This window comes from Trachemys scripta, chromosome 4 (genome assembly GCF_013100865.1).
Source record: "Trachemys scripta elegans isolate TJP31775 chromosome 4, CAS_Tse_1.0, whole genome shotgun sequence".
Lineage (NCBI taxonomy): Eukaryota > Metazoa > Chordata > Testudines > Emydidae > Trachemys > Trachemys scripta.
The window spans coordinates 5,901,756-5,973,537 of record NC_048301.1 but is presented as its reverse complement, the minus strand read 5'-3'; the positions used below and the strand labels follow the sequence as shown (position 1 = coordinate 5,973,537).

General features: G+C 44.3%; 1 long non-coding RNA gene across 1 annotated transcript; it reads right to left on the bottom strand.

Moving 5' to 3' along the window:
- Positions 1-59,398: 59,398 nt before the first annotated feature.
- Positions 59,399-64,492, bottom strand: LOC117876810. Its single transcript, XR_004645549.1, has 3 exons — positions 64,389-64,492; positions 63,305-63,433; positions 59,399-62,311 (listed from the first exon to the last, which is right to left on the bottom strand). It is a non-coding gene; the product is annotated as an uncharacterized LOC117876810 (long non-coding RNA).
- Between the last annotated feature and the right edge of the window lie 7,290 nt (positions 64,493-71,782).

Below are 71,782 nucleotides of genomic sequence, written 5' to 3'. Positions count from 1 at the left end.
CTAACAGAAGTATTGGGAGCATAAGCTTTCGTGGGTAAGAACCTCACTTCTTCAGATGCAGATGCAAGTGAGGTTCTTACCCACGAAAGTTTATGCTCCCAATCCTTCTGTTAGTCTTAAAGGTGCCACAGGACCCTCTGTTGCTTTTTACAGATTCAGACTAACACGGCTACCCCTCTGATAATTGACACCTCTTATTTAGGTTCTTTAATGGGACTGGGATTAGGCCCTGAAAAAGAAAGCATGAAATAAAACCCACACTAATTAACACCTAGAAGATGCCTTTAAACCCCTGCTCTGTGTTACCTTAGGGATGGGAACTACCAGCAGTCATATAATGAGAACTTGTAGACTGTCTGAAAACACATCGCTGTGGAGCGAGAGAAGGAAAACAACAGGGAAAGAGAGATGTAGAGGACTTTGGACGCTGCTTAGGACTTTGTGACGGAAAGACCTCCAAAGTTGCTGAGTGTCCCTGGCAGGAGGCACACAGCCATAGACACAAAGTTAGCTGCTGGGTAGGTCTCTGTAGTGATGTGACTCCAAAAAATCATGTGAAAAGGAGGAAACAAGTCCAGAGTAGGCTAGAAATTTGGGGCAAGTGGAGCAAACCTTAACATGTGAAGAAGATAAAAAGGCACTAACTTCTGCAGCGAAAACGACAAATGTAGTTTATGGTGACATAAAAATCGTTTTCCATTTAGCAAAGACCAGCTGTAAAATATCCCATAAAGCTAAAGGTTGCCCTGATGCTTGGAGTTGCATTCTAATTGTCCTTCCTATTCTTCTCTGAGTGTTTTAATTAACCTTTTGCACCCTGATCCTCCTCTTAATCCTCATCTTTAGCTGCGCTTGTACAGAATTATGATCCTTAGTACATCGCACAACTAAAAAGTAGAGGTTTCAAGTTAGTTTTTATAGCTAGGCAAGAAGTGAATCTTTTTGTCACACATCTGTTGCTTTTCTTAAGTCTGACTTTTCTGACATTAAAGGAGGAAAATAAAATTCTTTGTGACGATTTTCAAAGGACAACTCAACGTTAATGAAAATATTAGCTGATCTCTGAAATAAAAATAGTTGAAGCCAGTGAAGATAGGGACAAGATTACTGAGTCCAGTAAATGTAAATAGTTAAACTATTCATATTTTAGAGGACTTTCTTCAACGCAGACTAGCTAAGGAGTGAATCGATTCTGAATTTCAGTTTCAGATACTAATGGTCAGCAATAAATTCAAGGGCAAATCCTGGCCCATGGTCACAGATCATCGATAAAGATGCATTAAGTTAAAGGATTCAAAGCATTGTCAATTTGAGTTTATAAATCAGCGGTTGGTCACACAAGTCTATTTTCAAAATGTTGTGCAAGGGTTTACACATGGAACAAAATTTCAACGGGAATGAAAATCTAGACATACAGTGTGGAGTGATTAGATCTGACATTGTAAACAAGTGGGAAAGTGGATGGAGCTTCAAATCTGGGCAGGCTTCCTCTGCTTTGGTTAGGCCTCAGCTGGAGTATTGTGTCCAGTTCTGGGCACCGCATTTCAAGAAAGATGTGGAGAAATTGGAAAGGGTCCAGAGAAGAGCAACAAGAATGATTAAAGGTCTTGAGAACATGACCTATGAAGGAAGGTTGAAAGAATTGGGTTTGTTTAGTTTGGAAAAGAGAAGACTGAGAGGGGACATGAGAGCAGTTTTCAGGTATCTAAAAGAGTGTCATAAGGAGGAGGGAGAAAACTTGTTCACCTTAGCCTCTAAGGATAGAACAAGAAGCAATGGGCTTAAACTGCAGCAAGGGAGGTCTAGGTTGGACATTAGGAAAAAGTTCCTAACTGTCAGGATGGTTAAACACTGGAATAAAATGCCTAGGGAGGTTGTGGAATCTCCATCTCTGGAGATATTTCAGAGTAGGTTAGATAAATGTCTATCAGGGATGGTCTAGACAGTATTTGGTCCTGCCATGCGGGCAGGGGACTGGACTCGATGACCTCTCGAGGTCCCTTCCAGTCCTAGAATCTATGAATAAGAACAATAAGAGGATTTTGCTCTTAAACAGAGTCTTCATCTGAGAAGTCCAAGGGGATATTGTTTTGCAGCTACAGTAGGTGCACAAACTCCCTAATATGAAAGTCTTGAATAGTCTCGGCTGGTTTTGTGGTTTATGAATTCTTTGATTTGTTCCTTCTTTCTGCTGCTAACCATTTCCCCGACAGCTTAAAAATCTGTCTTTTTGGCACCAACCAACAGACTTAAGGGAGTCTCCTTCTGCTTAATGTTTTTCACGGTCGCTGTTACTGAATGAAGCTCATAGACTTTAAGAATTAGCTCCTGCATGGTAATACATGTTAGTCAAGAATGAGCTTGGGGGGCCTGACTACACTGCAGTGGGAAGGGAGCCTCTCAGCTTGGCTAGACAGAATTGTGCTAGGGGGGCTTGAGCTCGTGTGTGACGGGTTCAAACTAGCATGAGCCCTTGGGCTCTCTACCCTACAGGGCCAGATTCACTTGAGAGTCCAAGCCGCAATATCCAGGCTGGTATTTTTAGCATGCTAGCTCAAGCCGCACTAGCACGAGGCTTTCTACCTGGAGGCTTGCTCCCAGCTGCCGTGTAGATGCACCCATAGCCGTCTAAACAATCTGTCCTGAAAAACAGGCCATTGTGATTTCAAATTGCTTCAGCCCCAACCATGCCCTGCTATGCCATGCATTCAGTCAGTTAATGTGATCATCAGTTAATAGCCAAATTAATTATTGTTAGGAATATAATTGTTGTTTATTAAAATGAAAAAACGCTACCAAGCTTCCAATTTCATGTGTATAACAATGTTAAGATGTATCACTGATGAAAGGTAAATAAGTGTCTGATGACACCAAGATTCTTTGTTAGGCCCACTGTCCATTGGCCTAGTTCTTGGACCAGTTCTATATTGGCCTGGGCCCCAGCATATTGTAGAGCAGCCTTGAGGCTGCTCTAAATTATGTCAGCTGCTAATAGTCTTCAAAGGACTAGACACCACCTTTGAAGAATAGCAGTTGTAGGAAGGAGTGGGTGCCGAGCAAAGGATGACTGGTCCAGATATAGACAGCAGTGTGGCAGAAGGCACAAATCTGAGAATGGGGAAAAAGATACAAAATGAGGATTAAGGTGTCATTATGATAAAGCAAATACAGAGCCAATGGCAAACATGCCATGCGGAGCATATGGAGAGATATAAATGATGCAGAGGTCTTCAGAGGCATTACGTAAGTGGTCTAATAAATAGCAACACACGCTCCATAGATACTAAATAGAAATTGTTGTTTTACCAACTTGTGTCCAAAAATGTGTCGCTATAAAGGAACGAACTGAAATCAGCTTGTGGATGAAAGACTTTGGGCTCATCCTCCACTCACATGCCTCGGTGCAAAGTGAGTGGAAAGCTGGTAAAACACTGCCAGTCTGAGTCTTAATGATTAAAAGATGAAAGTGTTTGTGGCAGTACCCAGGATGTGCTAGGCACTTTCCAGACTTGAAAGATGGGATTGACACTGCCCTGAGGAGCTCACCAAGGATGGACAGACAGGTCGAGGTTAGGGAAGGGGAAGAGCACATCAGCAGGGGTTTTCCGTAGAAATGAATAAGGTTCACTATCTGCAGCATTGGATCTTGTTATGCCTTTGTTTGCTAGATTGAAGAGCCCCCTGCAATCAGAAGTCTTCTCCCCATAGGACGGACTGTTTATGGTGCATGAGCAAGGCACCTTGTGACCTTCTTTTGGATACTCAAAGTAGAATGAGTGTGCACTGCCCTCACTTTGCATGTAGAACACTCATGTCAGTGAGAGCCCCATGGGACGGCCAAGGGCCTCAGGATACAGCTTTGAAACATCTCTGGAACAGTCCAAAAATAATGCAAGAAAATGGGCTAAATTCTGGCATTAACCATTGGGCTGAGTAGGGGGGCGGCATCCATGAGGAACACAGGGAAGGCTGCAACCCATCTCACATCCACCCGGCGTGCCGGGGATTGTGCAGTCCATCCCACTCCTAAGGATGAATGCTGCCATCTCCACCCATGGGAAGGAGTGGGGACAGGATAGCTGGCACGCTGTGACCATTGCTTATCATGCTGTTCATCACCATCACTCCATCTGTCTGTCGCATCCACCTGTTCTTTCATCTACTTGGCTTGTGAGCTCTGCAGGGAAGGGACTGTCCCATGACAGGTGACCCTGCTCAGTACAAATAATGATATTGGAACAAATTATTAAACAATCAATTTGTAAGCACCTAGAGGATAATAAGGCTATAAGGAACGAGGAGTCCGGTGGCACCTTAAAGACTAATAGATTTGTCTGGGCATAAGCTTTCGTGGGTAAAAACCCACTTCTTCAGATGCATCATTACTACGAAGGCTATCAGGAATATCCAGCATGGATTTGTCAAGAGCAAATCATACCAGACTAACCTAATTTCTTTCTTTGACAGGGTTACTGGCCTAGTGGATGGGAGGAAAGTAGTAGACATGATGTATCTTTATTTTAGTAAGGCTTTTGACACAGTCCCACATAACACTGTCATAAACAAACTAGGGATATGTGGTCTAGATGAAATTACTATCATGTGGGTGCACAACTGGTTGGAGGACTGTACTCAAAGAGTAGTTATGGTTTGCTGTCAGAATGGGAGGACTTGTCTAGTGGGGTCCTGTAGGGGTCTGTCCAGGGTCCTGTATTATTCAACATTTTCATTAGTGACTTGGATGATGGAGTGGAGAACATGCTTATAAATTTTTCAGATGACATCATGCTGGGAGGTGTTGCATGCACTTTGGAGGGTGGGATTAGAATTCAAATTGACCTTGACAATTTGGAGAATTGGTCTGAATTCAACAAGATGAAATTCAATAAAGACAATAAAAAATACTTCCCTTAGGAAGAAAAAACTCAAATGCACAACTACAAAATAAAGAAAAAGTGTCTTGGTGGTTGTACGGCTGAAAGGGAGCTCGGGGTTGTAGTGGATCACAAATGGAGTATGAGTTAACAATGTGATGCAGCTGCGAAAGAGGCTAATATCATTCTGGGGTGTGTGAACAGGAGTGTTGCACGTAAGACATAGGAGGAGACTGTCCTGCTCTCCTTGGCACTGGTGAGGCCTCAGCTGGAGTACTGTGTCCAATTCTGAGTGCTACACTTGACGAAAAATGTGGAATAATTGGAGACAGTCTAGAGGAGAACAACAAAACCGATCAAAGATTTAGAAAACCTGACCTACAAGGAAAGGTTAAAAAACCTGGCATGTCTAGTTTTGAGAAAAGAAGATTGAGAGGCACCTGATAAGTCTTCAAATATGTTAAGGGTTCTTATAAAGTGGACAGTGATCAATTGTTCTCCTTGTCCACTGAAGGCAGGAGAAGTAGTAATGGGCTTAATCTGCAGCAAGGGAGATTTAGGTTAGATACTAGGAAAAACTTTCTAACTATAAGGATGGTTCAGCGCTGGAACAGGCTTCCCAGGGAGGCTGTGGAATCCCCGTCATTGGTTATGAAGAACAGGTTGGACAAACCTCTGTTTGGGTGGTCTAGGTATACTTGATCCTGTCTCAGCAGGACTGGACTTGATGACATGTCGAGGTCCCCTCCAGCCCTACATTTCTGTGATAATTTCCCGCTCTTACCAACTTTCCCTGCCCGCTTTGGGACATTGTGTGGTGCTGGCTGCCATTTCCTTGAGTGCAGGTGGGCTAACGGGGCGGGGGCTCTTTTAAATATCTCCTCTCCCCCCACTGCCCACATACTTCCCAGGCATAGGGACTATCACAATATGGACCTGAAAGATTAGGCCACATCAGAAAGATTTTCCTTCCCCAAAGCCGTTTGTTTCTGTGTCTTTTCCCATTTATGGAGGGTATGTTTGCATGTCTCCCTCAGCTCTTTCCTGTTCTCACAGTGTGAAGCCTGAGGCATCACCGATAACTTTTCTATTTTGTTTAAAAGCATTTATTCTGCTGGGGAATATCACCATTTTTCTTCATTCGGCCTGACATTTTGTTCGTTGTCTCCGGAGTTTGCCCACAGGACAGAAATAAATAGCTTGGTCGTCTTTAAAAACAAAGTCTGAAGCCAATAAATGGGCTGTGCTTTTTGCTCTTTCTGGCATAATGGAATGCCTCAATTTCTGCAGTCCCAACTTCATTCTGAAAGGAGGCCGGCTACTTAATTTTGCTCCACTGAGGAAACTCTTGGCATTATGAGCCCAAAATCAAGAGTAATGAAGACTAATGACTGGACATGGCACAGCAAAAGAAAGAGCTGTTGGAAATCAGACTCCCAATTATGTATTTTTGAAACATTCCTTCTGTGGCACTATAGCGTTTCAGATGTTCACGCTGTTTACCAAAAAGGAGAGACAAAGGAAGCAGGACTATTCAGTGGAAATTGAAATGCGTCTAAAATGTGTCTTTTAGGAAGTAAAGGCCAGATTCCCAAGGACTCAACATCAGCAGTCGGGGCCAAATATACTAAGGTCTTTTGCAAATCTGGCTCTTATGTGGGTGCCTAAATAAGAGCTGAACTCTGGCCCGTGTTGTGGGCACTGAGCTCTTTGAAAGTCCGGCTGTAAACAGTTTGGGTCAGAGACTGGGCCAAATTCTCTAGTGACAAAAGTAGGTGCAGCTCCACTGGTTTCCATAGAGTTCTGCCATCGACACCAATGGAGAATTTGGCCCACTGTCTTTATTTGAGTATTTTGTACAGGATCAGTCACATTGTTAGGGCTAAACGAATAATAGAGAAATAATTAGATAATGTGTAAGCAGGCATGCAGCAGACTCCTTGCAGCCCCTTGTGGAGACCGTCAGGCAGTCGGATGATCTTTGATGCATCCCATTACCATCCTGGCTCTCATGTAAGGAAGAACTTGCCATCTTTCATCGGCTTTTATGCCGGAGAGGATGATAAACTCTGATGGGATTTGCCAAAATCTGCAATGCGCTGCCTCATGGGAGTGGATGCCTGGTCAGAGGTGCTGAGCCCCTCACAGGTTAAGTCCCAATTCTCTATACTTTAACATAAGAACGGCCATACTGGGTCAGACCAAAGGTCCATCTAGCCCAGTATCCTGTCTGCCGACAGTATCCTGTCTGGCCAGTGCCAGGTGCTTCAGAGGGAATGAACAGAACAGGGCAATTATTGAGTGATTCATCCCGTTGCCCAGTCTCAGCTTCTGGCAGTCAGAGGCTTAGGGATACCCAGAACATGTGGTTGCTTCCCTGCCCATCCTGGCTAATAGCCACTGATGGAGCTGTCCTCCATGAATTCATTTAATTCTTTTTTGAACCCAGTTATAGTTTTGGCCTTCAAAACATCCCCTCAGAACAAGTTTCACAAGTTGGCTGCATTGTGTGAAGTACTTATGTTTGTTTTAAACCTACTGCTTATTAATTTCATTGGGTGACCCCTGGTTCTTGTGTTATGTGAAGGAGTAAATAACACGTCCTTATGCATTTTCTCCACACCATTCATGATTTTGTAGACCTCTGTCATATCCCCCTTAGTTGTCTATTTTCTATGCTGAACTGTCCGAGTATTTTTAATTTCTCCTCATATGGAATCTGCTCCATGCCCCTAATTATTTCATTGCCCTTCACTGTACCTTTTCTAATATCTCTTTTTTTGAGATGGGGCAACCAGAACTGCATGCACTGTTGGAGGTGTGGGCTCACCATGGGTGTATAGAGTGGCATTGTGATATTTTCCGTCTTGCTATCTAATTTCCTAATTGTTTCTAACATTCTGTTCGCTTTTTTGACTGCCGGTGCACATTGAGCAGATGTTTTCAGAGAACTATCCATGATGATTCCAAGATCTCTTTCTTGAGTGTTAACAGCTAATCTTGCTTGGTACCAGCTAGCATCCTTGTGTGTGTGTCTGTGTGTGTGTGTGGGGGGGGGAATACCAAAGAAATCTACCGCAGTAGCATTTAATTTCAAAAATGAGGAAGCTAGTTACATAGAAATTAAAAGGAGCAGTCAGAAGAGTGAAATGCCTGCAAACTTCATTTAAACTTTTAAAGAACTACATAATAGAGTCTCAAACGAAATGTATAATCCAAATTTGTTTTTAAAACCCACAAAAAAACAGTAAGAGGGTTTTTAAACCCACAACCCCCCCTCCCCCAAGCCACCATGGCTAAACAAGACGTTAAAGGAGGCTGTTAGGGACAAAAATACATCTTTTAATAATTGGAAGTCACATCTCACTGAGGAGAATATAAAGGAACATAAACTCTGGGAAGTCAAGTGTAAAAGTATAATGATACAGGCCAAAAAGAATTTGAAGAGCAACTAGCAAAAGCCACAAAAACTAACAGCAAAAACAAAAAAAATTCCAAGTACAGCAGAAGCCGGAAGCCTGCCAAACAATCAGTGGGGCCACTGGACGATCGAGGAGCTAAAGGAGCACTCCGTGAAGGCAAGTCCATTGCGGAGTAACTAAATGAATTCTTTGCATTGGGTTTCACTGCAGAGGATGTGAGAGAGATTGCCACACCTCACATTCTTTTTAAGTGACAAATCTGAGGAACTGTCCCAGATGGAGGTGTCATTAGAGGAGATTTTGGAACAAATTGATAAATTAAAAAGTAATAAGTAACTGGGACCAGATGGTATTCACCCAAGAGTTCTGAAGGACTCAAATATGAAACTACAGAGCTACTAACGGTGGTATGTAACTTATTGCTTAAATCAGCCTCTGAACCAAATGACTGGAGGATAGCTAATGTGACACTGAATTTTTCAAAGGGATCCAGAGGCAATTACAGGCTGATAAGATTAACTTCAGTACCAGGCAAATTGGCTGAAACTATAGAGGACAGAATTAGCAGATACATAGATGAACACAGTATGTTGGGAAAGAGTCAAGAGGGCTTTTGTAAAGGGAAATCATGCCTCACCAATTCATTAGAATTTGTTGAGGGTCTCGTCAAGCATGTGAACAAGGGTGATCCAGTTGATATAGAGTACTTGGACTTTCAGAAAGCCTTTGACAAGGTCCCAAGATCCTCTCATAAATCAGTAACTGGTTAAAAGACAGGAAATGAAGGTAAGAATAAATGGTCAGTTTTCACAATGGAGAGGCGCAAACAGTGGGGTCCCCCAAGGATCTGTACTGGGACCAGTGATATTTCACATATTCATAACTGATCTGGAGAAGGGGGTAAACAGTGAGGTGGCAAAACTTGCAGACAACACTAAATCCAAAACTGACTGCAAAGAGTTACAAAGGGATCTCGCAAATGGGCAACAACATGACAGATGAAATTCAATGTTGATAAGTGCACAGTAATGCACATTGGAAAACATAATCCCAGCTATACATAATCCCAACTGCCCATTACCTATCTTGTTTCAACTATTTTTTGATTCCTTGCATTAGGAATTTAATCTTGTTTGCACACCAAGCCATTCTTAATTTGCAAATGCCTCTCAGTCCTGCAGGCAGTTTCTAACAGAGCCTTGTTTTTACTTATCTCCTTCCCCTTGATTTTACTGGTGCCCATTAGCACAGAACCTAAAAGGTTGGAGAAGTGGCAGCCAGTGGAATGGTTATTAATGGCACTATATCTGTCTGAAAGGCTGCAGCTCCTTCTCATACCAGACCTAACCTGCCCTCAGGCTTTGATTTCAATCATGGTTCTAAACCAAAGTCTCACACTTGTCACCATGGTCCTAGGTCATTCCCAAATATGTGTTATGTTCTGCTTAATTCTATGGGAGGAGCTCACTTTTACACTGCTAGAGCTCGCTGAATAATAATAAAATGCATTAAAAATGCCCAGCTTTTCAGGGTGCATTCTGTAAAATACACCTTTTAACCTGCCTTTGTGGGTCACAACTGAGAATTCCAAATTCAGGACAAACTGTTGAGAAATAGGGCAGATACACCCCAAACTGGAGGTTATTTTCCCATGAGATATACCAAACCAGCAACAAAAGTACACTTCTGTCTCACCACACAAGAACTCAGATCAGCAGTTTCCTTAGGCATTCCAGTCCTTGTATCACCACATAAAACACCAGACTTAGAGATGAGTGGTTATTTAAAACCAATTTAATCAAATAAAAGGTTCTTCTGATCCCAAAGGCCCAGCCACACACCCAGGTCAATATACAATTGCCACGTTTAAATCTGTTGTTGAGTGAGGGAGGTTGAAGTGTTCTCCGACTGGTTTTTGAATGTTATAATTCCTGATGTCAGATTTGTGTCCATTTATTCTTTTGCGTAGCAACTGTCCGGTTTGGCCAATGTACATGGCAGAGGGGCATTGCTGGCACATGATGGCATATATCACATTGGTAGATGTGCAGGTGAACGAGCCCCTGATAGTGTGGCTGATGTGATTAGGTCCTATGATGGTGTCCCTTGAATAGATACACGGACAGAGTTGGCACCAGGGTTTGTTGCAGGGTTTGGTTCCTGGATTAGTGTTTTTGTGTGTGGTGTGTAGTTGCTGGTGAGTATTTGCTTCAGGTTGGCAATTCTTCAACCAAAAAAAAAAAAAAAATTCAAAAACAGACTCCAACGTGAAACTGCAGAGCTGGAATTAATTTGCAAACTGGACACCATCAAATTAGGCCTGAATAAAGACTGGGAGTGGATGGGTCATTACAAAAACTAATTTCCCCATACTAATTATCCCCGTACTGTTACTCACCCCTTCTTGTCAACTGTTTGAAATGGGCCACCCTCATTATCACTACAAAACTGATTTTTCCTCCCTTGGTATTCTACTGTTAATTGAATTGTCTCGTTAGATTGACCCCCCACTCGGTAAGGCAACTCCCATCTGTTCATGGACTATTTATATATACCTGCTACTGTATTTTCCACTGCATGCATCTGATGAAGTGGGTTCTAGCCCACAAAAGCTTATGCCTAAATAAATTTGTTAGTTTCTAAGGTGTCACAAGGAGTCCTCGTTGTTTTTTCTAAAATCTAAAGATTTATTTATAAAAAGAAAGAAGGAGAGAGAAAGAAAGAAAGGTGAGAGTTAAAATTGGTAAAAGGAATCAAATACATACAATAATTACAAGGTTCTTGGAGGCTTGTAGCAGTGACAGAATAAACTGCTGGCTTGTTAAGTCTCCGGTTGCTTCTAAATCATTGGAATGACCTCAGTCCCTTGGTTTGAATGCTCCCATTAGTATAAATGGGGGGAGGGATAGCTCAGTGGTTTGAGCATTGGCCTGCTAAACCCAGGGTTGTGAGTTCAATCCTTGAGGGGGCCACTTGGGGATCTGGGGCAAAATCAGTACTTGGTCCTGCTAGTGAAGGCAGGGGGCTGGACTCGATGACCTTTCAAGGTCCCTTCCAGTTCTAGGAGATGGGATATCTCCATTTTAAAATCCACAGTCCAGAGGTTTGAGCAGGGCAGAGGCCAAATGGAGATGTTTCCAGGGCCTTTTATAGCTTCTGTCATGTGGAGGGAAATCCATTGTTTCAAACAAAGCCCTCAGCACAGTTAGTGGAAAATTACAGGTAAAAGATGGAGTTTGGAGTCACATGGGCAAGTCACATGTCCATGCCTGATTCTGCTTAGTCATAGCAGGAAAGCATTACCTATTCCCCAGACAGAAAATTCACGGGACTGTCCATTCAGCATAGAAGGGCGTCTTCCACTGTGTGCTTAGTCTTCTTTTGATGGGCCATTTAACTTCAATAGTCCTTTCAAGATGTGCAGGCTAAATACCTTATGGGTGTTGCCAGAGGAGCAAACATTTGAAATCCAGGTATAGAGCCAATACTCATAACTTTCATTACAAAAATGCTACCTGACTACAAATAGCATACTCATATTTAGCAAATCATAACCTTTCTGTAGACACCATACATGCCACATTTTCCACACGATTTGTTACAATTATATAACAGGTTTCAGAGTAGCAGCCGTGTTAGTCTGTATCCGCAAAAAGAACAGGAGTACTTGTGGCACCTTAGAGTAGTCCACGAAAGCTTATGCTCTAATAAATTTGTTAGTCTCTAAGGTGCCACAAGTACTCCTGTTCTTTTTAATTATATAACAGTCGTAGCACAATGATCTACATGGTCATATTTTATCAGATAATGACACACATCTATTTATAACTTTAATTAATCAGCGTTCTTAAACACAGTAATATTCTTAGGAAAGGTTACAAAAAAAGACCCACCAAAAATACCCTATAAAAATAGCAGGGCAATTATGCCAAACAGCCCGATGCCCAGATACCATGCAGTCTAAACACCTGGCTAGATAGATAGATAGGTGCCGAGTATAGCGTATGTGCCTCATGGAGTGCACAAGGGGAATACACGTGTCTGCTGGATTTCCAACAAGGGAGATGAGATGAACCTTTTGTTGTGGACATTATGAAGAGGGAGCACATAATAATTCTGGGCACTGTCTATTCTGTACAGCTTCTTATCCTGCAATCAATGAGAGTTAGTCAGCTAAACACTCTGCGTGCCTTCAAGCAGTGCATTAAGCAACGGGACTAAGATCTGCCGCATATGGATTGTTCCTTCTCTCAGACTCTCCCCGGGGGAGAGTGCAGTGTAGGGTTTTGTTTTGGTAGGGTTTTTTTAATTGTCGATGCTGCTCTGTGTTTATGTCAGAGAAGGCAGCTTGAAGAAATGCACCTGGTCCTTGGTGCAGAAGGTGGTGAGCAGGGCCGGCTCTAGGCACCGGCCCACCAAGCTTGTGCTTGGGGCGGCACCTGGACGGGGGCGGCGCGGTGCTCCGGCTCTGGCTGCTGGGGAGAGCAGAGCCGCAGTGGGCTCGCCGCCCTCCTCCGGCGCTCCGGCCGCCGGGGAGAGCGGGGCCGTGACTGGGCTCGCCGCCCTCCCCGCGGTGCTTCGGCCGCCGGGGAGAGCGGAGCTGCAGCGGGCTTGCCGCCCTCCCCCCAGCGCTCTGGCCACCGGGGAGAGTGGAGCCCTGGCCGGGCTCTCCGCCCTCCTCCCGGGGCTCTGGCCGCCAGCGGAGCCGTGGCGGGCTCGCCACCCTCCCCCCGGCGCTCCGGCCGGTCGGGGAGAGTGGCCCGCGGCCGGGCTCGCCACCCTCCCCTGCCGCGCTGGGGCGGGGGGGGGTCGGCGGGAGGCTTTTTTGCCTGGGGCGGCAAAAAAGCCAGAGCCGGCCCTGGTGGTGAGGTTTGTAATGGTTCTTAGTTCCTATGCGAGTTTGCTTCATATTCTGGGACCTGGCGCCGCAAAAAGTTGTGTCCCGCACAAATGAGCTTTACCCTTATTGTAGAGCGTTCCCTTGTGACAGAGCAGTGGAGTTATTGATCACTGTCTTCATCCAGAGGTTTTTGTGGTCTTTGATAGGATTTATAGGAATTCGCAAGCTGAATATTGTGCAGACCCTGTAGTTCTTGTGCCAATAGCTAAAACCGGCTCTCCAATTTCATTGTTTGTTTATTTTTGTTAAGATATCCACTTACGTTGTTAATAAATTCTTTGATATTCATTTATAGGCATCTCCTTTTTTAGCCAGAAAGGCAACGTGGCTTAGTGGATAGAGTGCTGGCCCAGCACTCAGGAGATCTGGCTTCAGCTCCTGGCTTTGGGAATTACTTTGTGCAAGACATCTCACCTCTCTGTGTCTTAGTTTACCCATCTGTAAAATAGGGATAACGGTACTGACCTGCTTCGTAAAGTGCCTTGAGGCCTACTGATGAAAAACGCAAGGTATCGTTATTAATACATTGGGTTGTGGCTGCATTTTGAACTGCTGAAGTAAAATTGTGTGTATTTTTTTTTTTTATGTTCCAAGAGGTTGTTAGTACTTCTGTGACATCTCAGCCGTTAAGTACAGGAGGAGGTAATTGATTGCTTTTGTTTAGACATGCCTGACATACAAATAATTTGTACTTGTTACGTTGTGGCTCAGTGCTGTACGTTTAAGGTCAGTTTTTCAAAAGAGCTCAGCATTCATTCAGGAACCTCAGTGAAATGGCCAGGGATTCAAACGGGCTCAGCACACAGCAATTTCCATTGGCTCAATGAGGAGTGCTGGTCGCAAGTCGTCTGATGGAATGGGTTTCAAATTAATCAATTTGGGGGGCCGATTGGGGGGCCCCCCCAAAATGGGTGCCCCCATGCTGAAACCTGCTCTGCCTGCCCCCGTGCTCCATCCCATTTCCCCAGCAGGAGCACTGGGGGGAGGGGCTGCAGGCGGAAGCGGTGGGGAGGGACCCCCCACTTGCTCTGGCACAGGACCCCACAAATCCCTAATCCGCTTCTGTGTGGAAGCGTATCGATATTGTCAAAATTTCCACGGGAGATTATCGAAACATTTTGTTTTCTGTTCTGTTCTGTTATTACATGTTACATCATATCGAAGTCAAAATAATAAAGTCAGCACGAAATGTTTCAATCTTATCAAAATTAAATATTAATGAAGTTAAACTTTACCACAATGTCATATTGAAATATTTTCAGAAGATTTCATTTCACAAAAAGTTCTGGGATTTTGAATTCAGGCCCCGATTTGGGGCTAACCAGGGCCGGCTCCAGGCACCAGACGAGAAAGCACGTGCCTGGGGCGGCACATTGTAAGGGGCGGCATTCCGGCCAATCTTGGGGCAGCCAGCCCAGTCCTGGCAGGCACCAGAAGCAGGGAGGGAGGGTTCTGAGGCGGCCCGGCAGGCAGCGGTGGCAGGGACGGTTCTGCGGTGGCCCGGCAGGCACCGGAGGGTGGGAGGATTCTGCGGCAGCCCGGAGGGCAGCGGAGGGGCGGGTCCCATTGATCCCGGCGCCGTATGCACTGTGCCGAGCCCCGCTGCAATGCCGGCCCCGCGCAGAGGTCGCAGACCCCAGCCAGCGCTGCCTGTGTCGGCCTCCTTGCAGCCTGCCTGGCTGGGATCCTGTTCATGCTGGAAACCGTCCCTTCCCTGTAAGTCCACGAACCTTCAGATCTCAGATGGACCAATTTAGACTAAAAGAACAGGAGTACTTGTGGCACCTTAGAGACTAACAAATTTATTAGAGCAGTCCACGAAAGCTTATGCTCTAATAAATTTGTTAGTCTCTAAGGTGCCACAAGTACTCCTGTTCTTTTTGCGGATACAGACTAACACGGCTGCTACTCTGAAACCTGGCAATTTAGACTAGTCACAAATGGCAATATCATAGCGCGCTTTCATCTCAGACAGACATAAACCTGTGGCTCTGAACACATACAGCTCTAGGTGTTTGCAATACATTTCTACATGATAAGGCAGTGAGTTTAAGTCTATTTGAGAATAAAAATCCATTCATGATTGTGAGGTGCTCCGATGCTACAGCGATCAAGGCCTTATAAATACCTAGGTAGATGTACTGAAAGTGGTGATAGTGAGAGACAAAGTAGAGAAAAGAGCTGTCATTATCTATGCTGGACCAAATTTTGATGGGCTGTTGACCTGCTAACCCAGAGTGGCTGCTTTGCTGTGCGTCATTGGGCTCAGCTATACTTTAATATTACTATTTTTAACCTTTGTATAGTGCCCACATACCTAGTGATTCTTGGTGGGTAGTGAGTAACCAAATATATTAACCACAGTAAGACAGTCAATAACACCAAGCGCTGAAACTCCGGTATATTCAGTTGAAGTGCTCCCCTATCCCTCCACAGAAGAGAGAGGCTGTAAACCAAGGTAATTACGAAGAACATTTTCCCCGTGTTCCTCCTGGTCCATGCTGCTAGCAGGGAAGATTAACTGCCTCTCCATCCATGACCTTATGACACAGCTGTGCTCTTCCAGGCCAGTGCAGCTAACAAGGCCTAGCACAAAGAGCCACAGAAATAATTTTCTCGGTCAAGGGTGCTTGACTTTAACACGAGCTACCAGAGAGGATGATGCTAAGCATAAGCCTGGTCAGATTCACAACATTACCAGACACACCGATCTCCTAAAACAAATACGGGAAATCTGGGAGAAGTTCTTTGGCCTGTGTTATACACGAGGTCAGACTACATGATCACTGTGACCGGGGTCTCGGGGGGGGCCACACTGAGGTTACTCAATTAGGGCAAACTGCAAAGAATGGGCCAGACAAACCCCAAAGCTGGTGGTTCTTCCAATACTTAGATCCACCAAGCTAGCCACAAAACAGCTTCTACAATACCTTACTGGTTACATAGAAGCCAAAACACAGTTCCCTTAAAGTAACCCAGCCTTTGGGCTCCCTCCCAGACAGCCAAGTCACATATGAAAGTTCTACCAATCCCAAAGGATCAGACACATTACATCCCAGGTTTATATTTCAGATATTACCCAAATACACGCTTACAGCCAATTCTTATTAACTAAACTAAAATTTATTAAAAAAGGAGAGAGAGAGAGAGAGAGAGAGTATTGGTTAAAAGATGGCTATACCTACAGACATAAGTACAGTTCTGAGATCAGTTTCATAGCAGAGATGGTGTTTTGAAGTTGCGAAGACTTCTTAGAATTGTCCATTGGTTCAATCCAATGTCCATGCCAGGGTGATCCAAATAAATTTGGAGACCTCAACGTTGCAGCTTTATGCTTCCCTGATAAAGCACAAGCAGATCTGAGATAAAAAGGATCAGGACCCAAGAATCCTTTATAGAGTTCTAGGCCTTCTCTTGCCAGCACCAGCGTCCTCAGCTGAACACTAGGCAATCATCCCAGCAATCATCCCAGTAGATCTATTTCCTAAGCATCACTGGTAATTAGCTACATGGATTAACATAAGGCAACAGAGAGTCCTGTGGCACCTTTAAGACTAACAGATGTATTGCAGCATAAGCTTTCGTGGGTGAATACCCACTTCGTCAGACGCATGGGTATTCATCCACAAAACCTTATGCTCCAATCCATCTGTTAGTCTTAAAGGTGCCCCAGGACTCTCTGTTGCTTTTTACAGATCCAGACTAACACTCCTATCCCTCTGATACTTAACATAAGGCAATTGCCTATCTTCCACCATTTGCAGGTGATCTGCTATGTACTTCAAAGAGAAATCAAGACAGTGATACCACTATATTTTCAGTTCATTTAAATGTTAAGATCTCCTTTTGATCTCTGCATTAACAGAATACAGCATAGGCAGGAACCATTCAGTTACATGGTTAACCTCTTACAAGATATAGGTAAACATAGACTACTACAAACACTATCTTCTTCCAATCCTTTAACAATACCAGTTTACATTTCAAAGTTCTAGCCTATTTAACATGGCTGTGTTAACTATTCCTAAAGAATAGCCCTAATTGCCATTTACATACTTTTCTAACATATCTCTAAAGGTTGAATTTGGGTCAATTAGCCTGCTATTTGCTTAACCCTTTCTGGCCATGTGTCACAATCACAATGGTCCCTTCTGGCCTTGGAATCTATGAAAGCCTTCCAGCTATTAGCAGAAGACAAGGAAACTACTGTAGAAAAGAATGTTACAGTAACAGAGAAGAGCCCCTGGAACCTGGGCGAGGCAAAAAGCAGAGTCCATTGTTGTTTAATCCACCATGGATAACACTTTGAAGTTCTAAAATACCTTCTCTCTGTTCAGATCACTTGGCTATAGGTGTTAGCCAAAGCTAGATAGATGGAAGCAGGAGCTGCCTAATCTCCTCTGCATGGATTATCCACATTTCTGACTGCAGAACAGAAACAGGTGGCGGAACCCAAAGTGGGAGGTTCTGGTACTAAGCAGTTCCAATAGCATTTGCTCTGGAGTCTTGGCAGAACACCAGAGGAAGAGAACCTTGTAGCTCAGACTGGGAGTGTTTGCCATTCATGGCTTTGCAGATGTGTCCATTCTTTCACACCGGATTCACTCCTCTTCCTCCTCCTGTGCCTTTCTAGACCATTGCTTTAGCACCCAGGCATAGTCCTGACCCCCCCTGACAGATAATTCTTCCAATGTCCTCCTTCACTTATTCCTAGCCTGTATCCTTTTCAATTGAATTCATCCCTTGTTTTGTCTGCATGGAAACAGTCAACTATCATATGCAACAAATCACCATAGTAGGTGCCCAGTTCATAACCCCAATGGAGAAAAATTCATGTTTTCTTTTTATCTTTTTATTGAAGAAGCAAAACCATACAGGGCATTAGATCTAATTTGCACTGAGTTTTTCCATAGCATCTTGATATGTTCTAGGGACCAGACTTTGCCTGAATTCCATATATTTCATATTTACTTTCATATCAAGTATTCCTAGTAATTTTAAAATAAGTTATTTTAAAAAATCCCTTAAATTTCCATGGTTGTTAAATGTGTGTGTGTGTGTGGGTATGTGTGTGTAAGTCAATTCCTAACAGTGGGGTTCAAGAGTAAATGAAAGCGAATGATGCACAATAGGAAAAGAAACAAAAAGAAAAGAAAACTAGAAAGTATAGAAGAGAATGAATATCTGAAATCCTACCTCCCTTTTTGCAGTGAGGGTCACTAACTTAATTTTCTCCTCCAGCTGAATAGATTTTAATTTCTAGGAAGTCTTCCCAGCTATCTCGAGTCTTTGTCAAATTATCACCATGTTGATTTATTAGCTCTACAGGAGAGGTTAGCTCCACCAAACACCGAAAACAATCGTTTCTAATGGAAACCTTGAAATGAGTCTTTTTGCTCAAGGAGGAAAGTAGAACATACAGCTCTAAGTCTAATTTTCACTACTTTGTGCCTGAGCACAGAGATCTTTTTTTATGAACTAGACGTCGTACAGATTATGACGTACACTAAGACTGAGATGGTTTGACTAGAGGAGGGGCAAGCGCCAAGCCATTGTAACAAAAGAAGTGGGAGCGGGAATGACCTTGAATTCCTTTGCCATCTTGTGCTGAAGTCCCAACCCTTCTGGGGGCCATTGGCCTGGATCAGGCAGATAGTCCATGTGCACATGCTCACCAGATTTGCAAAGTGAAAAACTGGATGTCTGCCACGGTGAAGGGGGCAGTGAATGGGTGGGGGAGGGTGTGACCCTAAGAACCCTTCAATGCCAACTGGCAAAGGGGTCACTGCTCTATAACAGTAACGCCAGACAGGCCTGACAATTCACTACACCCAACACATCGCTTTCGTAATATTTATCCAAAGAAGGTCACATGAGGTCTCCAATAAACGCTTATGTCAGCTGATTTTCATAATCGTTTTGAGATACGTGGAAATATATTCTAAAGTCTGTGTCCAAGTCAGGGCTGACAAACAGGTTTCTGCCAGACAAAAGACGTATCTTCACCTGCCTGCCTCGGTTCACATGTCAAACAAGCATTGTAAGCCTGTTCACATAGGATGTCAACATGAGAATGTTTGTTTGATATGTGACCTTTTCTGGTTCCATCATTATCGTTGTTCACTATCTCTTAGCCTCTGATAATCAATGTATGATTGTTTTCACTGTAAGAGTAGCTCAGTGTTGTGATGTTATATTGGAGCTGAACCTGGGTTGAATCAAACAAGCTGGTGTATGCACTGTTCCTTTGGGGACAGCTTATCTGGCAATTTCAGTGAGTGACCCATAATTAAGGGCTAGACACTGCATGGGAATGCTTCAAGGGGGCTCGGGTTAAGCTGCCAGATAAAGTGAGGGCTGGCGGAGCCCTGAGGAGACTGTTTGGGTGGCTAACAGGCTGGTTAAAGCACAAGCAAATCTTCCTCTTTCTGGATGTGGCGGTGGGGAACAAGGTGACTCTCAGTCCTGGCACCCTGAGAAAGTGTCAAAGAGGGTGACAATTTGGTTAGTTGGGAGCCAGAGAGAGAAGGGTCTCCACTCTCAGTCATTCCCAGCCTTTTGTCTTTCATCTCTGCCGTTCTCCTTCTATTTTTTCCTTCTAATTCTCGGCACTGGTGCACAATGACCCAGGTTGTCGCTGGCTCTGATGTGGATGAGTGTGGGGGACAGATCCCCCCATGTGACAATGCCCTCCCGGGACAGGAGAATGGCAATGCACTGGATGCTCTCAGAGAAGCTCAGGGACTACCCTTCCCATGTACAACCCTCCCCAAAGGGTTTGATGAGCAGGGAGGAGATGGAGCTATTGCTTCACCCTCCCTCCATCCCAGTCTGCAGAGCCGGCTGGAAGGATGGTGCAGCCTGCCCGCCGGGGAGCTCCAGGAAGGATCGCGTGCCTCTTTCAGAGCCATGAGCACTTTTCCCAGTGAGCCCCAGGATGGGCTGTACGTGCACTGCCCTCAGTTACTGCAGCAGTGGGCACCAATGTCAGACCGCTAGTTACTGCCGGTTCACTCTAGAACTTAGAGTGTAGGTGTCATTTTCAAGATTTATAAAGTCCATTCATTTAATGACATAGCGCTCCCCCATGAGAACATGTATAGATTGTCTTACTACTCTTCTATAACAAATAAATAAAAACAATGTCCAATCCCATTCCACATATTTCAGATGCACAAAGGAATGGCTCAGTCACACACTGGTAAGATGGATTCAGCTCTATTGTCATTGTCACCAGTGTAAAACTCAAGTAATTCCATTGGCCCAGTTTCTTTTCTCTACCAAGATCCACTTCCTGATTCTCATGGTGCATTTGGCCAGCCCTGGCTCATTGCCATAAATTAGAGCAGCTTTGGGGCTGCTCTTACTTATGCCAACTGGCTAACGTCCCTAAAGGATCTTATGCTAGCTGTGAATTGGAGTAGCACAGACTCATTTTCTCACGCCCTTTACTGCCCCTTGTGGTGGGGCGTGGGGAGGCACAGGAGACAACTATGCCGGCTGAGAGCCCCGCCCTGTGCTGGAGGAATTTTCAACTGGCCATTTAGGGCCAGATTCCACCACTTTTGCTGCCTGAGCGGTGTAAAGCAACTGGAACAGAAGGAGAGAAGCAGAGCTGTTGCCCTCAGTGACGTAACTGCAGTGTCCATCAGTGTAACTACATGCTGTATTGGGAAGGATTTGTTTTCTTTATCATGGCTATTGCCATAGGGTGCATCAGAGCATGCAGGTATCACGGTCCCTTATATATCATCTGTCAAAACACAAATATTTCTATTATAGGCAAGCACCGGGTTCTATCATTATAAATTACAGGCATTTGCAGCCTTATAGTTTATAGTGTGACTTACTGTAATGATACAAAACATTAATCGTTATAGAGAATGATGGTGACATGTTCTATTTCAACAATATCCTAGACAGTCTTAAGCCATAGAATGGTTTCGCTGAGAACTTCAGGGCTTTGCAACTAATATCTAGCAAATATTTTTGCAAACTACCCAGAAAATCGGGTCTATTAGATGATTTAAGAAATAACAGGGGGGTAGGAAGATATCAGGAATGGGAATGATTGAATACCTTGTTAAAGTTTATAGTAACTTTTTTTTTGCTTCCTAAGAATTATTTAAAACCCAAACACATGCAGCCTATAATTTAGTGCTATTTCCAGGTTAGTGTATCATGTACGTGCTTTAGATTTCATCCTTGCAATACACATTTATTTTGAGGAGATCCTCAGTGAAAATTTAAAGCACAGAACAAATCTATTTTTGCCTAGTTTATCATATCTCTTATAGGCAGGCTCCTACATTGAAGAGACCAGGATGATACCTATGCAGGGGGGAGATTAGCTCACATCTGCTGCTCCTGTTCCTTCGAAGCATCCAGTGCCTGCCACAGTCACAGACAGGATACTGGAGTAGATAGACCTGGGGTCTGATTAAGTCTGGCAATTCCTATGCTCAATGATAAATTCCCAGTTGATATCAGAGGGCCTAGGCGTGGCTCTTTGTTTAGTCTTATGCGATATTTTCATGCCTTTAGGCTGTCTGCATCCTTTTTTGGAATCGTCTTCCTGCTTTTAACCATTTGGTGACTGATGTCTGGAATCAACTTTGTGTTAACGCCCCCCCCGGAAGAAATATAATCAAAGTACCTTTACAATTCTTTGATTCACAAATAAACCCTGGCACAAATGATATTTAGTGCCAGAAAATGCACAGCTCCTGGCCTCTTAAAGACCTTGACACTAAGTAAAGATGAAGGAAAAAATAAGTCAGCACTTTGAAGCTGAAATAATCCTATTTCAGAAGAATCCTTTTGTTTAAGTGCTTGCATACTTTCATTTTGCATAATGCCTGTTCCATTAATCAGTTTCCCATGTCAATGAGATTATCTTGTCTTGATGCAGGAGTTAAATTACTCTAAAGTACATAGCAAAGCACATATTTGTTTGGCTTTTGCATTCTTAGTACAGTAAAGCAGTGAACACATCAGATCTCCCATTGGCCTCTGTGAGACATATTAATCTAATTAAAAATCTATTTCCAAAATAAAGACACCAGTCATCTGAACATGTAACCGAAGGGCTGAGGGTCATTGTAACATGACCTTCCTCTGTTCTACGATCAGTTTTCCTAATTGCCCTGTGAATCGGAAGTGGAAAACAAAAGAAACAGAAACAAAAGAACAAACAATTGTATTAGACATTTGGGTTGAATTTGCAGATGTAATTCTTTGCGCCGCATCGCTTAGGGCCTAACACAAAGTCATAAATAGAGATGAAATAGTCAATTGATTATCATCACCGGAACATAAAAATGCTTAGCCCTTGATCTTGTAACTACATATGCAAGTGCACAAGTTAGTGACATGTGTATGTGTCTGCAGGATTGGGGCCTTCATCCACGGGGTAACACAGTGCGTAGGGCAGCACAGAATGTGCCTCTCATATATTACAGTGGCACTGACAAAGCCCCACAGTCTAACACTGTTAGCACCTCCTCTCACCCCAAACCTCACCCACACTGCTCCAGGTGAACTCACGCCACCTCCGCTCACCGGCGGTAAGAAATCACCCCACTGCTGGCAGCAAAGGGTGCAGGGAGCGCTTTTCCATAGTGCGCGTAGGCAGGGCCCGACCGCCGTCTGTCCCATGAGCCGTGAGCCTGGCCAAGGCTACTTTTTAATGAAACCAGCGCTCAGTGCAGGACAATGACTCGGCCATGCTGACAACCAGTGCTTTCTAAACGCTTTCCCTGTTCATTTATTCCAGCCTCTTCAAATATTGGATTGTTTAACAGGGTCATTCTCCGAGTGAAGCACACATTTTTAGCTTTGTTCTTCAGAAACGGCAGTGAGAAAACCATTGTTTGCATGCAGTTACCCAGCCAGGCAGAGCAGTTAATTGTACAACATTACAACTAGAGATACAGTAAGATAACAATTACTGTCTTCAGGGAAAGGAAACGAGGAACATGCCACAGGATGAAAAACGAAGCTCATGTAGGGAGGAGTGTCTAGTGGTTAAAGCCCTGGGCTGGCTTCTCTCTCTCTGTTCCCTTTCTGTACAATGTGGGTTGATAATAATTTTTATCTCCCCTTCTTCCCCCCGCATCTGCCTGCCTATTGAGACTGTAAGCTCGGCAGGGCAGGGATGTCTCGGCCTTTTTGTTTGTGCATCAGGCAGAACAATGGAGTCCTGATCTCCACTGAGGCTTCTGGGCACTTCTGGGATATTAACGACTGTCGTGCGACCTACCCTAAGCAATTCCGTGATCTTCCTGCTGTAGGAATTGTCCTCCCATTCACCCTAAAGCCAGCTTCTGCCACCATCTACCACGGACTTGTCTCAAACTTAGACTGGAAGGCTGGGCTTGACTTTCCATCAGAGCTGAGCGCCTAACTCCCTTAGGCATTTGGAATATCCCAGCCTAAAGCTCTAGAAGCCAGGGACAATGGCTGGGACTTAGTGCTCCTAAGTCACTTGGGTGCTTTTCAGAAACCCACCTACTGTCATTTTTTTTGCCTCTAAGGCACCATTCACATTTACAGTGCCATGTGACTATCAGTAAAGAGCCACCATAGCGTGGAGTGTTGCAGTTTGTTCACCGCTTGGCTTTAGCTCTTGGTTCTTCTGAGACCAGAGAGAAAGCACTTGCTACGGTCCCAGTCATCCACAGTCACTATGAACTGACCTTAACCTCTCCCTAGCCAATGTTGTGTTTGAGGTTCCGCAGAAGAGACGCCATTTTCAAATATCGTTACTACTGACAGCCCAATCTTGCCTTAGCTGGTACAAGGAGGGGAAGCAGAGATGCACCCCAGCCTTCTGCTGCAGACGTTTTACCAACCAGGGCAGGGCTTTTCAAGGCAGGCATATGGGATGCACCCTGCAGCAGACTTATTGCCGTTCCTTTGAGAAGGAGCAGAGTGAGAATCCAGCTGGAGTTGGCTGCTGACATATCTGTGCGGCAGAGAGTTGGGGGCGATTGAACCCCCCCCGTCCCCAACAAATTGCAGCCACACTTTCTTGGAGACATGGTGTGTGGGGCCACTTACTTCCTTTCCTACTTCTTGCATAAAGGGGAAAGGTTCCTTAAGCCCCCTTTGCAGAACAGGGCAACGTTTAGCCCTGAATGTGTAGAGAGAGAAGAGGAGTTAGCCAAGAAATGTCTACAGTCTGACACTTCAGAAGGTTTTTCATCACCACCTTAACTGCGGGACTGCTCTTGTGATTCACACCCGTGTTTCATCTCCAGAACAGTCATTGCCATAAGCTTAGCACATGCTCTGTGTTTGGAGAGAGCGTACCTGGATGTTGACCTTGTGTCTCTATTGTTTATGAACTCCATTGCGATCTCACTCTGCCATCAGGACAGTCTAGTTTCCCCCTGTCTTGTTGCTCCTTTTGTCCATCCTACCTGGACTTTCAGACTCTGCTGGCCAAGTCAAAGCTCCTTTCCCAAAGCTCTAGCCTTCAGACCCTGCTGTAGGACCCCACCTTAAAATTTGCCCCAAGAACAGAACTCATCCCATCAGCTCTAGTGCGATTAAAAAACTTGCTCGATGTTTCCCAAACAATTTGCATAACTCTTGAATGCACTGTGAAGAAGCGTAGTTGAATTTCTGAAGCAGTGAAACTACAGTTGTTACTGCTGAAAAATAACATACTTTCAGCTACGGTATAATTTTCTGCTGGCTGAATCTCAGGAAGGAAATCTTTCATGCCAGCAGCTGAAATGAGACGTGTCACAAAGATGGAGCTCCAGTCTCTTCAGGCTGCTTTGCCTGGGAGTACGCGGGATGAAACACACTACTTCCCGCTGGAAACATGTGGGATAATGCAAGCACTTAAGCATTAACAATCACAGAGAATGTGTTGCTCTTGCTGTCATTCCCTTTGAACAACCTCTTTGTATCTGGCACTGCTGCCCTCAGCAGGGATGTTGAACTCTTACACAGAACAGATCACTACTAGGTTTAAAATGAAGCCTTAGTATTTCCCTGAATTCTGGGTTACTTCAGGTGCATAGGTGCACGTGATGATCTGAAATTATAGCATAACAGAATCATAGAAAGGTAGGGCTGGAAGAGACTTCAAGAAGTCAGCTAGTCTACCCCCCGGCATGGAGGCAGGATTAAATATCCCTAGACCATCCCTGACTGGTGTGCGTCTGACCTGTTCTTAAAAACCTCCAATGACGGGGATTCCACAACCTCCTTAGGTAGCCTGTTCCTGTGCGTAACTGTCTTTATAGTTAGAAAGTTTTTTCCTAATATCTAACCTAAATCTCCCTTGCTGCAGTTTAAGCTGATTCTTCTTGTTCTACACTTGTTGGATGTGGAGAACAGTTGATCACCATCCTCTTAATAACAGCCCTTAACATACTTTAAGATTGCTTACATGTCCCTCCTCAGTTTTCTCTTCCCAAGACTAAATATGTCCAGTTCTTTCAAGCTTTTATCATAGGTCATGTTTTCTAAATCTCATATTTAGGTTGCTCTCCACTGGGCTCTCTCCAGTTTGGCCACATCTTTTTTAGTGTGGTGCCCAAACCCGGACACCGTATTCCCACTGGCGCCTCGCTAGTGCAGGGTGGAACAATTACCTCCTGTGCCTTACATATGACTCTCCTGTTAACACATCCCAGAATGACATTTGCCTTTTTCACACCAGCACCTGTCCTCCAAAGTGCTTGCAACTCCTCCCAGCTTGGTGTCATCCACAAATGTTATGAACATTCTGCCATCCAATTTGTTAATGAAAATGCTGACTAGTACCAGGTCCAGGACAGACCTCTGAGGGACCTTACTTGACATGTCCTTGCAGCTTGACAGTGCTCTTTGAGTGCATTCTTCCAACCCTTTGTTACCATCTGACAGGGATTTCATTGAGACCATATTACCTTAATTTACTAATGAGAATGTGATGTGGCCCTATGTCAAAAACCTTACTAAAGATCAGATATATCACATCTGCTGCTTCTCCTCTATTCACTAACTTGGTGACTCTGTCAAAGAAGATTAGCTTGGTGTGGCATGATTTGTTCTTGACGAATCCACGTTGGCTACTATTTATTTCTCTGTTATCCTTGAGGTGCTTACAAGTTGACTTTTAAATCATTTGTTCCAGTATTTTTCCAGATATTGAAGTTAGGCTGATTGATCTATAATTCCCTGGGTATTCTTTGTTCCTGTTTTTAAAGTTAGGTGCTATGTTTGCCCTTCTCCGGTCCCCTGAGAGCCCTCCCATCCCCCATGAGCTCTCGAAGATAATCGCTAACGGTTCTGAGATTGCTTCAGCTAGTTCCTTAAGTACTGTAGGGTGAATTTCATCAGGCCCTGCCAACTTGAACACAATTAACTTATCTAAATATGCTTGACCTTGTTCTTCCCCTGTTCTGGCCTGTGTTCCTTCCTGCTTGTTAATATTCCTTATGTTAAACAGCTGATGATAGTTAACATTTTTAGTGAACCCTGAGGCAAAAAAAGCATTCAACACGTCAGCCGTCTCTGTGTCATCCGTGATTTACACTCCTTCCCCATTAAGTAACGGCCCTTCGCTTTCCATCTATTTGGTCATAGACTGCAGTGTGATGTTGACGACGCAAAACCGAAATCGTATAAGTATCACTCTGGGTAGTTGTATGGGTGGGAATGATGCCATGTCCCATGGCAGTGGCCTCCAATTCTAAAAGTTCTGCTCTGGGTCAGCCTGAGGCCAAGGCTTGGAGACAGGACTCACTGGTAGAGTTGTATAGCCTGTGCTATGGAGGGCAGACCGGATCAGCACACTGGGGCAGATTTTTAAAGGTATTCAAGTGCCGAAAGATGCAGATAGGCTCCTAGCAGGGTTTTCAAAAGCACCCAGGCTCCTAACTCCTGTCGATTTCAATGGGAACGGGTGCACCTTTAAAAGTCTGCCTCAGTGGTCCCTTCTGGCCTCGAAATCGATGAATGCCAGAGCCACGCTGAGACATGTAAAGTTTTGGAGAGACTTTTGGAAATCAGTTCAAGGTGCCTGTTTCAATTCCGGCCACGTTCACAGGCTAAATTGCGTAGGAAAGCAACCCTCGCAATGTCTCACCTTAGTGAGCAGATGACAAGTTTAGTGGTTTTACCCAGGCAAACCTCCCCATTTAAACACAATCCATACATTCGTCCATGACATATAGCGGCGTGGCGAGCCCTAACAACTCAGTTTGACTCCAAATCCTTGCTAGAGGAGGGCTACACCCTCCAGATGTTCCTTGGCTGTATCTGCATGATTCCATCAGTCAGAGGAGAGTAGCTGTAATCTGGCTCACCTAATTCTCTCTCTTCTTCTAGGCACTTAAAGTCACGGTACACATTTACATTTACCATAGAGGGATCATTAGAGTAATCAAAACCTGTTCACAGGTGTAACGTTGCTTTAACGTGACTCTGTTGGCAATGGGATGCGTCTTTCTGTGCCTAAATCAAGACAGAGACAATCCAACAGAGGGGAAAAAAACCCTCATGTCAAAAAAGAAAGCAGGTGGTGGAGGCTTCTGTAGTTGAGATTTGTCACACGTACAGGTAGAGCTGCCAGATTAGCTGTTCTAATCAAGATCTTGAGTATCCTGGTATCTATCTGAAGGGAACATCCCTTTTGTATTGGGCTCTAAAGGCATTTTAGCTTGCATTGACACAAATTAAATAGGAATCTTGCTGTCTATTGATTTTGTCAGCGGTGGGTTTTCTTTTCCTCCTTAAGTCATCTTTTTAAGACTTTACTTTTATTAAACCAAACACTGCCAGTTAACTAAAGTCTTTGTTTTTATAGACTCAAGAGAACAAGATCTAACATAAATTAATCATGACTTAATTGACTGAACTAATTCAAGTTCTCTCCAGTCCACTGCACAGCAATATTCCTGTCTTCCCAATGCTGTTACTGAAGGCTAAATGGTACATTGCATTAACAGCACAAACTTTTATATCTTTAGCACAACATGTTTACTGTGAACCAAAGTTTTAATTTCCTTGGAATTAAGTCCACAAAACATTTTCACGGTTAGGGATGTTAAAGCCACCATCCCTTCGTATAACACATATTAGAACTGACTTCAATTTCTTATCATTATCTTTCCCCACCCCTGTGTGGCCTAAATTATTGATTTGGGATTACTATTTCAAAGGCAAACCTAGCCTGAATTCAATTTACAGCAGAATTCTTTCACCCTAACGAGCACAGAAAGAAATGCAAATGAATGCCTAATACTGCTGGTGTCAGAAATACAGTGCAGCTAGTGATGTTAGTTACATCAGGAGTGAAAACAGCCCTCTCCAAACAAAGTTAGGGTTGGTCTACACTAAGTCCCCAGTTCGAACTAAGATACGCAACTTCAGCTATGTGAATAACGTAGCTGAAGTCGAAGCATCTTAGTTTGAACTTAAAGGTACTTACTGCGGGGCCACATGCGGCAGGCAGGCTTCCTCGTCAGCTCCGCCTACTCCTCTCGCAGAGCAGGATTACCGGCGTCGACGGCGAGCACTTCTGGGATCGATTTATCGCGTCTAGACAAGACGCGATAGATCGATCCCAGAAGATCAATTGCTTGCCGCTGAACCAGCGGGTAAGTATAGACGTACCCTTAGGAACCATTGCAGGTAACTGATGAAGCTAGTGCAGAGAGCCTGCTATGGGTGTTTCTCCCAGAGCAGGGTTCAACTGCATTATGCAGAGTAACCCACAGGAACAGAGCACAGAATTCCAGGCCAACTTCAGAAATGATGCATAAAGTGGTGTAAGTTAGATTTCCGGGGTGAGAGTCTCACCCACGCTTCAGACCACATATACCACCACAGCAGTGGACAGGGACTCTACGCAATATGCAAATATCTGGGGGAGAATTCCCTTGGGTTAGGTGCCCCTCCAAGTCCTGGTTCAGGGGGTGAGGCCAGCGAGGGATGGGTTAGCTTGCTGGGGATTGCGCACAGTACATAGAGAATACCCCGCTAAGAGGATTCTTTGCTGGTCCCAATTACAGGGAGGCCTGGTGGTAGCCCTCAGGAGGTCACTGCAAATTAGAGCAACCTCTGGCTTCTCATATGTACAGCAGGGACCATTTTGGGGCCTGGATAGCCTGGAATCCCCAAGGGCACAAAGGTGGTATAAAAGCCAGCTTTGAACACTCTCCTCTCAAGCTGTTTCTTCTGTGTTACTCCACAGGTTCAGGCCGAGTTCCTTAGCCCTGCCCTCCCCACAAATACGGCCTCAGTCTTGCAGGCTGCTCCTCATGGACAGACCCCTTTCTCTGTGCGCAGCCCCATCTAAGTCAGCGGGGCTGTACAACGTGGGGTCTGGCCGCACAGAGCAGCTTGCAGGATCGGGGAGGAAGAGTGGCAAGAACCTGTTAACTGAAAGTAGCCCTCACCTTGTTTTAATCTATCCCTTAATACACCATCTTCTGGCTCCAAGACTTGGTTACACAGCAGTTGAGAGGGTCCTTGCAGATCTAAGAGTATGTCTACACTGCAGTCGGGAGGCATGACTGCAGCATGTGTAGACACACCTGAGCTAGTTGTGGTCATGCTAGACCACTAAAAATATCAGGGAAGCTGTGGCAGGCCGGGTGAGTTGCTGTACTCAGACTGAGCTCCCCTGGGACCCAGCATACGTACTCAACCCCCCAACCCATTCTGCTGCCCATGGTGTCTTGGCTGTGATGCTATTTTTATCAGGCTAGCTCAATCAAAGGTTAGCAAGAAATATTAAGAGTGACAAGAAGGGTTTCTTCAGCTATGTTAGCAACAACAAGAAGGTCAAAGAAAGTGTGGGCCCCTTACTGAATGAGGGAGGCAACCTAGTGACAGAGGATGTGGAAAAAGCTAATGTACTCAGTGCTTTTTTTGCCTCTGTCTTCACAAACAAGGTCAGCTCCCAGACTACTGCAGTGGGCAGCACAGTATGGGGAGAAGGTGACCAGCCCTCTGTGGAGAAAGAAGTGGTTCAGGACTATTTGGAAAAGCTGGACGAGCACAAGTCCATGGGGCCGGATGCACTGCATCCGAGGGTGCTAAAGGAGTTGGCGGATGTGATTTAGTTGGTAATTGGTCCTGCTTTGAGCAGGGGGTTGGACTAGATGACCTCCTGAAGTCCCTTCCAACCCTGATATTCTATGATACTATGTCTACATGAGTTGCAGCCACACCCTCTGATCATAGAATCATAGAATATCAGGGTTGGAAGAGACCTCAGGAGGTCAACTAGTCCAACCCCCTGCTCAAAACCTTATTGCTCTGTAGACATTCCCTAAGTGAGTGTAAAGTCGAAGGGTCTAACTTACTTCACATACTTCTCTTCTAAATTTGTCCTTTAAGAATCCCGACAAAGAGAGACATGCCAAAGAAAGACATGCCAACCTCAGAATGTTCTGGCATGCGGGGAGGATCACGCTTGTTTGGTGAGGCCTTCCAGTGTCGGACTGAGAATGCATTTAGTAACCTTGATGAAGAAAATCGAGTCTTCATTTTCCCCCCTCCATTTTTGTTAAAATTAGACAATTTCGATCATTTTCTGGGGCAGCTATTTCTTGTGTTTTCAAATCCATTGACTCCACTGACCTACGAAAAGGAAGGGATGGCAAAATCCATAAATGAACATGATTCAAATGGTGCCATTCCCACAACAGGAGTTAAAGATGGGAGAGGCCCCGGCGCGATCTACAGCTTCTTTGGGAGGACTGGGGCTGATCCAGACTGCATGTTTGCTCACAAATGGAAGAGTACCCAACATTTCCCACAAATATTCATTCAGCTTTTGAAATAAAGTCACTTTAATCCTGTGAGTGTCCCCTTCTGTCCTTGCTTTGCATGGACCATTCAAGCAGTCCAGTTTATTGGCACCAGAAGCTGGGATGCACGCTGAGGTTTCGTGCAAGGAAGTTCTCGCACACTCACCCAGGGAGTGAACAGAAACTACAGATTAGAGCTTGAACCTGTTGCAGGTGCTTTGTGCCACCCTAGCAACATAAATCAGCTGGAAACACAGAGGTTCTACCCCTTTGGGGAGGTCTCTTGCTTGGGGGAAGTCATCGGGGCAGCCGGTATGGTGCACTTTTCCCAGCACCCCAGGGAGTGTGGGTGAAAGGGAGCGTTATTAGGCTATCTCTCCGCTCCAGCTGCTGGGACAGCCCCTAAGGGCAGCACAAAATAAAGCTGCCCTGGCAGGGACCAGGCCTAGAATCCAGGCCACCGCAGCTTCCATTTAGAATATTCATGATCAATCCAAACGCCTACGGATCTGAAAGGTCTGTTCACTGACTGCATTGGAATAACGAATCATTCTGAGAAAATGGCACACGGCAGAAAGAGAGACTGGATTAATCAAAGAGATTGTTTCCTGCATATATTTTTTTATCAGCTTTGCATTTTTCTAGGGCTTTTATTTCCCCAGCACAGCTTTAAATATCCCAAACAACAGTGCAGCGACCACTTCCTTTGGGATCCTGATCCTTAAGCTGATGATAAATCACTATCCAGAAGATTTTTTCTTATACACCTCTACCCCGCTATAACGCTGTCCTCGGGAGCCAAAAAATCTTACTGTGTTATAGGTGAAACCACGTTATATTGAACTTGGTTTGATCCGCCGGAGTGTGCAACCCCACCCCCCCGGAGCACTGCTTTACCGTGTTATATCCAAATCCGTGTTATATCGGGTCGCGTTATATCGGGGTAGAGGTGTATTCAGCCTAAACTCTTCATTTCATACCACGTGGAGTACCTGTTCTTCCTTAAAAAGAACAGGAGTACTTGTGGCACCTTAGAGACTAACAAATTAAGGTGCCACAAGTACTCCTGTTCTTTTTGAGGATACAGACTAACACGGCTGCTATCCTGAAACCTGTTCTTCCTTGTGTCACTCAGAATAACGCCTACCCTTGAAATATGTGTCGACAGCTATCAGGTCTCCTCTCAATCCCAACAGCCACCTTTAGCCATTCCTGAGCCAAACTCTATATGTTTAAGGTATTAATTTCTTTCCTCACTGTTTGAGCCCTGCAGCCCCTTTCGTAGCTATTCTCTGCACACCCTCCTCTGTGACTCACATGCATTCTGCACTTTTTAACCTTCACTGTAATCAACCCTTGTATCTTGTGGTCTGTAAGGGCTGGATCTAAAGCCCACTGACATCAATGGGGGTCTGCGTGCAATGGGCCTTGAATCAGACCCTAAATGTCATATTTTGAATGAACAAGGAAAGAATATGCAACTTTAGAGAAGCAGCCCCATTTCTTGGGAAGCTCCTGGGTAGAAAGTTTTCTTTGCAGGCTCTGCAGTAGTGTCAATAAAGAAAGCTAAGTCCGGACTCTGCCTTCAACTACACCTCTGCGGCCCCACTAAGGGTTCTGTTTTCGGGATTTGTGAAATGAAACCTACCTACATAGGAACTGCCAAACTGGATCAGACCAGAGTTGCATCTCATCCAGTATAATGTCAATACCTGGCACCAGAAGCTTCATTGGAAGAGGCGAGGAAAGCCCTGCAGTAGACGGATCTCAGATAATCTGCCCTTGTGGAAGTTTCTGCGTAACCCCCAATATTTAGAAATGGAAGTTGAAGGATTTATACGTTTATCAACTCTTTTGGCCAGCTCTTCTCCTGGATTTATCCCTGGTTGTATGTTGCTGTTTAATTTGTCAATTTATTACAGCACCGCTAATCTTTATTGCTCAGTTCATGGCAATTCCTCAACTTTACTACCAGAAAAGGCAGGTGTCTCCCAACGTCCTTTGGGGTTTAGACCAATGCAAAGTAACCTTTTAGCGTCTTTGCCATGTTCTTCCTCTTCCTTTGCTGTTATGACTCTAATATGCTTGAATGCTCTCCGAAATTCATAGATGCCAAGGCCAGAAGGGATCATTGTGCTCATCTCGTCTGACCTTGTGTATGACACAGGCCAGAGAACTGCCCCAAAATAATTCCCAGAGCTGATCTTTTAGAAGAACATCCAGTCTCTACCGTGCAAATTGATAGCCCCACAGCCTGAGCCCCACGAGCCCACATCAGCTGAAATGGGACAGCCGCAGATGGTTTATTGTAGTGTACACATACCCTATGGGTCTGATTGCAACTGGTGCAAACCACTATAGCTCTACTGTCTTCCACGGAGCTATGGTGATTTACACCTGCTGAGGATCTTGCTTGATATGTTCCTGGTTTCTGCTAGAGACTAGATATACAAATTCTCAATGTCTGGATGGCATTAACTGGATCTCTATTGGACACATGGACTCACGAGCTTAAACGAATTAAGTTTACATCTACCCCCAAGCATCAGCAGAACTCTTTAGGTGAAAAATCTCCACCTGGAATGGCATTGTTCATGGACATGACTTGTGATCTAGCTTCCACACCATGCTAGAAGGAGAGACATCACCACACGTTCTGCACATGTCACGTAGATGCACACACAGACCGGTAATGAGTTTAAAACAAAGACGGTAATGTACTTTACCGCCCCATGTACAATTTAGATGTAATTTGATGAAATACTATCTAACAACAACATAAAAGTCTGCAGCAAATATATGTGATGTTCACCATAATGAAAGTGTTATTATAAAGTATAATTGATTGTATGTTCAGCAGTCTGCTTTTATGTTTCAGGTCATTAATTGCTGACAGAGGTTACAATGCAGAGGGGATTAGGTGATAAAATTGCATTTTCAAAGTCTACCCTTTCTTTCCTCTGAAGACTGGGGAATTTACATTTACTAAAGCTAAAATACTCACCCAAATATCTCCAGGCGGATGTGACTTATCGGCAGTGTGCTTTAATGCAGCTGTGTGTAATGAAAACTTGAAATTGAATTTTAACTTAATAAAGTAGATTGTTTTTTAATTGAAATGTTTTTTTTCCCTCGCCTCGGAACATTACAACTCTTTAATTATGTTTCATTTAAGAGAAGAACAAATAATAATCAATTTATTTTCTGGGCGCACAGTGAAAACCTGTAGTATTTCTTGCTGACTTAAAAAACAACACAAATATTGCAAAAATCTCTTAAAACAATATATTTAAGGGAGCCAGCCATATTGAATGGAAAGATCTGCTTTCTGGAAATAATATCTATATGAGGACATCATATACACACTACTTCATTACTGTATGTTATCAGAAGTGCAGGATACAATGATTATTGGCCAGGGTGGATGTCCAAATAGCCGCGTTGCATATGTTAGGAATAGGCACGTTGTACAAGAAGGCAACCGATGGGGTTACAGACCTTGTGGTGTGTGGGGTCTTGCAGCGGTGGTAGGAATGGAGCCGGCATAGATCGCACCAAGGACGGCGTGGAGATCTGCGGTGCAGCATCTGTGCAATGCACCATAAGGCCAGGAGGTGGCATTCTTGCCTGTCGGACAGAGTCACTTGGAACCGACCACTTTTTCTGTGCTGTTGGTGCCAAGGTAGAGGAGGTGGTCTTCCCCCTGCCCTCCTTCTTACAGCCTGCCCGTGTAGGGTCTGCAGCTTGAATGGGACCGTTGGTACTGTAGGTCCCTGCCGACTCAAAGGTGCCATGGCGCAATCGATACCAAAGTGGTAGATAGAGTTAGGGAATGTTTCCTCTTTGGACCTATCTTGGGAGGAGGAATTTAGCTCTCCTCTTTCTGCGTCCTTTAGAAGACAGGTCCCTTCCCTGCGGGGTGGAGGGGGAGGGGTCTGTCAGAAGCCGCATGCGGTGATAGGGTGGCGGGAGAAGTTTGCGAGCCCAGGTCTGAGGCGGGATGGAGGGCCTTCTCCATTAAGATGAGTTTCAGTTTAAGGTCTCCTGCTTTCCTTGTCCTGGCTGGAAGACTGTGGCAATGTGTGCATTTCTGGGGCTAATGCGTTTCCCCCAGGCACTGGACACATTGTCAGAAATCGGAATTGCCTCACAGCAGGAAATGCACTATTTAAAGCCAGGAGACCCTGGCATTCTGAGGGAAAAACAACCATCTCTTCAGGGGACGAAGTAAAGAAGGATTTTGTTTTAATGGGGAGAAAAAGAAAAAGAAGTAAAGGGGTCTTAGTCAACTAACCGAATGACTCTAAACAACGTGACTAATCTAACGAAACTAATTCAGAGCTAAGTGAGCGAACGCACTGCTGGAGCTTCGACTCGGACCAAGGGCTGTAGAGAAGGAACTGAGAGGGGAGGTGGCCACACAGTGCTAATCAACTGCCGACACAGGCGCTAGACGGGGAGAGCGCATGCACAGCCTTACCGGGTACTGCTGTCGAAACTTTCCGATTAGCGGCACAGGGCGCATAATCACCTAAAGTGGAGCATCCGCAGGGACACATCTCGAAGAACTGAACCCTAGTTTCCAAAGTCATAGGCTAGTTTCCTAACTGCTGGACTGTCCTCCCTGTCTCATTTATTTACTCCCCATCTGCCTCCTTTACACTGGAAAAGGGCAGGGGGGGAGGGGAGGAAAAAAGTCAAACAAAGCAAGAGAAAGTGGGAAAAACAGGATGGGGGGCAAGGGTGGGGCTCCTGCTTTATCTCACTTTTTTTTTACTTTTCTGAAAGGTAGGGAAATGGGAAAGAAAGTGTGTGTGGGGAGGAGGAAAGGGGGACACTAAAACAAGTGTTTTTACCAAAGATGGAAAAAGTAGAAAAAGGACTACATTTTGCCGCTTTCTTTCCCATTTTTAGTTTTTCCACTGTTTCCCGTGCAAAAATCAGAAGACACTTTAAAAAATAAGTCCCCTCTCCATCTTGCTTTACTTCTTTCCACTTCAAAAGTATAAATACAAAGTTTTAAAAAGCAAAAGGAAGTGCTACTCGCTCTTTAATTCTTTAAAACCTCAAGTGGGAAGAAGTAAAAAGGATGAGAAACTTTGTTTTATCCCCACTATCTCTATCCCCGCCCCCCACCTTTTTTCTCATGGGGAAAAAGGAAATAAGCGAGGCAGTAAAAATTGGGATGGAAAAGTTAAAAACTGGAGAGACACAATTTCAAATGAAAAATTTCAAACATGCTAAAGACTCGTTGCCTTTTTCAAAAGTTAGTTTTGAAAGTTTTTTAAAGTGAAAAATGAAGTAGAAAGTGAAATTTTTCTGTGAAAATGCATGTTGTCGATTAAACCCCATTTTTTGATGAAAAATCTTTTTCTTGAAAAAAATTTCAACTAGCTCTAGATATAAGAAGTGAAGTGAAAAGTCACCTCCATTTTCTGCCACCTTTATGGTGGCCACAGTCCAGACAACTTTCACTTCCATTTCCTAAATATTCCAAAACACCAATACAGAACTTAACTTCATCCAATTGTCAATAACACCAAACCTTAACATTAACAGCAATGACATAAGAATTTGGATCAAGAGATGAGCACATCTGCATGTCACACAGTAGGTGCATATGGGAATTTATTCTTCCCTAACCATGCTGAGTTGACTGTTAAGGTTTTGCATGAGAATGTGAGCTTGATGAAGTTGGGGAAGGAGGGGTCCTTGCTGGCCTTTGGTATCTGCTGGTGAGGAAAGTGAAAGCCTTAAGGAATGTTGGAGCCAATATGAATATGTCAAGGAATGCATCAGAATTTTCCTGTAACTTATTTCAAGGCTGGGTCCTGATGTAACCTGAAGCAGGTTTTCTTTATAAATCAGTACACCCATAGGAAATTAGCTGATATACGGTGACTTTCTTACAACATTTCATCATAATGATTCCAGATTATACATTACCACTGCAACAACTCCGTGCAATGGATTGACAGGGGGCAAAAGGGCAGACTGTGCTAACTTCACTACGGTATATGTCTGAAATCTTTCACTGAGCTATGGCCGGAGGCTCTATAATGTGAGGAGAATGGGAAAATCTTCTCTGGTATTCCCGCAATGGAAGCGATATTATACAAAGCGTCAGGTTCTTGTATGTCATAATATTGCCGCCAAGACTCTGCCAAAAGCTATTTTGTCATTTTAAAAACTATTATTATTATTTCGAAGCCCCAAAAGAAAAATACTAAATAGAGACTTGGTAGCAGCTTGATAGGAAAAAGATGAAGCAAAAGAATAGCTAGTTTTTTTTTTCATCCATAAAGTATTTTGCTATTTTCATTCCAGTTCAGAGGCTGCCTCTGCAAACCCTTGTTGATATGCAATGGCCATTCTCAGCCAAAGAACATATTTAATCCTTTCTTAACAAGCACGTACGTCACCAGTTACATTGACAGCTGCTGAGATGGGAGTTAGGTGCTTCAAATCAAAGGTGATTACGCATTTGCTCGAGCGTCTATGCAAACACGGTACGGGATGTGTTTTGAAGGGCAGTTACTACCCTGCTTATGGAGTACTCTGTCCTGCATAGCAGAGCCAGATAACGATCAGTTCAAACAAATGTATTTACGCACATGTATGGACGGTAAAATATTGAGACGTTTTTTGTTACAGATTAACCATTGTTAGATACAACCGGAATAACTGCATCTCTAGCTGTCAGGGTAAAGTATTATGATATGACCTGTCTATTTCAGTTGTAGCGAGTCTATTAATATATTGTAACCTGTCTATTAAAGTTAACAGCAGATTTTGTCCCTTAGGAAGGGCTTACTTGACATTTCACGTTGCCACACACCTGAAAATCCCAGCTGAAGCTTCACATCTCTCCAGCCTCCAGGCTTTATCCCCTCCTCTCCACAGGTTTCTGGCTTCTCTTGCCAACACAATATCCTCCTCAGAGAACCCTTGCTCTCCGCATTGACCTTCAACACACCCTGCTCTTCTAAAGTCTGTTTGTGGGGAGCATAAGGAGGCCCGTTGATCACCTGTTCCCACTGAGGTATTCCAGGGGGCAGCCAGTCTGCTGGCTTCCTTTCAGCAACGGCTTGGCAAGAAGCTTTGCTGCTGTTGCTGCTACTTATGCGCTCCTCACTGTGTGGTGTGAACAGCCCCATAATGCACTGCTAGCCAAAGTCTTCCTGGAGGGGAGCTTGAGATTCACCGTGAAACCCCAAGCCAGGCAGGCTGTACCTGGCTTCACTACCAATTATTCGCACAGAGCCTGAGGTGTTACCAGGGAGTTATTAACTCACAGATCTGCAGCCTGTGATAGTCCCAGTGTCCCTGTTGGTGGGGATGGCTGAGTGGTTTAGCAGCCCCAGAACATAACAAGTCTGAATCTACATTCAGAGCTTTGATTGTTTTGGCTGGCGGGGTCTGAGGGATAGGGAAGACAGCCTGCTCTGTGGTTGAGCAGGAGAGGAACCCTTTTCATCACTCTCCAGCAAGCCCATGCCTGGTACTGACTGGGACTGAGGGCTGACTGAGGGCCCACTCCAATTCCCATTAAACCAATGGAAGGATTCCCACTGACTGAAATTGAAGCTGGATCAGGCCCTTAAAGAGCAGTAAGGATAGGGGAAAAGGAAAGACCTTTGGGCTCTGGAGAACATAAGGAGGGAACCAGGGTGGCCAGACAAGAGCTCCTTGCCCCTGAAAAATGCAGCTATTCCTAGTGATGTAGGCTTGATAGCTCACCGCCTTGATAATACAGCAGAGAATGCAGATTCCTAGTCTGAAGCCCATCCAGGTTGACAGGAACCAAAGATCATTATCCTTTGGTGGCTCTTTGACAGCCTGTATGAAATGAATTGTGGGTCTAAATGCAGTTTCATGTGCACCTAAATCCACATCCCAGACACTCCATTGCAGTTTTATACTTTCTTCTGAAGCATCAGGCACTGACTGCAGTACCGGTCTAGATGAAGCATTGTGCTCGATTATTATTCATTACTTGTGTTGAGGCCCAGGAGCCCCAGTCAGAGATCAGGACCCCACTGTGCTAGGTGCTGTACAAACACAGAACAAAAGGGTGGTCCTTCCACCAGAAAGCTTATAATCCTCTTCTTCTTTATTTATTTATAATATCGGCACACCCAAAGGCTCCAGTTGGGAATCAAGGCCCCAGTTATACTGGCTGCTGTATGGCCATATAGGAAAAGGACAGTGTCTTGCTTTAAAGGGTTCATTGTTTCAGTATATGATAAGGGACAAGGTAGCCGTAACAGAGACCCAGGAGATGGGGATGATCTATTTTGTTGGGAAAGGGCTTTATTTACTGTGAAAAAAATTTGGTGACAACTTTTTCTTTTTTTCCATTTTTTCATACATTGCCTGGCTTCCTTGTCAAAAAGCTAAATTCCAAACTTTTTGGTTGGCCCGATGGCTAGGAAAACCTGAACACTTTTGGCAAAAATGGAGTTTCCCATAAAAAAGCCATTTTGGGTTGAAAACACACTTCAGAGGAACAGTTTCAACCCCCTGTAATGGCCAAGTTAAGTCTCAGTTTCAGCACACCAAGTTGCCGAGTGTTTTGTGGGCATCAGAGCAGAAGTAAATCCTAAAGAGGGATTTGAAGGAGGATAATGGAGTGCCTGTACCAGTTTTTAAGGAGACATCATGCGTGTTGTTCCATAGATTACTAAAAATTTTCAGTCAAACATCACCAGAGCTACATAGTTTGTATTTAACAAGCAATGACACTCGGAAAAAAAGTTGGTTTTGAGAGCAGTTTGCTCTGTGTCCCATACTCCACTGCTGACCTGCAGCAATGGCTTCCCATAGCGTCATTACCGTGCAATCAGGGGAAATTATCACCAATGGATGAAACAATCTGAGACCAACCAAGGCAAATTATGCTCTTTCTTTCTCAGTGTACAATGGGACTTAAAAATGACCATTCGCAGCTATGAAGGTGCCAGTGTCGAAAAACCTGTTTGAAAGGTTAGGAAAGGACTAAATTGGCACTGCTACGATTGATGCAGCAGGCATCGATTTAGTGCAGGGGTTCTCAGACTTTTGTACTGTTGACCCCTTTCACATAGCAAACCTCTGAGTGCGACCCCCCTTATAAATTAAAAACACTTTTTAGTATATTTAACACCATTATACATGCTGGATACAAAGTGGAGTTTGGGGCGGAGGCTGACGGCTTGCAACCCCCCATGTAATAACCTTGTGACCTCCTGAGGGGTCCCAACCCCCAGTTTGAGAACCCCTGATTTAGTGGGTCTGGTGGTCGTTATGCAGGCACTTTAACGCCATGGTTTCGTTAGACCTACCCTGTGGGCCTGATCCAAAGCCCAGCGAAGAGATCAGGGTGTCTTTTCATTGACTTTGACGAGTGGTAGAGGAAGAGCTGTATTGTGACAAGCTCAGTATTTGCATTTTGGGAAATGGAACGCCGTCTTTTTTCTTGACGTTCTTCTTCCGCCTTATAAATATAGCCTTCCTTAAATGTAAACAAACAAGCCCACCACCCCAAAAATGAAACGCGCAAAAGCCAGGGTATTTCTTCGTTAGTGAGTCACCAGAAAACAGAATCCAAATTGCTTTTGAACTCACTAAGGAGCTTTTGCCTTATGTGTAAACTAGCTAATGTCAAATTAATTCCTTGCCATGGGAAGGGGAGGGAGGCAAGGGAGAGTTTGACGGTTCTTTGTCAGTGGAGCTGGGGGCAGGTGGAAAGATGCATGCTTCTTTGAAAGCAATTGCATCATGTGGCCAGAGTAGATGCCCTTTGGGGGAGCTTGGTGTCTGCAAAAGAGGCTCCGTGTCTCGACGCTGGGCAGAAGCTGTTCTTTGTGGTGAGGGTGTTTGAGGGCTTAATAAACCGGAGCATTGCTCATCAGTAGTGCCCCCCAGTAACCCTCTGCTGCAGTAGAACCTGGTGGCACATGCCATCCCACGTGCACCCTGTAATAAACCTGTGGAAATGGTAATAATCTTGCTGGCTCCGTCAAACCCCCCTTTTGGAATACCTAATAGCTCCTTCAGCTCTGTTTGCAAGTAGCAGTGCAAAGAAAGTAATTACAGGTTTGGAATGTCCCAGGGGAAATATCCTAGGCCTGATTTCTTAGAATATCAGAAGGTAGAGGCCTAAATCTGATTAAGCATAGACTGCCTGATGAATAGGCTCTCTCTGCACAAGAGGAGAAATGTATACAATGCCTCCCCCACTGCTGGCATGGGCCTCAGAATTCACAAGAAACCCTGTTTTCAAATCACGGACATTTTACTCTTTCACCTACGGAGGCACAGTCAGGCCAGACCTGTATGTCAGGAAGACCTATAAAACCAGCACATATATTTACTGTGAAGGAATTCAAATTGACCACTTTCTTGGTTCACTCAGGGTCACTTCAGAGAGTCTTGTCTAGACACCTTGGCTCCAAGCTAGTGAGACACCTAACTCCCATTGATTTTAATGGAAGCCAGGCACCCAAATACCTTTGACGGCCTGGGCCGAGAGAGTTCCAGGTGGGTCTTCCACTGTCCATCCTTTAGAAAAGCATGGTATTGTCTTTGCGCTGGGTTTTCAAAAATATCCATAAAATCTTAGGGGCATAAGGCCAGAAGAGACCACCAGATGGGTTACTGAGTTACTACAGAGAATTCTTTCCCAGGTGTCTGGCTGGAAGGTCTTGCTGATATGTGTCTGGCTCTGTGGATATGATATATTTTGACTTTAGCAAAGCTTTTGATACGGTCTCCCACAGTATTCTTGCCAGCAAGTTAAAGAAGTATGGATTGGATGAATGCACTATATGGTGGATAGAAAGCTGGCTAGATTGTCGGGCTCAACGGGTAGTGATCAATGGCTCAATGTCTAATTGGCAGCCGGTATCAAGCAGAGTGCCCAGGGGTTGGTCCTGGGGCCGGTTTTGTTCAACATCCTCATTAATGATCTGGATGATGGGATTAATTTCACCCTCTGCAAGTTTGCAGATGACACTAAACTGGGGGGGAGAGGTAGATACGATGGAGGGTAGGGATAGGGTCCAGAGTGACCTAGACAAGTTGGAGGATTGGGCCAAAAGAAATCTGATGAAGTTCAACAAGGACAAGTGCAGAGTCCTGCACTTAGGATGGAAGAATCCCATGCACTGCTACAGGCTGGGGACCGACTCGCTAAGCAGCAGTTCTGCAGAAAAGGACCTGGGGATTACAGTGGATGAGAAGCTGGATATGAGTCAGCAGTGTGCCCTTGTTGCCAAGAAGGCCAACGGCATATTGGGCTGTATTAGTAGGAGTATTGACAGCAGATCAAGAGAAGTGATTATTCCCCTCTATTCGGCACTGGTAAGGCCACACCTGGAGTATTGCGTCCAGTTTTGGTCCCCCCACTACAGAAGGGATGTGGACAAATTGGAGCGAGTCCAGCAGAGGGCAATGAAAATGATTAGGGGGCTGGAGCACATGACTTATGAGGAGAGGCTGAGGGAACTGGGGTTATTTAGTCTGCAGAAGAGAAGAGTGAGGGGGGGATTTCATAGCAGCCTTCAACTACCTGGAGGGGGGTTCCAAAGAGGATGGAGCTCGGCTGTTCTCAGTGGTGGCAAATGGCAGAACAAGAAGCAAGTTGCAGGGGGAGGAGGGGGTCTAGGTTGGATATTAGGAAACACTATTTCACTAGGAGGGTGGTGAAGTACTGGAATGGGTTGCCCAGGGAGGTAGTGGAATCTCCATCCTTTGAGGTTTTTAAGGCCCGACTTGAAAAAGCCCTGGCTGGGATGATTTAGTTGGTGTGGAAGCAGAGAAAAGAACTGACAGAAGGGAACTGCAATGCATGACGGTTGTTAGCAAGAGTCAGGCTTCGTTAGCAAGAGACAGTCTTTGTTAGCAAGAGTCAAGCTAGCTGTGACCCTGATAACCCTGATAACGCGAGATTTATAGAAGTGAGGAATGTGTGAGGAGGGTGAGGAAGAACTGTGTAATAAGTCATCATGACGTGGTATGTATAGATAAGGTGAAGGAGACCTTGTAAAGATAAGGTATAGAAAATATTGTATGTTGGCAGGAGTCAAAACAATTGAGAGATGTGATGTCAAAGAGACGAAATGCAGCTGTCTGTCCCTCATTATTTTCTGTGAATGAAAGGTATAAATGCTTGCATGTAATTAGTTGCCAGAGAGAGACCTGCTTAGCTCTCTCCTCTGCACACTGTGAGAGTTAATAAAGCATCTGACTTGCTATACCTAAACAAATAGTGAGAACTCAGTTTTTCTCCGACATTGGGGATTGGTCCTTCTTTGAGCAGGGGGTTGGACTAGATGACCTCCTGAGGTCCCTTCCAACCCTAATCTTCTATGATATGCGCAGGGTCTAACTAATTACCGTATGTAGGGTTGGGAAGGAATTTTCACCTGGGTCAGATTGGCAGAGACCCTGGTTTTTTTTTGGCAGCATGGAGCGCGGGTCACTTGCTGGTTTAAAGTAGAGTAAATGGAGGATTTTCTGTAACTTGAAGTCTTTAAGCCATGATTTGAGGATTTCAGTAACTCAGACTGAGGTTAGGGGTCTATTTCAGGAGGGGGTGGGTGAGGTTCTGTGTGCAATGTGTAGCATGTCAAACTAGGTGATCATGATGGTCCCTTCTGGCCATAAATTCAATGAATCTGTATGGCGATCAGTTAGACCCTGAGAGTGTGAGCAAGAACTAGCCAGTTAAGCACCTAAAAGCAAGAATTCTTTGTACCAGCTCAGAGTATCTGCCCATCCCACAAGCAACCCTGGCATACAATCCCACTCATAAATTTGTCAAGCTCTCTCTTAAAACCAATTCAGTTGTACTGTAATACTCACTTTTAGAAATCTAGAAGGATTTATTGGAGCACTCCAAGGCCTGGTCTATACTACCCGCCTGAATCGGCGGGTAGAAATCGACCTCTCGGGGATCGATTTATCGCGTCCCGTCGGGACGCGACAATCGATCCCCGAATCGGCGCTCTAACTCCACCAGCGGAGGTGGTAGTAAGCGCCGCCGACAAAAAGCGGCAGAAGTCGATTTTGCCGCCGTCCTCACAACGGGGTAAGTCGGCTGTAATACGTCGAATTCAGCTACGCTATTCACGTAGCTGAATTTGCGTATCTTAAATCGACTCCCCGCTGTAGTGTAGATGTACCCCTAGTAACAACTCCAGCATAACCATGCAGAACTTAAATCCTTCCTACCTTCCCCAACTAAATAAACAACATAATATCAAAACGAAGTGACTTAATGTTAAGATAAAGACACAGCACCACCTATTGCTGGAAGTACTGTCTGCACGGATCATTACAGAGTTCAGGTGCCTAAAGATGCAGATAGGCCTTTTAAGTACCTCTTAAAATCTGGCCCTTGGTACGTACATGTTAACACTAGCTCCTCTGAGGCCTGCTCGAAAATGCATTGAAGTCAGTGAGAGTGCGTCCCGTGACTTTAGCGGGGTTTGAATCTCAGGCCCTGGTACTCATTACGTATGCGGAGTCCTCAGAGAACTCTGGCCGGTGGTCACAGTGGTCCCTAAAAATAGAAGGAGGAGATTAAAAAGTGTAGAAACAAGAAAAAAATAGACGAGTCAGACAAGCTGAAGAGGCTTTCAGAGCCAAGCCAGGCTGACGCTGATAATTTCTTCAATCCTTACAAAAGGCACAGATGATATTTCATGAGGATGCAAATGCTAATATGCAGTTAGAAGCAATTTAAAGTAATGCTGTAATGGCCTCAAAGCCTTTGCTTTTTAATCGCTAAATATGCTCAGACAAACACAGTTGGCTGGTAACCTTCCTTTCTGGTGCTGCTCTTGCTGTCTTAATGCCCAGTCTGCTTTCAGTCAGCTTCTCAAACCTTTTACCAGGATGTGTCAGGATTGCCCCTCCCCACCCTGTGTGGAACCCTGGAACAGACCTTTTGAATTCAGAGTGACATTTTGTGTCTCCTTTCTTCCAATTTTCTTTCAGAGGCCTCTGGATCATCAAGTTTTGAAGGCAAGCTTGACAGATATTAAAATGTGTCTGCAGTCACTATTCAGAAACTCTCCTCAGCCATAAGGAATATTAACCCACAGCATTGAAGTGCACTTTCAAATCACATTTCTGATACCCAGGTACTATTTTTAAAACCTACCAGCTCTTGGAACTCTTCCAAGTCTCTCAGAACTTTCATGGCCAGTTTCAATCAAGAGAACAGATGTTTTTGTAAAGAATATTCTCTCCCCTCATTGTGCGGTTTGCTTGAGGTCTGCTGTGCCGACTGTCTGCACAGAGTGGCGGGTCAGAACCGGATGACCAGAAAGCAGGAGTAGGGCTTGTTCTGAAGCAGGAGCAAGGCTGGAACAGGATCAGGCAGGGGGTCCATCATGCAGCCTTGCTGGCTTATTAGGATGTCAGGAGACTGAGAAGTCACGGCTGCAGGGTCTGACTCCTGACAGTAGATGAGCTCCCACTCATATTGGGAAACATTAAGAAAGGGATAGATAATAAAGACAGAAAATATCATAAATCCCTGGTACACCCACATCTTGAATACTGCGTGCAGATATGGTTGCCCCATCTCAAAAAAGATACATTGGAATTGGAAAAGGTTCAGAAAAGGGCAACAAAAGCTATCAGGGGTATAGAACAGCTTCCATAAGAGGAGAGATTAATAAGACGGGGACTTTTCAGGTTGAAAAAGAGATGACTAAGGGGGGATATGATAGAGGTCTCTAAAATCATGACTGGGGAAAGTAAATAGGGAAGTGATATTTATTCCTTCTCATAACACAAGAACTAGGGATCACCAAATGAAATTAATAGGCAGCAGGTTTAAAACAAACAAAAGGAAGTATTTCTTCACAGAATGCACAATCAACGTGTGGAACTCTTTGCCAGAGGATGTTGTGAAGGCCAAGACTGCAACAGGGTTCAAAAAAGAACTAGATAAGTTCATGGAGGATAGGTCCATTCATGGCTATTAGCCAGGATGGGCAGGGATGGTGTCCCTAGCCTCTGTTTGCCAGAAGCTGGGAATGGATGACAGGGGATGGATCACTCGATGATTCCCTGTTCTGTTCAGTCCCTCTGGGACACCTGGCACTGGCCACTGTCAGAAGACAGGCAACTGGGCTAGATGGACCTTTGGTCTGACCCAGTATGGCCGTTCTTATGTTCTTATGCAAAGGAGTGATACTGCCTTCTTTGGACTGTTCGTGGGAATGAATGCTGGCCAACATACATAATGGGTGCACAACCTAGACCTAAGAGGACCTGATCTCTACTGAACTCCACAAAGCACTAAACTACCAAATCAGCATGTTATAGGCGTCTTAATGGACCTTTGAACATCTGTAAAATGGGATGATAATCATTCCTGTGTCTGTCTAGCCTATTGAGGGTGCCATGGGTTTGAGTCCAGGATAATCTCACTCTCTGTGTACATCATAGAAATGTGGGGCTGGACGGAACCTAGAAAAGTCGTAAAGTCCAGCCCCCTGCACTGCGGCAGGACCATGTAAACCTAGACCATCCCTGACAGGTGTCTAACACAATAGATCCCCAATCTTGACTATTACCTGTAGGCGCTATTGAAATACAAATAACAAATGAAAATACAGTAGAACCCCATTTATCTGAGCCTCCATTATCCGGCTCTCCATATCAACCAAACAACCAGTGCGCACACACGAATGTGGGAAATTCACATCACCTCCATGGCAACAATACTGTAACCGCTGCATCTTTTCAGCCTTGTAAAATAACCATGAATTCTAGCATTAATGGTTTGTAATGATGATCATTTTTGCATTTAAAAAAAAAAATTGTACTGTTTGTGATGTTAGGTGAAAACAAGCTAAATGGAACTGGTGCCTTGTGTAACACTAAACAGACTTTGTAGACGGTCCCTGTTAGGAGTGCTAGAGACAGCGTAGGATTCAGGCCTATATAAGCCAGAGATAGAGTTTTGGGTCTTGTTTGCCCGTTTGATTCTTGATACACTTATATTCTTACTATGTGTGAACAAAGGACAAAGACATTGTGAATGTTGCTTCGGCCTAGCCAGATGGGTTTGTTAGTACAATGGGAACAAATAAGAGCTATTAAACTGTGGCTGGGCATGGTGGGAGTATAACATACGAGAGCACACTTGAAGACTGCCTCAACTCCTATCTCAAGGCAAGGTGAAGCAACCAGTCTAGAGTAGGGTTACCATATTTAAAAAATAAAAAAAGAGGACACTCCACAGGCCCTGGCCCCACCCCCGGCCCCGCCCCAACTCCGCCCATTCCCCACCCCTTCACCAAAGTCCCCGCCCTAACTCCCCCTCCTCCCTCCCAGCCACGCGAAAAGGGCTGCCCGAGCTCTACCAGCTTCACGGTTTGCTGGGCAGCCCCCAGACCCTGCGCCCCCGGCCGGCGCTTCCCCAGCGCAGCTGGAGCCCAGGAGGCGAAGCGTCCAGCTGGGGGCGCAGGGTCTGGAGGCTGCCCGGCAAACTGTGAAGCCGGTAGCGCTTGGACTTCGGGCAGCCCCCTTGCCTCCGGACCCTGCGCCCCCGGCCGGGCACTTCCCCTCCCGGGCTCCAGCCGCTGTGCTCCTCCCCTGACTCTTCGGCTCTGTTTAAGAGCCGAGCTGCCGGAGCGCTACCGGCTTCGGGCAGCCCCCTTGCCTCTGGACCCTGTGCCGCTGGAGCAGAACAGCTGGAGCCCGGGAGGGGAAGTGTCCGGCCGGCGGCTCGGAGTCCAGAGGCAAGGGGGCTGCCCAAAGCCGGAGCGCTCGGGCAGCTCGGCTCTTAAGTCAAAGAGTCAGGGGAGGAGCAGAGCAGCTGGAGCCCGGGAGGGGAAGTGCCCGGCCAGTATTTTCCCGGACATGTTCGGCTTTTTTGCAATTCCCCCCGGACGGGGGTTTGATTACCAAAAAGCCGGACATGTCCGGGAAAAACCGGACGTATGGTAACCCTAGTTTAGAGGGGCAAGTGGGAATTGGAGGGAAGGTATAAAACACTAAAAGGCCAAAGAAATGCCTGTCCCTGACCATAGCACAACCTCACTCCTTACCCCTCCCATGGGATACAAAAGAGGTGGACAAAGACCCCAGACTCATGACCCCCCCCAAAATGGAACATGACCATAAGTTGTAAAGGGTGGGACTGAGGGCGTGCATTTCAGGTATAATTGTGCCTGCTAAGGATGGGGGGAATGGGACACTGGGAAGCAAGGCTCTGCGGTGTCAGAGTTATGGGCATGCTTGCTGGAAACAAACCCCAATAAACATCACATTGCCTGCACTTTGGACTTCTGGGCTTCCGCTTTCAGTCTGCGTGACAAGAACCAGGGGAGGGGGGTAAAGGGAAAGCCCTCTACCAGTCCCTATAATGTTCACAGTTAAAGAGTAAGGAGTGTAAAAATGATCAAGCCAACTATTTAAAAACTCATGTCGGTGTTCCTGTTAATAAATGAACAAAATATTGTTTGCAAGAACTAACGGTTTGTATATTCTGTTAAGTAGATAAGAAGGGGGGTATATTTTAATGCTTTTCCAGGAGGGGGTCAGCAACTTCACATCTTAAAATAACGGATAGAAAGCTCTGTGTCCATTCTCCTGATTATCTGAATTTTTGATTATCCAATCTGGCCCCAGACCTAACTGGATTGGATAAGAAGGGTTCCACTGTAATAATAATCTCTGAGCTAATACCAAAGAAAATAAGAACAGACTGATGTACTGAAAGATCCTGGCTTGACATCTATTTGTTTCTTTATTACCTGTATCAGTTGTGAGGGGTCAAAAATTAGTGATTAGTTTAATTTTCAGGGATCAGTGCAGTAGTTAATTGTATAATGGATAATTAGCCCTCTTAGATGCTTCCATATTCTGGGATTTTATGTAGCCATCATCTTCGATCCTGCTAGTAAGTACCTCTGGTTTGCTTTTATAAAAAAAAAAAATTTCTGGCTAACAAGACATTTTACATAGTGAAATGACTGAAGGAGAATTTTGCATCAATAAGTGGAATGAAAGTATTGGGCTGGTTGAAATGATTACAGCAGCAAGACACCAGTGTGATTGAAAAACACTGAAAGGCAAAATCTAGATAGAAATTCAAAGTGCTACTTTAGTTTCAGAATTCTACTTGCTGAAATTCAGGATGGGTTCAGGAGAACAAAATATCACCAATCCCGTGAAGCCAAAGGTAAACACAGGAAGAAAATGATTATCCTGAGTTTACAGACTATAATCAAGTTCAAATTTACCCAGGTGCAGAGTAATATAATTGGGGATTTGGGTGATTCCAATTGCTAATAGCTTCCTTTACAGACAACCTCTCTCTTTAGAAATGTGATTAAGTGGGAATAAGGACTAGTTGTGTTTAATTAAAGTAAAAAACGAAGACTGAGAAGTAATTGAATTCAAAATATTTCAGTGCAGAAAGAACACTGAGTGTGGATTGCTTTTACAACGTGCATATGATCATCTCTTATCTTCTGAAGTGCCTAAAGGCTCACTTGATTGTAGCTAACACCCTAGACCGGGGAGTAGGCATGGCTGGGGTAAGAATACCACAGCTGGAATGCCACAGAGCAGCCTCAATAGGATTTATATAAGAAGTAAATTTATGAGCCCTATTGTAAGGAGGTCAATGAAAATGCAGATGCAGAAAACGACATTTGCACATGGGAATAGGGATTTGCATCCTCTGGAGTCTTGCACTGGTAAATGCATGCACCCCTAAATATTGTTAGTGTATTTTCTGAAGCCCTTTGGAAAATTTGGCCCTCAATGTCTAATAGAAATGCTGGCGAGGATTCACGTTATTATTGATAATGTTTCTATAGTTTGTGTGTTTCCGTAAAACTAAAAACCCCTTGCAAGATTGCCATCCAAAGTCAAACAGCCCAGCCACTGAAGGAAATGAATGGCCAGATCTACAATGGCATTAAACATGAAGTGCGACAAGGTCTAGCATGACGAATGCTTCCTTAAGTCAAATACAGCATTTCCCTCAGGTTCACAGAGTATCATCCTGTCTGTTGCTTTAAATAGGAACAATACAAATTTGTAAGGGTGACGCAGCTGCAGAGTTATATCGCCTGCCTCGGCACAAAACACAAATTCTGCTACTTGTAAAAGTTATTCACTTGATGCAGACTGGCTGAATTGCACAGCAGTTTCAATGACATCCATTAAACCTGGATAGAAGGTTGGGAACAGCCCTTAAAAAAGGCTTTTCACTTTTTAAATTTAACGTATGTCCTTTGAGAGTCAGTCACATTTTACGCCTGAATGTGTTGCATGGAATATTTCAACGTAAAAAACTAACAGTGTGTCTGAGAGCCTGGGAGTTCTTCTTTAATTCCTCCTGTGCTGCCGGTGTGAACATATCAATCCGTCTCTGGATTCAAATCCCGCTTTTGTATTGGTTCCCAGATTTCTCTGACTCTGAGAAAATTATTTCCCGTTATCTCTCTCTCTTCTTGGCTCAGCCCTCAGATCCCCCTTGCAGCTCACTCATTCTTTTACTCCAGTGTCATCGATAGCTACTCGATCTTACTCAACAGCTTTGGGTGGTTGCCAAGGACTGTCTGGAATTCAAGACAGGCTGCCTTGCGTGTTCTTAGAAAGTAACTGTTCCAGCTCAGGAGATACAACTTTTGATTTGGTTGGTCTGACTGGAGGATAGGCCACCTCTGGTCGGGTCAGGTCATTACTTTTGTACTGGTTCCCTTTTAAGTCTTTTGGCTGCATATAACTGTGAAGCTATCAGAGAATGGACTGATATCTCAGGAAATCTTGCCCCATCTCTACACCTAACCATACGCAGGAATTCTAGCAGCCCTCTATGTTTGCTAACTTGCTTCTGAATGTTCCGGAGCCAGTCCAGGCTGGGACTTCCCCTTCCAAAGAAAACATTAGCTTTTAGTGCAGACGTTAGCAAAACAGCCTTCTTCCGCTTAAACCATCTTCTCGTCTTCATTCTTTCTCTAGAGTCCCTTTTTTCTCCTGAGCCGGCCAAAGTTTGAGACAGAGAGATATGTTTTGTAAAGAAGCTGAATTAGTCGTCATACCCTTAGGTCAGTAATCAGGGCCAGATGCTGCATTCATTGGTGCTTCACTGATATACGTCAGCTGAGTATCTGGTCATCGGTCTATAGCTACCCTCTTACAAGAGTTGTGCTTGGAATAACAGTAAGTAGGAGTTCATATGGGAGTTAGAAAAAAGCCCAGCAACTGAATTTATAAGAGCTTAACTGAATGGCATGAACTGGAGAGAAAATTCCTTGCTCCCGCAAGAAACTCTTCACCAGGGCATCAGTTGACACCGGGGTAGCACATACAAATGCACTTTAAACACATTGCCTCATCAGAACATAGTCTCCCTAGCACATCATACCACGAGGGCAAGCATCACCTTGGACTCCCTCCTCAAACCTTCCCCCTCTCCAGCCTCCACCTCACTGCCTGCCCAGGATCTCGCTGATTTCTCCAAGGAGAAAACCAACAAATTACTTTCCTCGGGTCACCTTCCCTTCCCACTTCCTCTCCTACAGGGACTCACACACACAGTTTTATTTAGCGAATAGACCAAATTCTATACCAGTTATAACTGCTCATGAGTTCATTAGAGGTAGATAGGTTTCCTCAAGAGCAGAATTTGGCCTAGTGAAAACAATACATAGATTACAACAGCACTCAGTTACTATATCTGTATGTGTGATGATCCATTCTCAATACACAATGTCGCATTTACACTTACAGGTGGTGCATTTACCAACTTTCTATCCCTTTAAGAGAGATCAGTGGTCCAATGGCATCTCCTATTTTAGGTATAGGGAATACCTCCGGCAGGTAGAAACTTTCAAAATGGAAGAAACGCTTGATATGCAGCCACTGTAATGTAATGTTTGTAAACAGAGTCCCATCACATTTTTTTAGTTCGGCCAACAAAATCCTCTCCAAACTGCTGTTCCTTGTTTGCCAAGTTCTTCAGCCGTAAGCCTAAGATTCCTGTAACAGCAGAACTCAGTCTAAGACCAAAAGCCTAGTTTTAGACCTATTATTTCTTGTCAGTTTGCCAGCGAGTCGCTGTTTAAAGTTAGCTGGATAGAAAGATTTGAGTCAGAGGTGGTGTGCGTCTACACAGTGTAAACGTTTGTCTCTGAAATATCCGTTCATGTTGCATTTTGTTTGGATTGAATTGGTGGAAAGACTCAGTGTCGTTACAATTTTGGAGATTTTTCATTCCATAGACCACTGGTTCTCAAACTAGGGCCGCTGCTTGTTCAGGGTAAGCCCCTGGCAGGCCGGGCTGGTTTGTTTACCTGCTGTGTCCGCAGGTTCGTCCAATCACAGCTCCCAGAGTCCACGGTTCACCGCTCCAGGCCAACGGGGGCTGTGGGAAGCGGCGGCCAGTACGTCCCTCGGCCTGCGCCACTTCCTGCAGCTCCCATTGGCCTAGAGCGGTGAACCAAGGCCACTGGGAGCTGCGATCGGCCGAACCTGCAGATGCGGCAGGTAAACAAAGCGGCCCAGCCCTCCAGGGGCTTTCCTTGAACAAGCAGCAGCCCTAGTTTGAGAACCACTGCTAGATTGTGCCCATAATTATGATTCACGAATTGTTCTAATTCCCATTTCTCTCAAAGCAGTGGCACAACGCTGATGATTAAGGAGAAGAGTTTACAGAGCTCTGGATAATAGTACATAATTCAATTATACATTTGAGTCAGATTAACTCTTTCCTGATTTCCCCCCTGAATAAGTGTGATATATCAAGCAAACATGCTTGTGATGGGCGGGTAGGCCTATGTGAATATTTCATCCTGTCTCCTTTTGGTTTGGCAAGGCCTGAGGAAAGGTAGGCCTGTATTTGTAGCATTGTAGGTCTGGGAATGATGAGAGACAGGTCTCTGTTGACTTCCCAGCCATTTAGAGGAACATCTGAGGTTCAGTCTGAGGTGCTACGCCCCTGGAGTCCACTTGTTGTGAAGAGCTGTAAAAAGCTAGGGTCAGATCTTCAGCTGGTGTAATTTGACATAGCTTCACTGGCTTCTCTTTGTCACTCTGCCGATGGCCTGCTGTGAGAACATGACCAAGTTACTTCCCCTTCTCTGTGCCTCTATCTCTCCACCCACCCCTTTGTCTGTTTAGATTGTTTTTGGAGGCAGGGAATATGTCTCCTATTATGTGTTTGTTCAGGCTCAGCTCCACGGGGCCCTGATCTCACCTGGGGTCTCTACGTGCTACCGTCACTCAAATTAATAATAATAAAAAGAATTAATTGCCACACACCCATTACAATTCTATAGTGAAACAATCCTGGGTCAAACCAACCCACCCAGCAGCCATCCTGCTGCAATGTCTTTCTATCGTGGCTCTATGACAGGCTCTTTTTGAGCCAACTTAACCCTTGTGCCTGATGCTATAATACACCGCACCAGACGAGTTAAACTAATGAGCAACCCTCACCCAATGCGGGGCACCCATTCCCACCTCAGAGAGAACACCCGAGTGAATGAGTCCTGAAGTGGGAGTGTTGGTTCTGAGGAATTCCCTGGTGCTCTTGAAACGTTCCCTCCAAAGCTGTCCGTGTAGCCCAGAGCTCGCTTGGGGCCCAAGTCTGCCACCCTTACTCACGATGAGCGAGTGCCTTACTCCGGCCGACCCATTGTGCTCTCGTAGGCTCCGCAAGGAGCTAGGTGGGAGTGAGGGTATCGGAGTCTGGCTGTGAGATCTGCCTCTGAGCAGGTGTAACTCAGCCTAGCCCAACTGGAGTCAGTGGAGCCACAGTGATTTGTAGCTGCTGAGAATCTGGCCCCTCCGGAGTAAGACTGGCAGACTCAAGCTCCAGAATCCAGATTCCGCCACCCTTACTATCATGGAGTCCTGACTCCATGAATACTCCCATTGAAACCAACGGGGCTGCTGGCCCGGTAACGTGTTACTCAAGCTCAGTAATGGTGGCAGAATCTGGCCCTTCGTCAGGTGTAAACAGCAAGGGGCCAGATTCTATTAAACGTGCTCAGGATCTGACTTCCTGAACAGTCCCATCAACCAGTGACGCTACGCGTGGAACAAGGGACTACTCAGAGTGAGTGAGGGCGGGAGAATCTTTCTTTAGGTGCGGAGTGGGATCTAGCTCCATCGATGGCGTTGGCTACTCTGCAAGATCCCTCATGTGCTCTTTTAATTCTTCATTCTCTCATCTGGTACCTACAGGTGGCTGTGAGATTGTCGTGAGGCATCTTCATAACGGAAGTCAGCTGATGTCAATAGTGGTGGGTGTCATTGGTGTGAAAGCAAGAACAGTGTGGAGCAGGGCTAGCGTGAGTGGAACCTCATGGTGGCAGGAAAGAGAAACTTTACGGTCAAAGCCACTATTCCCACCTTTTATATGTAGAAGCATTCACTGGTAGATGGAAAGAAAAGATGAAAGCTCTTTAAAGTTTTCTGTTATATTGCCTATTATACCCACAAAGGAACATTCTAAAAATCATTGAAGTCTGGGAAGGAAATTTCTCCGTACTCGTTCAACGTGTTTCCAAGTAAAAACCAAGCAGCATGACTTTATAGAAGCTTGGAACTAGAGGAATGCATTTATAGCACTTGTACGACATTGACTGAAGATGCCCTCCCTTCCTTTGTGTTTTGCCTGGTCTTTCTTTTGTCCAGCTAAAATACTTATGTGTCTTTCACCCTCATAAACATTGGAATTCACAGTAGTCTGAAATTTGATTTTACACTCAGTAGCCCACAAAATAAGACATGGAAGATGATTGGAAGGCTTCATCTTTCTGAAACCTCTCTAATATCAGTTAAGACCATGGCATAAAGTAAGGACGAAATTCCACCTATACTCTGAATCTACTTGGTTTTGTGGTTTAAGTCAGATCCCTGAAGTTATTTAAGAGAGAATGTTCATGCCAAAGAAATATGCAATGCAATAAATGGCTTTTGTGGGGCCTTAAACATGCAGGAAAGCTGAGACGTAACCACAAATGTTGTTTGTTGTGAGTCCTCTCCCAACCCAAGTTCGTAATTGCTAATATACAACAGGATAAAGGAAGCTCAAGCAAAGCAAACGTATTTAAATAAAAAAGAAATGTATCTCTTTTTTTTTTGCCTCCTGAGGCTTTGAAATTCCTATGCCACTGATTTTTCAGACTTTTCATCGATATCACTTTGAGGATGAAGAACTCATGGAAAAGGGATGATGGGATTGAACACGGAGGATCAAAATTCCAACTCTATAAACTGCAAATGAAAATTGCACATTTGTGCATGTGGGTGCATACATGTATCTTTTCAGATGCAAATATTTTGCACTGAAGTGGCTGCTTACACATATGCAAGGAACGGCATGTAAGTGCAAACACAAGGCTGTACATACAGTTTAGGAAGCTACTTTTGAAAACTTGACATATGGCATCAATAGGGACTTTAGTGTTGTCTGTGAGATGAAAATATTGGTTTCCCCCAGGGCTTTGATTGATGGAATTACTTCTTTGTTCTTTCAACTGAATATTTTTCTAGTTTACTACATAATAGTCACATTTACTCTGATTATAAGGACCAGGATATACTAAATTCTAATGGAACGATAGCTGCAAAACTCACATAAGAATGTTTTATCGCTGATACTATAAAGACTCCTCTATACTGTTGATATTTTTATACTCTGCAGACCGCTTTAGAAGATTAACAGAAACCTCTATAAAACACTCTTTAAATTAAATATTGCATTTATTTTAACAGCTTCAATCCCCGCTTTCCTGCAACATTTCAAGAATAAAACTAATCTGAGGATGTATACATGGCTTCCAACCCATAAAACTCATTTTTCATTATTTCCCCAATCTCATAATATGGAGTTTTGTTTATCTACAACGCAATCCATTTTAGCAAAAAGCCTGGCATTTAAGTGGCTGTGCTGACAGCAAACAAACATATAAAGAAGTTCATAAGCATATTAATAAGGTTGATGTAAGTAAATTAATGTAGAGTTACTGGAAACCAAAATGGGTTCTCCCAAAGAAACTTTGCTAAAGATACGTATTTTATAGCTAAAAAACATTTTTCTCTTCCCTATTGGATATTTTTCAAAGCAATATAGATCCCTCCCGTTATATTGTACTAATGTACAATATGATCACAATATGTCTTATCAATATACCAGTCACCTTAAACTCAAATTATGATAACCCTTTTTCTAAACCAAATGAAAAAGTCTGTTTCACAACCATATCCCCTGATTGGACCTCACATGGATTATTATGAAAGGTGGGAGGTCTGAAAAAATGCTCTTTCTGTTGTGATAGCAGAGTGAGCCTTAAAGATTTAAATTGTTCTAAATATAGATATTTAGAACTCACAGCAAAAAAATGCATTTTTCTAAATGGATTCCCAAAGTCTCCAAAGCAACCGGGGTGGATATCAATATGTAACAGAGGAGATGTGTAATCTGGGTTTGCTCATCAGCATTACGCACAAGAAAACATTGGGCTATAATGGTTTGTAACTGACACCTTGGTTATGCATCAGTGTGTTAGTACTGTATTGGATCGGAGAATTGATGGTGAGATCCCATGTTTTCTGCAAACTTCATCATCTTGGCTGAACCTGCCTGGGGAATGTTTGTTTTAATCATCTCTGCTCCCATCTTTACATGAACATCAACCAGATTTTGATAGACCCATAGCTTTCATGATTTACAACTTTTCCTGGCTATTTCTCACAGCTAAAAAGTAGCTGGAGATACACGAAAGCTAAAGAGAAGAAAAGTGACTTTAGTGGAAATATTCAGGCCCCCTCGGACCTTTAGTAATGAAGCAACAACTAGCAGTTCTGAGGACAGCTGTCACTCATTTAGTGGGCTGCCCAGTGAACTGTTGTAAATAACCATGTTCCCCAATGCTCTGCTTGCTAGAACTAGTCTTTACAGCTCTCATAAGCTTCTTTCAACACCGCAGACAGAAGCCATTGCTGTTACCAGCTGAATTTCCCCGGTATAGTACATCTTACAGGGTCTTCTCTACAATGATGTCCTGAAAAGCTAAGGGAAGTGGATGTTTTACTGGAGCGGTATGCAGCATTCCACAAGTTGTTAAGCTAAGGCCCAGATCTTAAATTACAGCCAAGTAAGCTGGACTCTGCATGCAAAATTGGCCTTTTCCTCACCAAATCCTGAGCTTGCTCTGTGTCGGTCCAGTTCCACAATCAGTGCAGCTGGCTGTAGACAGCCCCATGAGGGCGATCTGCAGCCAGAGATCAGCAAGGCATAGATCCACCCTGGCCATGCTTGCTATCCATGGTCACACCCCTTTTATAGGCTGCAGTGCCAGCTCTGTAACACGGGAAGATCCCACTACCTGGGGTAGTCTTCCCGTGGCTGACTTATGCCAGTTTTTGATCCATAATCCACTTCTGGTGTGGTACAAAGGAGTTACACCAGAGGCTCAGGCCCAGTGTCTTCGTCGTAGGTGCTCATCTGACCCATTAGCAAAAGACAAATAGGTACAAAGAAATACACAAGAGAATAATTGTTGTCTAGCACACTTGAATGGACTAGCTATTTATCACATATTTCTCTTAGCACTAGACAGGAAACATGGTATAATGGATTCTCTGTCATATGCTAGATAGTTAATACACTTCTGGGAACTGGTTTAGAGGAGGTGATTATTGTCCTGTCAACACCATTTGCTTTAGGAAGTGCCATATTGTTTCTATAGAACAATTTTCTTCCATTCTTCCTTTACTCAGATTAAAAATATTGATTTCCTTGGGAAGCAATGGTTCTTCAGACAGTGATTGTTCTCAAGCGTAACAGTTGTAGATCTGTTGGTACGGTCGCATGGTCACAGATGTGATATTCTATGCTATAAAGCTGGGGGAGGACAGTGAAAAGCATCAAGGACATTATGCCATCAACCCCAAGGTAGTTCAACATAAATAATTGTGTTTGAAATCCTCAAAATGAGGCATTAAAGTCTTTTCCTTGTGTTGTCTCTTTATATTGAGAAAATTAAGTGATACTAAAGACAGAGTTTATCCCACTGGCTATATTTAAAAAAATATTTTTATTGGCTTATCGTAGAAAAGGTAGGTGAGAAATTTCCAAACAGATGCTGTTCGTTGTCCGAATTGGATACATTTATGTTGAAATAGATGTGTTACTGCAAAGTGGTGCATTGACAAGAATGAATCTCTTGACTTCTAGGCCATTTATCACAGTTTTCTCTAGATGTAAAGATTTCAAGGAATTCCCAGGGCACAATAAATGCAAAGATGTATAGGCTGGTCGTATCACTAAGACTAAAGATAGAGTAGAATGGAATTAGAATAGATCAGGCCATTAATAATATAATACTGTTGCTCCCTTTTGACCCAAGCAGCTAGTCATAATTCGGGCCCTATGGATGTTCCAGTTGGAAGTAGAAATTGATGGAGTCTGATATATTCTTTGATGCAATCTTGTTTATTAGAAGGAATGTACAGAGTCCTGCTTCTCTGAACACAGGAGAAACCAAAAACAAAAGAGCAGTTTGTTAGCATACAGCCCCAAACCTCGTTAGGAAACAGTCCCAAATGCGCTCTTTCTAGCTGTTTCCTGGATCAAACTGTGCTCCTCAGAGACTGTTCCTGGGCTTCCTTGTTTTTTTCATCTGTCTCTGTCATAACTATAAAGGGAAGGGTAACAGCTGTCCTGTGTACAGTACTATAAAATCCCTCCTGGCCAGAGACTCCAAAATCCTTTTCCCTGTAAAGGGTTAAGAAGCTCAGGTAACCTGGCTGGCATCTGACCCAAAGGACCAATAAGGGGACAAGATACTTTCAAATCTTGGGGGGGAGGGAAGGCTTTTGTTTGTGCTCTTTGTTTGGGAGTTCGTTCGCTCTTGGGACTGAGAGGGACCAGACATCAATCCAGGTTCTCCACATCTTTCTAAACAAGTCTGTCATATTTCAAACTTGTAAGTAAACAGCCAGGCAAGGCGTGTTAGTTTTACTTTGTTTTCTCAACTTGTAAATGTACCTTTTACTAGAGTGTTTATCTCTGTTTGCTGTACTTTGAACCTGAGGCTAGAGGGGGGTCCTCTGAGCTCTTTAAGTTTGATTACCCTGTAAAGTTATTTTCCATACTGATTTTACAGAGATGATTTTACCTTTTTTCTTTAATTAAAAGTCTTCTTTTTAAGAGCCTGATTGATTTTTTCCTTGTTTTTAGATCCAAAGGGGTTGGATCTGTATTCACCAGGAGTTGGTGGGAGAAAGGAGGGGGGATGGTTAATTTCTCCTTCTTTTAAGATCCAAGGGGTTTGGATCTGTATTCACCAGGGAATTGGTGAAGAGTTTCTCAAGGCTTCCCAGGGAAGGGAATCCACTTGGGAATGGTGGCAGTGGACCAGATCTAAGCTGGTAGTTAAGCTTAGAAGTTTTCATGCAGGCCCCCACATTTGTACCCTAAAGTTCAGAGTGGGGAAGCAGCCTTGACAGTCTCTCTCTGTTCTTGCCTGTTCACAGTTTCCGTGTGTTCTGCCTTCCCTAGTACGCTGATATGCACATTCCTCACAAAACCCTTTTGCCCCCTCCATCCGAACTCCTGAGTGGGTTCACAACCCCTGCTTCCCTCAGGTGGCGGGCTTCTGCTCGACCCATCCTGAGGATTGTGGTCATTGAAAAGTATGTTCACACCCAATTTGAAACAGCTTTTAACTCAACCCAGCTCACGACAACACTACTGGATTCTGCCTCCTTGTGCATGTTACAATGCACCTTACTCAGCGATTAGGCGCATTGATTTCAATGGATTTACGAGTCCAGTAAGGCACTAGTCAAGCTGAAGGCAGAAGGTGGCCTCAGACTTGGAAAGACTGTATTTAAGGGAGAGGCCATGGTCTAATGCTGTGAAATTGGGACTCTGGGACCCCTGAGCGGTGGTGCTTGCACAGCCCTATGCAGGTTAGACATGTTACACAGCATTGGCAGCAGCGAGGAGAAGCGATGCCGGCCACCCCACCGCCCACTCAGGTTCATCCCCCATGGCTCCTCCTGATTGGCGTTGCACCCCCCGTACAGGACTCACGGGCCACAGGGCCAAACCTGAGTGGGCGTTGGGGTAGCCAGAGCTGCTCCTCTTTGCTGCTGCCATGGGGTCTGGCTCCTGCCACAGGCCTGCCCGGCCTCGCCAGACTTCCAGCAGCTTGCGTCCCCTCTCAGGGACGGGGCCTGACACTCCACCTGGGAGGGCTGCACTGGAAGATGACATGGACTAGGCAGGCAAGGTGCTGGGGCCAGTGACCGCATTGGGATGGCTCCACAAGGACTGACACGGGGAAAAATAATCTGGGGGCTCCCTGGCTCCCAAGCACTGACATGGATTGTCTCTGTCGCCTTGATTTGCAGATGTGCTCAGTGTTACAGATCTGGCTGAGTGCCCATCACAACAGTTACCTGTCTGTTGGATTTGGACCCAACTCCTGGGTCCATGTGTGCTCTGGACTTTATTCTGTCTGCACATTATAAATGTGATCAGGTCATGAGCATTTGTACCTAAGCAACCCATAATTATTAGTTCTCAGGCACCTGTCTCTCCCCATTCCTAGAATAGGGTACCTAGGCACCTAAGCTTTGTGAATTCCAGTGAATTTAAGGTGTCTGAAAGTCTCTTTGTTGTCCGGTCCATAGGCTCTGCACAGGGATTTCTAAAACCACAGTAACGTTTACAGTCAAAGCTCACGTAAATTACAGATATTTAGGCAAAACCACTCCCAGCCCGCCCCCTGAGTTTGTGTGCTCACCCCTTATTGTGAGTCCTTGAACCCAGTCCATATGTCAGATGGGTAACCCCTCCTGCCTCTGCATCCTGTGGGCCTTCTGTCAGGTGCGGTGAGAGGGGGAGTCTGAAGGTTTCCGTCCCCTCTGTCATGTGACTAACTGTCCAGCTGCATAAATCCAGTAAGGATTAGTGGTTAGTGCAGAAGACCTCAGGAGCCCCAAACGAGGATGACCAGTTTCCGTCAACCCAGCAAGGTTCAGTGGGAACATGATTAGGACCTGGTTCTGCTGGGTGCCCAATGCCTTCAGGCCACTACCAGGCAGCCATGGTAGTGCCACATGCTGTGCCACAAAGACTCGGTGCAGGTACATACCACAGGACGTACCACCTCAAAAGACTGGACTGACAGATTCCCTGGTGGCCCCTGATTGGTCCAGGAGCCCCATTTAAGCACAGGAGGAGTTCCATGAAGTGTCTGTGAAATGAGGTGGACTCTTTTACTAACTGTAGAGATGGACCTGCTTCTCGGCTCACTCTTGGACTCCTGACTGCAGCTTAGACCCTTGACTTCCGCTTTTGATCTCCGACTCCAATCCTGACCCCTGGCTTCAGTGGGTCTGGCTTTGATCCTTGGCTTTGGTTATTGACCTCTGACCCTGGCTACAGATCCTGGGTTTGCCCCCTGAACTCCGATTCTGTTCCTACTCCTGGCATTGGTATGAAGACACTGACCCCTATCCCGAGCTTAGGCTACTGCTCTTAGATTCTGATCCTGGTTCTGACCCCCGACCTAGGCCTCTGGACTCTGGCATTGGTCCTGATCACTAAGCCTGGCTGCCCAGGCCCCGCTCCTCACACTTGCTGGAGCAGAACCATTGTCCTAGGATGGATCTATGATTCCTCTATGATCCTTTGTTTAGAAAACAGTCACCTTTGATGACTCTGTGTTAGTGCCTTCAGGGAGGTGTCAGCATTACAGTAAGCTTCATTTGTGGTCAGGTATAGTCACCGACTCATCATTCAGCTCAGTCTTCAAAATGGTGGTGGCAATGTCAAATGAAGGACACAAATTGATAGACACGCAGACAAAGACCCATCCATCACACTCAGCGCCTTGGAAAATGAGGACCCTGGCTTCCCTACTTTTTTGTAAACTGAGGATGATAACACCTACTTCAAAGTGTTGCTGTGAGGGCCAGTTTAATCCTGGGCAATGGAGTCACACTGCTTTGCGTCAGTTTCCCCCCCATGTGTGTATGGCATTTTGAACATAAGAAAGGGCTCCATCACGCTGCAGAGGGCGAGTTCAATATTTAAGCACCCAGTTGTAGAGAGAGGAATTTCACCCAGTATTGTTGCTTTGTTTTTATTATGGAGTCAAGAAAGGGCTGTGATGTTCAATTCTTTGAAGACCTCCTAGATGTCTTCAGTTTTCCCCTTCAGTCAACTTCTGTCAGATACCTCCTCTTCAGCGTTCCATAGCTATATTGTAATAATCATTCTAGGGAACGGATCAAATTCCCGGTGCAATAAATTCCTGCAGTGAATAATAGAACCTGGAGTCCTCTCACAATCTTTAAAAGCATCTGTAAGTAAGAAATGGCCTCCATAACACCAAATATTCAAGATGGAGACAAAATTCTGTGTTCACTATGGGGGGAGTACAATCTAATCACTGTTTTATTTGCTTAATTTAATGGAGTGTTTAGACCATATTACATTAAAAGACAGCACTGAAAATGTAATTAACTGCCACATTTTGAGGGCTAGCACTTTTAATATGCATTTAAATGGTTTAATCCATTAAAAGTAGACATTTCCATTTAAATGGTTTAATCCATTAAAAGGAGCCATTTCCATTTAAATGGAAGAATGTCATTCTGAGAATGGAACGGGCATGGGCCTCTTTGTATCTTCTCTAAATCGGCATGGAAATACCAATGCCTAATCAATAACATTTAAAAAGGAGGGATTATGAATTGTGCTAATCCTGAAGAAAGGATTTGGGTTTGAAGTGATAGGATACAGCCCAACTCTTAGCCTGCTCAAAATGGCAGATGTTAATTTGACAGTGTTCAGAGTTGTTACAAACTTGAACGTATCACAGATTTTTTCCCTAATTAAAGATGTGGGATTGAAAGAGAGGTGATTTCTGAGGTGCTGTGGAGGTGCGTATGGACAGCATGGAGTGTTCCAGTGAGGATGAGCCAAAAAGCTTGGTAGAATTGCAGGTACTGTCCTTTTAATATTGGCCACTTGTTGACTCTTGCCTAGAGTCAGCTGTTTGCATGAAACCTGCCAGTTGTGAAAATAATTAGGTAGGAAACGCGGACCTAAATGTGTTTGCAAGATGGATGCAAATTGACTGATGCATTAATAATCGCAGCTGCATTACGCATTAATAATAGCCCAGAATAGTTTCAAATGGGGAATAAAGAGGCAAAATACATAATACCAGAAATTAGATTGTTAAACTGAAGCTGTTTTTTTGTACAACACCTCACTCAATGGGGCCTGATTCTGATTGGGTCCTCCGGGACTACAAGAATATTTTGTTTTACATTTTTCTCTAACCTTACCTGGATCTTCTTAGTATTTATTCACCCAAAGGCAAAAACTTCCTCAAGGCCCTGATTCAATCCCATTCAAGACATTCATTACATGAGTCCTTCCATTGACTTCAATGGCCATTGGATCGGGATCCAAATCTGCATGGTGGATAGAGGAAGGAATTGTTCCCCCAGCACTTTGAATGGCAATAGCGCCAATGTGTGGCTACTACCATGGGGCTGAAGCTGCAGAAGCATCCACACTCCGGCTCCCATACTTGGCAGAGAGGAATGGCTGGTGGACCTGCATTGGAAGGGATCCACCACCATCTTTCCAAGCCATCCTGCATGAGAATGTCAATAATTCCCAGTGGGGCATACAGAGGGTATCCAACCCTTCTGAGAATCTCCTGTCCCACCCCTCACTATGCTGAGGTTCTATTGCATCTGGGGCCTTCTGTGGGGAAGCAAGGGAAGGGAGTTACTTGTCAGAGTGAAAAAAACATGGTTTAACAGCAAATCTCTTTGGGGAAAAAGAACATTCGGGTCCAAAATAAAGGATCCCCCCTCCCTGCTGAGGGACAATGGAAAGGTACATGTCTCAGCTTTAAACGTCAAGAGCTGTGCAGGAAGGTCACCATCAGTTAATTATCCCAGATAATCCTTTGGTCTTTCCTGTAGTCTGCTACACTGCTCTCTATTCAGCAACTGGTTCAGGATCAAAGGAACAACCTTTGATTCTCTGCATTTCTTGCACCCTCGGGCAAGCACGCTACAACTTCAAAAAATGACCCACTAAACTGTTATATTTCTTACCACTTACTCATCGGATTGGTTGCACTTCCCAACAAGAGAGGTCCCATAACAAATTAAACAGATATTGGATTATTTGGAAAATTCCTTAAGATGATGATCAATTATACATGCCTCTTTCCCCAAGTTTCAAATGATATGTGCATGCATGATGGACTTAAATTAATATTTGAACTGTTAATTGGAGATTAGCCTTGACAGTGAGTTATTTTGATGGCACATTGTGCATGGACCCAGAGATAATAATGATGGGTGAATTTTTAGCAGCCTATATAAATAAATAAACATAAATGAAACCCACGTCTGCTATGCTGTCTCCAGTGAATCACGCTGATTTGTATAAAAGTATCCATTTGATGTTCCCTCTTGGGCAGGGAACCACTTTGATGCCTTCAAGGGCTCAGCATGGTGGGAACTACAGTATACAAATAAAAAATAATCATGAAACATCTATTTGTGTTACATACACGTATCACAGAGTCACATAAACTGTCAAAGCTCATTGCATGGGTTTGAAGATGCCTTTTTGAGCCTGGGCTGAACTGGAGCGGTGTGCTTGCACTGAACGATTTATTCTGTGAATTTAGCTTTTTTGTTCTGTTTTGAATTATCCAGGAACAGGCAGGTGTTTTTATGAATTTGCAATTCTTTAATGAGTAAACACTAGTTTACCTACAGCTTGCTTGCAAAATGGATGGTGTTAATATTCACTATTTATGGGTCACCTAGTTCATATGGGACAGTTTCTGATCCCTGGCCTAACTAATTGTGAATTATCAGTGAACATACATAACTGCCCAACAAAACTACCGTGTGAATAATAAACATAGATTTTCCAAAGTGGCCAGGGTAGAATGTCCAGCACAGATACTCTCCCGAGCATGGATTCAGGCTGGTATTTGCAATGCTTTTGGTTTCTGCAGATCTTCTTACCTGAACGTTTGTGACTAAGCACATTATGGAGCTTGCAAAGGGAAGAAGTGAATTTTACTAGCAAGAAGATCGGCACAGAAATCGGGCTAGTCATTGATAGATTGCCATATCTGCCACACTAGTATTTGTAAATTAAAAAAAAAATACATAATAGATAATGTTGCAGCAATTTCCTGCAATATCTCTGGGAGGTCTCACTGTATTAAGTTTATGTATCATTGTGGGCCAGGGATGGTATGTAATTCCATGGGGGAAGGTAACCCCAGTCCCTCCAGGAACTAAGAACAGTGGGGGATGATTTGGCAAATGCACTCAGGTTGTAATACTTCCAGAGATGCACTCCCTCATTAGGAGGCTACGTAGACTAATTCAAACTGAATTCTCCAGGGGCAGCAGCCAAAGAAAGGACTGTTGGATAAACAGCCTTAGCTTCAACTGACTCATCCAGCAAATGGACAGGAGCTTCCATTTGCTGGGTGGTAGGGGGCGGGGAGGGAGGGGGTGAAAAAGGAGAGAGAAGGGGAGAAGGTGGCAATCCCCTAGGGAAGGGTTGGAAGGCCTGAGACTGACCACATGGGGGGGGGGCAGGGTGCTGATCTATGCTAAGCATATTAGCGTGCACGTAGTATTTTTATTGTTTTAATATGCTTTCTCTGCCATGCTTCTACCTTAAGAATAAAGGTGCTTGCTTAGAAACAAGTGTGTGATAACTTAAAACCACGGGCAATTACCCTGTTCATAGCCGTTGAAGGGAACGCGAAGCAGAGATGCTGGCCTGTTTTGGCCATCTGACTTGTTGGGGAATTCACCATGTAGGCAGGGAGCTGTGTAGTCTGGAAATACGCTGGTCAGGAGGGAGAGAGCCGCAGGTCTCTGCCCCAGAGGAGCCAGGCGCCTGAGAGTGGGTACCTTTGTTGGACTGTAGAGGGGGAATACAGGTGCAGTTACCCTAACTGTGGCAGCTGTTACCACTCGATGTATAACAACAGCTGAACCATTGATTAAAACATCTATTCTTTGTTCATTGATATTTTACAGACTATTCATAAATGTACCCTTACAGTCTTGTAATATAAAGTGTGCCCCTCATTTTCTAATGTTTATTGTTTATCCATAATATGGGATTTGGAAATGCCTAACTGGATGTAGCGAGAACAGGTTTTTGGTTGTGTGTATCAGTGATTGTGGACTATAGGTAGGAATGGTTTTAGTTTTGACAAACCTCACCAGTCAAGTTTTGGGGCTGTGAGGTCTCACATGACCTGAGGCTCTTGATTTGGTCAATTTCTCGTCATGGAGGTTTATTTATACTGGATCGTTCGCCGTAAAAGTTTATCCTTTATTCTGCACATGTCCTGCACAAGTGTGAAGCACGACTTAGCTCTTAATATTGTCCATGTGCACATCATTCAAGCAAATCTTGTCTGTGCACATCTCCATTAGTTATTAGTTATGCAACCCAAAATGTACATGATAAAAAAAATTCAATCCACAGGAGTAATTTCATTAGCAAGTTAAATCATTCCATGTGTCAGCTGTGTTTTAGAGAGAGAAACTCTCACTAACCTGCTTTCATAAAAGGAGCTGAAATCAAGGCAGGCAATTTAAATCTTTCACAGGGCTGCCTTTCTGGCCCAGGCCCCATGAAGCAATCTCAAATTCATATCAGGATTGATCCATCAGTCCAAATCTCTTTTGCAGTTGTTGATTTGAAGCTAACAGAGATGTCTGTGTGACTGTCACAAACATATAAATGGCTGCTGCTTCTTTCCCCTTAATAAAACGTATTAGCAACTGTTGTCTCCAGAACCTCAGCTCATATGAAATGCTTCAGGTCACCCTTCCACTCGAGGAGAGAGCCAGTTTCTTAAATGAAAATGCATGTAGCTATGTTTAAAATATTGCAAGTGCAATCAACTTATAGTACCTGCTAAAAGCTTTCTTATAGATATGGTAGGTGCTCATGTTTTGAATCTTAGGGCAGGTCTTCACTACGGGGGGTGGGGTGGGGTGTGTCGATTTAAGATACGCAAATTCAGTTACGTGAATAGCGTAGCTGAATTCGACCTATCGGAGCCGACTTACCCTGCTGTGAGGACGGCGGCAAAATCGACCTCCGCGGCTCCCCGTCGATGGCGCTTACTCCCACCTCCGCTGGTGGAGTAAGCCCGTCGATTCGGGGATCGATTGTCGCGTCCCGACGAGACGCGATAATTCGATCCCCGAGAGATCGATTTCTACCCGCCGATTCAGGCGGGTAGTGTAGACCTAGCCTTAGAACTTGTTCATATCTCCTCATTTGTCTTTAAGCAATGTAAGCATGGTAGACCAAGAGAGATCAAGTCTCAGTACCACTGAGATGTTTAGAAATCACCTTCAACACCATGTTGGCCAACTTCTGCGAAGAAACTTTTTCTTCGTTAATAAGTTTTTTTTGTAGGTGAGCTAAAGATTTTTATTACAATGTAATGTCCAGACATCATGGGGTCAGATCCCATCAAGTGCTCCAGTTGCAAGCCAGTTTAACCAGCTATATAGGGAGTTGCCTAGTGTAAGGAGATCCCTGAGTGGTAGGTCAATCCCTAAACCATCCCCTATACTAGCAGCAGAAAAGAAAGTGCGTCAGGGACATACCGGTAGAAAAGGGACAGTGAGATATATCCCGTGCACAGTTTAGAATAGCCTAAAGGCTGCTCTAATTTCCTGTGCAGAATGAATTCCCCCCAGGGTCATGGCAGTGAGGGAGAACATAAGGTGGCATGAACCCTTCACTCCCCAGATGTGTTGTATGCTGCTCCAACATAGGGATGGTCCAGTGGTTAGGTGCTACCCTGAAAACTAGAAGATCTATGTTCAATTCCCTATATTGCTACCGATTTAGTGAGATATCAGGCAAGTCACTTTGCCTCTCTTTAACTCTATTCCCTATCTGTAAATTGGGAATGACACCACTTCCATATCTCACCGGAGGTTTGTGAGGATAACAACATTAAAGAGCAGGAGGTGCTCAGAGACTAGACACCTACCATAGAAAAGGTAAATAGTATCTTGAGATCACTCTTTATACTATGCCAGATTTACACACTGGTTGGGCTTGTGAGATACAAACCAGGGGCAGTAAATTATTCTGTGTGATAGCGTGAAAAGGTTTTTAGCCAATTTCAGATTTATTCTCACAGATTCAACAATGGTATTATCATAATACACCCTAGCAAAGCAAACTGTCTTAAAACAGAAAATCCAAGAAGCTGGATTACAACAGAGCCTAAACCAAAGTAATGGGTTATACATTTCTGTCAGCCATTTTCATTCTTCCTTGAGTGGTCTGAGATGCAGGGTCCACTCAGTTAGGAGGTGGATTAGGTATCATCTGTGGCATTGGAGAGCAGGGATAAATAAAAATCCTTTGCACAGAGCAGCTGTTTGGAATAAAACCCCTGCCACCCTACAAGAGGGAGCTGATATGGATATGAGAGTTTACAAGTTTACAGTGTTACCTTTGGGTTAATTAATGCAGGAACCACCTTTCAGAAGCTGGTGAATCAAGTGTGACATGGTCTACATGATTTTGCATGGGCTTATATTGATGACACTGCAATACTTAGCAGTTCTTGGTCAGATCATAAAACACACTTGGGAATTGTGTTAACAAATCTCAGAGATGTGGCTCTTACTATAAAGGTGTCAAAATGTAAACTAGGAGATGCCAATGTTTTGGACAATATGTTTGATCTGTGTACTGATGCCTCAGGCATGTGTTTAGACGCAGTTCTGATGCAAACAAAAATCGTCCTGTTGCTTCTTAAGAAACGGACACCCACTGAGCACAATTATTCTGTTATGGAAAAAACATGTTCTGCAGTTGTACATGCCGTCAAACAGTTAAGGCCCCATCTATTTAACAGACAATTTAGGGTCCTGACAGGCTGTTCGCCTTTGATGTGGCTATATTGAAACAAAGGTACGAGTTCCAAACTGCTACACTAGAGCATCACTCTCCAAGACTATGACATGGAAATTGTGCATATTAAGGAAAGATAAAATATTGTAGGAGACAGCCCATCCAGGCCTGAGGGTTATGACCCAATGCCTATGGATCATACAGTAGCTGACCCTACTGCATCACTGCAAGAGAGCAGATGTGACACAACTGGCAAAGGATTCACTATTTTGTAACAGTGACTCCTGGAGGGCTGGACAAACTCACTACACTTAACACACTGCTTTCATAGTATTTATCCGTAAAGCGTTTCATGTACAGTCTTAAATGAAAGCCAGGATCACACTGGTCATTAATATGGTTGTGAAATGTATGTCTAAATACCATGTCAAAAAGCTCTCCTTCCTCACTAAGTAGAGAACCTACATTTCCCTTCATCTTTCTCTTGTTCCTACTGTATTTATAGAACTTCTTCTTGTTGCCTTTTATGACACTTGTTTGTGTAACTGATTTTGTGCCTTAGACATTCTGATTTTATCCCTTTACACTTGGGGACAAGCTATTCGTTTGTACTCCTCCTTAGTAATGCATCTATGTTTCCACTTTTTGTAGGATTCCTTTTTGATTTCCAGGGAATTAAAGAGCTCCTGCTGGAGCCATATTGGCCTCTTACCATTCTTCCTATTTTTTCTTCACATTGGGATACTTTGTAGTTGTGCTTTTATCTCCTTGAGAAACTGCCAGATCTCCTGAACTACTTTATCCCTGAGATTTTCTTTGCTTGCGACCTTGCCTACCGGCTCTCTGAGTTGGTTAAAGGTTGCTTTTTTGAAGTCCATTGTTCTTATTCTGCTGCTCTCTTTCCTTTCTTTCCTTAAAATCATGAAGTCTGTCATTTTCTGATCACTTTCACGTAAATTGCCTTCCTCCTTCAGATTCTCAGCCAATTCCTCCCTGTTGGTCAGAATCTAGTTTAAAATGGCTTCCCCCCTGATTACTTCCTCCATGTGGGGAAACAAACAGTTGTCCCCCATAAATTCGAAGAACTTATTGAACATTCCATGTGCTTCCATATGGCTTTTCCAACAGATGTCTGGGGAGTTAAAGTCCCCTATTACTACCAGATCTTGTGTTTTGGATATTTCTGTTACTTGTCCTAGAAATGCCTCATTTATCTCCTCCTCCTGACTTGGTGGTCTACCATGACACTACCGCTGATTTCCCCCCTTGTATCTTCACCCAGAGACTTTCAACTGGTCTATCTTTCACCTTCTTCTGAACCTCAGAACAAGTATATATATCCTTGATGTATAATGCAACACCTCCTCCCTTTTTCCCCTGCATGTACTTCCTGAACAAGCTAATATTCCAGTCATGAGACTTATCCCACCAAGTCTCAGTAATACCAATTAAGTCATAATTTAGCTCATGTTCTAATACTCTTCTTGTTGTTTGTTCCCCATACTCCTTGCTTTGTGTGTAGACATCTAAGATGTTGAGCAGATTTCGCCACTGATTTCTCTCATGTTACTCTGATGATCCTATTGTAATTTTCCATGTCCCTCTCAAATCTAGCTCTCTGATAAGTTCAACTTTTTTAATGCCTACCTGTGGCTTGTGTCACCTGCCCCTTTTTAACCTAGTTTTAAGCCCTCCTCAGTAGGCTGATGAGTTGGTGCATGAATTTGCTCTTCCCCTTCTTGGTCAGGCAGACCCCATCTCTTCTCATCAGACCGTCTTCCAGGAACAGCATCCCCTGGTCAAAGAAGCCAAAGCCCTCCCATGGACACCATCTATGCAGTCAGACATTCAGCACCAAGATGTGTGTGTCCCTGCCTGGGCCCTTACCTTCAACTGTGAGGATGGACAAGAACACAACCTGCACCCCCAGCCCCTTCACCCTCACTCCCAGAGCCCGGTAGTCATTGCTGATCTGTTCAGGGCTATACAATACAGGGGTATTTTAACAAACAACCAGGTGCCTCAGCCACTGACAACTATTGGGATGGACTATCAATTATTTTGTTTATTGCTAGGAATAGTTATTTAATAGATCTTTGCAGTAACTTAATTTAGTGAAGGCGAAGCCAGAAGGGAGGAGAGGTGAACATCACCTTCTGTGCCCTTTCTTTTGGAGTGTGGGGGTGAAAGTCTGTGAAAAACAGGCAGTCTGGAAATATGTACACCTGCCACACTAGCGACCCGAAAACCACAAAACCGCATCCTGTTTTGGGCATATCTTGTAACCTTTGCTTTTGCGCCATTTGATCAGCTATGTAATACTATTGATTGACATGTCTTTGTAAAGGGGAATTGTGGGACTGGGTCGATGGATCGCTTTATGGACACATCAAGAAGATCTCCAGCTTCACACGGACAGTTGGCCACTGGAACACTTCGGCTGAGTTCACCCGAAGACCACTCCAAACTCTGGAGGGGTATTTTGCAGTTTGGGATGCTCTATAACCTATTGCGTTTGTGTATGCTTGAAACTAAACAAAGCAGTGACTTCAGGTAAGGGTGTTCTAATGGGAATACTGGAGACTAATAAAGTACTGGCTTTAAGTGAAAGTAGGTGGTTTTGATTTGTTTGTGCCAGTCATATAGCAGACAGAGGTGCTGCATCTCCCTTGGTCTGTCCTGATACTGACTTGCAAAGAGTAAAGTTACAGCGAGCTTGGGGTTTGGTGGAACCTCAGGTAACAAGGGTTATCAAGCGCTTTGGGTTCAAGGGGAACCCCAGGTAACAATACCTGGTACCATCATTAGCACCCAGCATGGGATAGTGGTCAAAGGGAAGGATCAGCCTTGGCAACCTTTCT